This window comes from Hordeum vulgare, chromosome 5H, assembly GCF_904849725.1.
Source record: "Hordeum vulgare subsp. vulgare chromosome 5H, MorexV3_pseudomolecules_assembly, whole genome shotgun sequence".
NCBI classification, from domain to species: Eukaryota; Viridiplantae; Streptophyta; class Magnoliopsida; order Poales; family Poaceae; genus Hordeum; species Hordeum vulgare.
This window is the reverse complement of record NC_058522.1, coordinates 426,571,312-426,643,400: the sequence shown is the minus strand read 5'-3', so window position 1 is coordinate 426,643,400 and position 72,089 is coordinate 426,571,312. Positions and strand designations below refer to the sequence as shown.

Sequence of the window (72,089 nt, the reverse complement as noted above, 5' to 3'; positions counted from 1 at the left end):
AATTTACGAGGATTTTTTGTGGAATATATAAAAAATACTGGTGCAAGAATCAACCGGAGGCGTGGAGCGAGGAGCCCACAAGCCTAGGAGGCGCGGCCCCCCTGGCCGCGCCTAGTAGGCTTGTGGGGCCATCGGGGCTCCACCGCCTCCAACTCCAGCTCTATTTAGTCCCTTTTGTCCGGAAAAAATCAAGGAGAAGAGTTCATCGCGTTTTATGATACGGAGGTGCCGCCACCACCTGTTCTTCCTCTGGAGGGCAGATCAGGAGTCTGTTCTGGGCTCCAGAGAGGGGAGATCATCACCGTTGTCATCACCAACCTTTCTTCATCGCCAATTCCATGATGCTCTTCACCATTCTTGAGTAATCTCATTGTAGGCTTGCTGGACGGTGATGAGTTGGATGAGATCTATCATGTAATCGAGTTAGTTTTGATGGGGATTGATCCCTAGTATCCACTATGTTCTAAGATTGATGTTGCTACTACTTTGCCATGCTTAATGCTTGTCACTAGGGCCCGAGTGCCATGATTTCAGATCTGAACCTATTACATTTTCATCAATATATGTGTGTTCTTGATCCTATCTTGCAAGTTGTAGTCACCTACTATGTGTTATGACCCGGCAACCCCGGAGTGACAATAGCCGGAACCACTCCCGGAGATGACCATAGTATGAGGAGTTCATGTATTCACTAAGTGCTAATGCTTTGTTCCGGTTCTCTCTTAAGAGGAGAACCTTAATATCCCGTAGTTTCCATTAGGACCCCGCTGCCACGGGAGGGATGGACAATAGATGTCATGCAAGTTCTTTTCCTTAAGCACGTATGACTATATACGGAATGCATGCCTACATTACATTGACGAACTGGAGCTAGTTACATATCTCCCCATGTTATAACTGTTGCATGATGAATGTCATCCGGCATGATTATCCATCACCAATCCAATGCCTACGAGCCTTTTCCTACCGGTCCTTGCTACGTAACTTTGCCGCTACTGCTGTCACTGGTGCTACTTTTACTGCTACTGTTGTCACTCCTGCTTCTGTTATCATTGCTGCTGTTGCTATGACACCACTTTGCTACTGATACTTTGCTGCAGATACTAAGTCTTTCAGGTGTGGTTGAATTGACAACTCAACTGCTAATACTCGAGAATATTCTTTTGCTTCCCCTAGTGTCGAATCAACAAATTTGGGTTGAATACTCTACCCTCAAAAACTGTTGCGATCCCCTATGCTTGTGAGTTATCACCAGCCCCTGCCACCCCTTTAGTCCCGATTGGTGGCTCCAACCAGTACTAAATGGGTGGCGGGGGCTAGCAGTTGCGCGCCGTTTGGGCTCGCCAATTTTACCTTTAATCCTGGTTGGGGCTCCAACCGGGACTAAAGTGGTGGCGGGGGCTAGCGGTTTTGCGCCCTTTGAGCTCGCCAAAGTTACCTTTAATCCTGGTTGGTGGCTCCAAGTGGGACTAAAGGTTAGGGTATATAAGAAGGACTTCTGAAATTTCGATCTCCCTCTCTCCATTCGGTCCCCCGACGCCGACACCTCTGCCCCCGACGCCACCAGGCTGCCGGAGTCGCCGCCGCCCCCGAAGCCTTCCTCGTCGTCCCCGCCACCGACGTCGTCCGCCTACGCCTCCTCCCTCTGCCCGCCGACGAGCAGCTGCTGCACCCCGGCCCTCCTCTGCACCCACGATGAGCTCGGCCGCTCCTCCCTCTCCTCCCCTAGCTCCGGCAACCTCCCGTTAGCCTGCCCGAGCGCGGCGGAGCCATGGCCACCAAATTGCCCGAGCGCGGTCGCGCCATGGCCGCCAGCCTGCCCGAGCGCGTCCCCCTCCTTCCTCCATAGATTATGATTCATTTAGTAACTTTTAGCAGTGAAGGTTTGCTCATGAATCAATTCTGATGTTTCAAATTAATCGTGATGCAAGGAATTATATATGTCATAGGTTGTATCTTGCCTACAGAATATGTTGTCAGATACTTGCTTATCATTTTTATTATATAGAGAGGAAAATTAATAAATAATACCTATTATGTACTTGAGTTGTTCTTGGTGCTATTGAAGAATATGTTATCATAACTTGAGTTTTACAATAGCTTAAAAATAATACCTATTATGTACTTGAGTTATGTTTGTCCTCTTGAAGAAATTGTAGGTGCACCTTCAATTTAAAATTAGTGTAAAATCTAAAAGTAAAAGGACATGGGAATAAACCAACATGAAAAAATAGAAAAAAATGATATATTCATGTTCACTTTAGTCATGTATTGCCAACGGAACCTGCATTACCATCCTTCACTAGTAGAAAATGACCCATTTGTCCCGGTTCCAGAGGCCCATTAGCCCCGGTTCTGGAACCGGAACTAAAGGGTCAGGATTAAAGCCCAAAACCTTTAGTCCAGGTTCCTTTACCAACCGGGACAGAAGGGCCTCCACGTGGCCTCTGTTGGGAGCCCAGGCAGGAGGGCCTATAGTCCGGGACCAGGAGGTGGCTTTTTTTTGAATGGGGGGGGGGGTGTGTTGGTGGTTTTGGAGGGTTAATTTAAGGGTTCCATATTGTGTTAGCTAGCTAATAGAGAGAAGTGTCCTCTCTTTCTCCGTGATGTAGAAGTAATGACTTTAGCAAGTTATCCTCGGTCTCGTAGGTATTGTGGCGTACTGACCATTCATTTACAACATCTGGGCTAATGAATCCAATGTCGAAGATTCATCCACACCTGAATCTAATCTTCTTTCCTTCCCCCAATGATATAATAACCAATCATGATTATAATAACAAATCATCATGATAATCATGATCAACAACATCATCATATTAATATAAAAACTCTTGCATCACTATAGCTAATAATCATCATAGTCATTACCACCAACACTATTTAATCATCATTTTCGTCAATGAGACATCATATATATAACAAAAGTTGGTCACTAGTCATAATCACAACTCCTCCTCATCATCATCAACTATAACACATTGTAGCACATAATAACACATTGTACCTAGAACCTACTCCTCTCTCATAGGACCTACTCTACCCTCTCTTAGGTAGAATATCATAAAACAAGATAGGCCCTGACTTCCCATTATGGAGAATTGAGATCATCTTGTCTCCCTGATATGTCCATTTTGCATCATGTTTTCATGTTGATATTTATCAGTTTTTGGGCTATTATTTCACTTCACAGTACAATACTTATGCCTTTTCTCTCTTATTTTGCAAGATTTACATGAAGAGGGAGAATGCCGGCAGCTGGAATTCTGGATTGAAAAAGGAGCAAGTTTGAGATACCTATTCCGCGCAACTCCAAACGCCGTAAAAATCAACGATGATTTTTGTCCAAATTTATAAAAATACTGGGCCGAAGAAGCGCCAGAGGGGCGTCAGTAGGTGGCCACAAGCCTGCTAGGCACGGCCACCCCCCCTGGCCGCGCCTAGGGGGCTTGTGGGTAGCCTGCTGGCCCACTGGCCCCCCTCTTCTGCTATATGAAGGGTTTCGTCCGGAAAAAAATCAAGGAGGAGCTTTTTCGTGGATTCGCCGCCGCCACGAGGCGGAACTTGAGCAGAACCAATCTAGAGCTCTGGGAGGACTATCCTGCCGGAGAAACTTCCCTCCCGGAGGGGGAAATCATCGCCATCGTCATCACCAACACTCCTCTCATCGGAGGGGACTCATCACCATCAACATCGTCATCAGCACCATCTCATCTCCAAACCCTAGTTCATCACTTGTAACCAATCTCCGTCTCGCGACTCCGATTGGTACTTGTAAGGTTGCTAGTAGTGTTCATTACTCTTTGTAGTTGATGCTAGTTGGATTACTTGGTGGAACAGTTTATATTCAGATCCTTGATGCTACTCATTACCTCTCTAGTCATGAATATGATTATGCTTTGTGAGTAGTTACTTTTGTTCCTGAGGACAAGGGATAAGTCATGCTAATAATAGTCATGTGAATTTGGTATTCGTTCGATAATTTGATGAGTTGTATGTTTTTTTCCTCTAGTGGTGTTATGTGAACGTCGACTACATAACACTTCACCATTATTTGGGCCTAGAGGAAGGAATTGGGAAGTAGTAAGTAGATGATGGGTTGCTAGAGTGACAGAAGCTTAAACCCTAGTTTATACGTTGCTTCGTAAGGGGCTGATTTGGATCCACTAGTTTAATGCTATGGTTAGACTTTGTCTTAATTCTTCTTTCATAGTTGCGGATGCTTTCGAGAGGGGTTAATCATAAGTGGGATGCTTGTACAAGTAAGGGCAGTACCCAAGCGTCGGTCCACCCACATATCAAACTATCAAAGTAATGAACGCGAATCATATGAACATGATGAAAACTAGCATGACAGAAATTCCCGTGTGTCCTCGAGAGCGTTTTTCCTCCTATAAGACTTTGTCCAGGCTTGTCCCTTGCTATAAAAGGGATTGGGCCACTTTGCTGCACCGTTGCTACTTTTGTTACTCGTTGCTTGCTACGAATCATCTCACCACACAATCACTTGTTACCGACAATTTCAGTGCCTGCAGATTTTACCTTGCTGAAAACCACTTGTCAGATCCTTCCGCTCCTCGTTGGGTTCGACACTCTTACTTATCAAAAGGACTACGATTGATCCCATATACTTGTGGGTCATCAAGACTCTTTTCTGGCACCGTTGCCGGGGAGTGAAGCGCCTTTGGTAAGTGGAACTTGGTAAGGAATCATTCATATAGTGTGCTGAAATTTATTGTCACTTGTCACTATGGATACTAATCATTTGAGGGGCTTGTTCGGTGTATCTTCACCTCGAACGGAAGCACAAATATTTTCTCCTCAACCTCCTACACCTACTGAAAATATTTGCTTTGAATTTCCTTCGGGTATGCTTGAGAAACTGGTGGCTAATCCTTTCACAGTAGATGGAACATCACATCCAGACTTGCATCTAATCCATGTAGATGAAGTTTGTGGTTTATTTAAGCTTGCAGGTTTGCCCGAGGATGAGGTCAAGAAGAAGGTGTTTCCTTTATCTTTGAAGGATAAGGCGTTGACATGGTATAGGCTATGTGATGATACTTGATCATGGGACTACAATCGGTTGAAATTGGAATTTCATCAAAAGTTTTATCCTATTCATTTAGTACATCATGATCGGAATTATATTTATAATTTTTGGCCTCGTGACATAGAAAGCATCGCTCAAACTTGGGAGAGGCTTAAATCAATGCTATATTCATGCCCAAATCATGAGCTCTCGAGAGAAATTATCATTCAGAACTTCTATGCTCACCTTTCTCATGATGATTCCACCATGCTTGACACTTCTTATACCAGTTCTTTTATGAAGAGATATATTGACTTCAAATGGAATTTATAGGAGAGAACTAAACGCAACTTTGAAGATTGGGAGCTGGAAGAAGGTAAGGAGTCAGGTATGAATTTAAAGTTTGATTGCGTTAAATCCTTTGTTGAAACAAATAGTGAAATAGTAGCTTCATTGTGTGAATCATTTGCTGCTCATATTGATCTCCCCAAACAGAAGTGGTTTAAATATCATCCTCTTGTAGAAGTCAATGTAGTTAAACCCAATCCGGTTGAAGAGAGAGTCATTGCCTATAATGATCCTGTTATTCCCAGTGCTTACATTGAGAAACCACCATTCCCCGTTAGGATAAAGGATCATTCTAAAGCTTCAACTGTGATATGTAGAGGCTACATTAGGACACCTACACCCCCTGAGCAAATTAGAGTTGAACCTAGCATTGCTATTATCAAAGATCTTCTGTCCGACGATGTTGAGCGACATGATATTCACTTCTGTGAAGATGCTGCTAGAATTGCTAAACCTCACGCTACAAACAAACATAGGCGTGTTGTTGGCACGCCTGTTATTTTTGTTAAGATAGGAGATCATTGTTATCATGGTTTATGTGACGTGGGTGCTAGTGTTATTGCAATACCTAAATCCTTATATGATGAAATCAAAGATGAGATTGCACGTGTTGAGATAGAGACTATTGATGTCACTATTCAGCTTGCCAATAGACATACTATCTGCCCTGTGGGAATTGTTAGGGTTATTAAAGTCTTGTGTGGTAAAATGAAGTACCCTGCTGATTTCCTCTTTCTTGCTACCGCACAATATAGCTTTTGTCCCATCATATTTGGCAGACCCTTCCTCAATACTGTCAATGCTCATATTGATTGTGAGAAGCAAACTGTCATTGTTGGCTTTGAAGGTGTGTCACACGAGTTCAATTTCTCTAAGTTTGGTAGACAACCTCATGAAAAGGAGTTGCCTAGTAGGGATGAAACTATTGACTTAGCTTCTATTGTCGTACCTCCTACTGATCCCTTAGAGCAATACTTGCTTGAGCATGAAAATGATATGCATATGGATGAAAGGGATGAGATAGATAGAGTTGTCTTAGAACAATATCATATCCTTAAGAATAACTTGACTGTTGAACTGCTTGGGGATCCACCACCACCAAAGGGTGATCCTGTGTTCAAGCTTAAACAGTCGCCTGATACTCTTAACTATGCTTATCTTAATGAAAAGGAGATATATCCTATTATTATTAGTGCTAGCCTCTCAGAACATGAAGAAAAGAAGTTACTAAAAACTCTGAGGAAGCACCGTGCTACTATTGGATATACTCTTGATGATCTGAAGGGCATTAGTCCTACTCTATGCCAGCACAAGATTAAAACCGATCCTGATTTCAAACCAGTTGCTGATCATCAAAGGAGATTGAATCCTAAGATGAACGAAGTAGTAAGAAAAGAAATACTAAAGCTCCTGGAAGCGGGTATTATCTATCCTGTTGCTCATAGCGATTGGGTGAGTCCGGTGCATTGCGTCCCTAATAAGGGAGGCATTACCATTATCCCTAATGATAAGGATGAATTGATCCCGTAGAGGATTATTACTGGCTATAGGATGGTGATCGATTTTAGGAAATTGAATAAAGCCACTAGGAAAGATCATTACCTTTTGCCATTTATCGACCAAATGCTACAAAGGCTGTCTAAACACACACACTTCTGCTTTCTAGACGGTTATTCTCATTTCTCCCAAATACCAGTTGCACAATCTGATCAAGAGAAAACCACTTTCACCTGCCCTTTCGGTACCTTTGCTTATAGACGTATGCCTTTTGGCTTATGTAATGCACCTGCCACTTTTCAAAGATGTATGATGGCTATATTCTCTGACTTTTGTGAAAAGATTGTTGAGGTTTTCATGGATGACTTCTCTGTTTACGGGTCTTCTTCCGATGATTGCCTCAGCAAGCTTGATCGAGTCTTGCAGAGATGTAAAGACACCAATCTTGTCTTGAATTGGGAGAAGTGCCACTTTATGGTTAATGAAGGCATCGTCTTAGGACATAAAATTTCTGAAAGAGGTATTGAAGTCGATAAGGCTAAGGTTGATGCAATCAATAAAATGCCATACCCCACATATATCAAAGGTATAAGACGTTTCCTTGGTCATGCTGGTTTCTATAGAAGGTTCATCAAATACTTCTCTAAGATTTCTAGGCCTCTTACCAATCTCTTGCATAAGGATATTACTTTTGTTTTTGACGATGATTGTGAGAAAGCCTTCGAAATACTTAAGAGGGCTTTGATAACTGCACCTATTGTTCAACCACCTGATTGGAACTTGCCTTTTGAGATCATGTGTGATGCTAGTGATTATGCCATTGGTGTTGTTCTAGGGCAAAGAGTTGATAAGAAGTTGAATGTTATTCACTATGCTAGTCAAACTCTAGACAGTGCCCAAGGAAACTATGCCACTATGGAAAAGGAGTTTTTAGCAGTCGTGTTTGCATGTGAAAAGTTCAGGTCTTACATAATTGATTCCAAGGTCACTATTCACACTCTTCACGCTGCTATTCAGTACCTCATGGAGAAGAAGGACGCTAAACCTAGACTTATCAGATGGGTTCTCTTGCTACAAGAGTTTGATTTGCACGTTGTCACCAGAAAGGGTGATGATAACCCCGTAGCACATAACTTGTCTTGGTTGGAGAACGTTCTTGATGACCCAGAGCCTATTGATGATAGTTTCTCAATGAGTAACTGAATGTCATCAATACTTCACGTAGTGCACCGTGGTATGCTGATTATGCAAACTATATCGTTGCCAAATACATACCACCTAGTTTCACGTACCAGCAAAAGAAGAAATTCTTCTTTGACTTGAGACACTACTTTTGGGATGATCGTCACCTTTATAAGGAAGGAGTAGATGGTGTTATTAGACGTTGTGTACCTGAACATGAACAGGGACATATCCTACAGAAATGTCACTGTGAGGCCTACAGAGGACACCATGCGGGAGATAGAACTGCACACAAGGTATTGCAATCAGGTTTCTATTGGCACACTCTCTTCAAGGATGCCCGTAAGTTCGTCTTGTCTTGAGATGAATGTCAAAGAGTAGGTAATATCGGTAAACATCAGGAAATGCCTATGAACTATTCACTTGTCATTGAACCATTTGATGTTTGGGGCTTTGATTATATGGGACCTTTTCCAAAATCCAACGGGTATACTCATATCCTAGTTGCTGTTGATTACATCACTAAGTGGGTAGAAGCTATCCCCACTAGTAGTGCTGATCACAACACCTCTATCATGATGCTTAAATAAGTTATGTTCCCTAGATTTGGAGTCCCTAGATATCTGATGACCGACGGTGGTTCACATTTCATTCATGGCGCTTTCCGTAAAACGCTTGCTAAGTACGATGTCAACCATAGAATTGCGCCTCCCTACCACCCTCAGTCTAGTGGTCAAGTAGAGCCAAGCAATAGAGAGATTAAACTGATTCTGCAAAAGACTATCAATAGGTCTAGAAAGAATTGGTCTAAGAAGCTCGATGATGCAATGTGGGCTCATAGAACTGCCTATAAGAATACCATGGGCATGTCTCCGTACAAAATGGTGTACGGTAAAGCATGCCATCTACCTCTTGAGCTAAAGCATAAAGCTTATTGGGCAATCAAAGATCTCAACTTTGATTTCAAACTTGTCAGTGAGAAGAGGTTATTTGATATTAGCTCGCTTTATGAATGGAGAACTCAGGCATATGAGAATGCCAAGTTGTTCAAAGTAAAGGTTAAGAGGTGGCACGAGAAGAGGATACAAAAGCGTGAGTTTAATGTAGGTGATTATGTCTTGCTATATAACTCTCGTTTAAGATTCTTTGCAGGCAAGCTTCTCTCCAAATGGGAAGGTACCTATGTTGTTGAGGAAGTATATCGTTCCAGTGCTATCAAGATCAACAACACGGAAGGTAATTGTCCGAGAGTTGTAAATGGGTAGAGAATCAAGAATTATATCTCAGGTACTCCCATAAATGTTGAAAGCAATATTATCAATACCATAACTCTGGAAGAATACCTAAGGGATATTTATCAGCCTGTTTCAGACTCCGAAAACGAAGAGGTATGTGATTCGATAAGAAAACAGAGTCCAAAACTTTTCTAGTAGGAAACTTTCTCCGTTTTGGAATATTTGAAAAAATACAAAAATTGGAAGTAGTCCGGAAAGTGTGCGAGGAGGCGACATGCCTGCCCGGCGCGGGCCCACCCCTGGCCACGCTGGGAGGGCTTGTGGCCACCTCGTCCGCCTCTCAGACTCCATTTTCGTGCGGGGTACTCCTTCTGGTCTGGAAAAAATCGTTATATATACTCCCGTTTGGTCTGACCCCTGCATCTTGCAGATTTCCTCTATTTTTAGTTTCAAGCCTGTTTTCTGCCGCACATTTAGGGCAAGATGTCTTCTCAAGATTCAGAGGGGGAGAGCTTTGTGGCAGATTACCTTGCTAATCCAAAGGTCTATGGGGACTTGGATCCTTATGGCTGGACCACTAATGAGGAAGAAGATTACGATCTGAAGGGGAAGGAACAAACAAGTTCCGATGAAGAGGAGGCTCCTCTACCCCAACCTGGACACACGCATGTGGAGTTCAAGAAGTCGAGCCGCCCTGACTCAAGGAAGAAGTCTAAGACTTTGTTTATCCCTTCTCGTTTCTTTCAGGAGAGTAAGCAGGAATTATGCCAAAGGGTGTTGAAGCTTGAAGAGGAAAATGATGATCTGAGGGAGCAGAATTTTATGCTCAAGTGGAAATTAAACAAGTTCAAGACCTCTGCAACAACTCCTCCACCATCACTACCAAAGGAAGACAACTAAACATGGGTATGGGCAATCCCCTTGGCTTGTGCCAAGCTTGGGGGAGTTGCCCCGGTATCGATCACCATCACATCTTTTGCCTTTACCTTTGTTTTAGTTTTCCCTTTCAGTTTTCTCTTTCTCTTGTAGATTAAAAGTCTTAGTGTTTTAGTCTTGAGTGTTGCTTTGTGTCACCCCCGATGTATTCTAGCTCGTGAGCCATATAATAAAGAGTGTCTTAGTTGAAGGGCTTTGCCTCTTGCCATGATCAAAAGAGTGAGAATAGAACAAAAGCATGAAAGATCATGTAATGATCTTATGGGAAGTGATGGCTTTACATATAAAAAGAATGATGATTGAAACTTGTTGAGGGTAGACAAATGTAGACCTTGGTCATTGTTGCAATTAATAGGAAGTGATAAGGAAGGAGAGGTTCACATATAAATATATCATCTCTGACACCATCTATGATTGTGAACACTCACTAAACTACTGCATGCCTAGAAGTAGATGTTGGACAAGGAAGACAACATAATGAATTGTGTTTGCTTGGCTCCGAACAATGTTATATGATTAGAGATCCCTTAGCATGTGACGATTGCTTCCACCTCACATTAGCCAAACTCCCGCACCAAGTAGAGATACTACTTGTGCATCCATAAACCTTCAACCCAGTCTTGCCATGAGTGTCCACCATACCTACCTATGGATTGAATAAGATCCCTCAAGTAAGCTGTCATCGGTGCAAGCAATAAAAATTTCTCTCTAATATGTATGATCTATTAGTGTGTGGAAAATAAGCTTTGTACGAACCTGTGATGAGGAAGACATAAAAGCGACAGACCGCATAATAAAGTTCTTTATCACAAGAGGCAATATAAAGTGATGTTCCTCCGCACTAAGAGGTCACGCATCCAAACCACAAAAGCGCATGACAACCTCTACTTCCCTCTGCGAAGGGCCTATCTTGTACCTTTACTTTTTGCCCTTGAAAGAGTCATGGTGATCTTCACCAATTCCTTATTTCGCCTTTATCTTGGCTAACGTCATATGCTTGGGAAAGATCTATATTCTTATGTCAACGTGGAAGTAAGTATTCATGAATTATTATTGTTGACATTACCCTTGAGGTAAGCAGTTGGGAGGCAAAACTGTAAGGCCCTATCTTTCTCTGTGTCAAGCTGAAACTTTGATCTCATGAGTACCACGTGAGTTGTAGCAATTGTAGAGAACGAAATAATGATTGAGTATGTGGATTTGCTTTACAAGCTCTTATTTGACTCTTTCTAATGTTGTTATAAATTGCAATTGCTTCAATGACTAAAGGCTATCGGTTGTTACTTCTCGGTAAGGTTCTTGATCCATGATTTACTTTTTGAAGGAATTATCACTTTAGCATGAGAGATTATAAGTTGGTATGGATGTTCTGATCATGATCATGATGCATGCTTGTTCGTATCTTGTTTTGTCGACACATCTTTCCCTAAACATGTGGACATATTTATTGAGCTAGGCTTTCGCTTGAGGACAAGCGAGGTCTAAGCTTGGGGGAGTTGATACGTCCATTTTGCATCATGTTTTCATGTTGATATTTATTGCTTTTTGGGCTGTTATTTCACTTCACGGTAAAATACTTATGCCTTTTCTCTCTTATTTTGCAAGGTTTACATGAAGAGGGAGAATGCCGGCAGCTGGAATTCTGGCCTGAAAAAGGATCAAAGTTGAGATACCTATTCTGCGCAACTCCAAACGCTGTAAAAATCAACGAGGAATTTTTTCAAATTTCTAAGAAGGGTGCCAGCAGGTGGCCACAAGCCTACTTGGCGCGGCCACCACACTGGTCGCGCCAAGGGGGCTTGTGGGCAGCCTGCTAGCCCACTGGCCCCCCTCTTCTTCTATATGAAGGGTTTCGTCCAGAAAAAAAATCAAGGAGGAGCTTTTTCGTGGATTCGCCGCCGCCACAATGCGGAACTTGAGCAGAACCAATCTAGAGCTCCGGCAGGACGATCCTGGTAGGGAAACTTCCCTCCCAGAGGTGGAAATCGTCGCCATCGTCATCACGAACACTCCTGTCATCGGAGGGGACTCGTTGATACGTCCATTTTGCATCATGCTTTCATTTTGATATTTATTGCTTTTTGGGCTGTTATATTACTTGTGGTACCATATTTATGCCTTTTCTCTCTTATTTTGCAAGGTTTATTTGAAGAGGGAGAATTCAGGCAGCTGGAATTCTAGACTGGAAAAGGAGCAAATCTCCAAACGCCCTGAAAAGTTACGTGGATTTTTTGGGATTATATAAAAAATAATGGGCGAAAGAACTACCGGAGGGGGGCTGCTAGGGCGCCACAAGCCCTGACACCGCCACCCCCTGGTGGCGGAGTGGGGGCTTGTGGGCTCCCTGACGGCCCACTAGCCCCCCTCTTTTGCTATATGAAGCGTCTTGGCCCAGAAAAAATCATACGAGAGCTTTTTCGTGGTTTCGTCGCCGCCACGAGGTGGACCTTCAGCAGATCCAATCTAGAGCTTTGGCAGGACGATCCTGCCGGGGAAACTTCCCTCCCGGAGGGGGAAATCATCGCCATCGTCATCACCAACACTCCTCTCGTCGGAGGGGAGGCATCTTCATCAACATCTTCATCAGCACCATCTCCTCTCTAATCCCTAGTTCATCTCTTGTAATCAATATCCGTCTCACGACTCCGATTGGTACTTGTAAGGTTGCTAGTAGTGTTGATTACTCTTTGTAGTTGATGCTAGTTGGATTACTTGGTGGAAGAGTTTATGTTCAGATCCTTGATGCTATTCATTACACCTCTGATCATGATTATGATTATGTTTTCTGAGTAGTTACTTTTGTTCCTGAGGACATGGGATAAGTCATGTTGATAATAGTCATGTGAATTTGATATTCATTCGGTATTTTGATATGTTGTATGTTGTTTTTCCTCTAGTGGTGTTATGTGAACGTCGACTACATAACACTTCACCATATTTGGGCCTAGAGGAAGGCATTGGGAAGTAGTAAGTAGATGATGGGTTGCTGGAGTGACAGAAGCTTAAACCACAGTCTATGCGTTGCTTCGTGAGGGGCTGATTTGCATCCACTAGTTTAATGCTATGGTTAGACTTTGTCTTAATTCTTTTTTTTAGTTGCAGATGCTTGCGAGAGAGGTTAATCATAAGTGGGATGCTTGTCCAAGTAAGGGCAGTACCCAAGCGCCCTGCCACCCATATATCAAACTATCAAAGTAACGAACGTGAATCATATGAACATGATGAAACTAGCATGATAGAAATTCCAGTGTGTTCTCGGGAGCGTTTTTCCTCCAATAAGACTTTGTTTAGGCTTGTCCCTTGCTACAAAAAGGGATTGGGCCACTTGGTGCACCATTGCTACTACTTGTTACTTGTTACTCTTTGCTTGCTACGTTTCACCTCGCTACACAATCACTTGTTACCGCTACTTTCAGTGCTTGCAGTTATTACCTTGCTGAATTCCGTTTATCAGAGCCTTCTGCTCCTCGTTGGGTTCGACACTCTTACTTATCGAAAGGACTATGATTGATCCCCTATACTTGTGGGTCATCAAGACTCTTTTCTGGCACCGTTGCCGAGGAGTGAAGCGCCTTTGGTAAGTGGAAATTGGTAAGGAAACATTTATATACTGTGCTGAAATTTATTGTCACTATGGAAATTGTTTCTTTGAGGAGTTTGTTCGGGGTATCTTCACCACGAATGAAAGCACGGGGAGTTTCTACTCAACCTGAGGTACCTACTGAAAATATCTTTTATGAAATTCCTTCGGGTATGCTTGACAAACTGCTGGCTAATTCTTTCACAAGAGATGGATCTTCACATCCAGACTTGCATCTGATCTATGTAGATGAAGTTTGTGGTTTACTTAAGCTTGCAGGTTTGCCCGAGGATGATGTAAAGAAGAAAGTCTTTCCTTTATCTTTGAAGGATAAGGCGTTGACATGGTATAGGCTATGTGATGATACTGGATCATGGGACTACAATCGGTTGAAATTGGAATTTCATCAAAAATTCTATCCTATGCATTTAATACATCGTGGTCGGAACTTTATTTATAACTTTTGGCCTCGTGACAGGGAAAGCATAGCTCAAGCTTGGGGGAGGCTTAAATCAATGTTATATTCATGCCCCAATCATGAGCTCTCGAGAGAAATCATCACTCAAAACTTTTATGCTCGGCTTTCTCATGAAGATCGTACCATGCTTGACACTTCTTGTACCGGTTCTTTTATGAAGAAGGATATTGATCACAAGTGGAATTTATTGGAGAGAATCAAAGGCAACTCTGAAGATTGGGAGCTGGAGGAAGGTAAGGAGTCAGGTATGAATTTCCAGTTTGATTGCGTTAAATCTTTTGTTGAGACAAACACTTCTAGAGATTTTAGCACGAAGTATGGACTTGACTCTGAGATAGTAGCTTCTCTATGTGAATCTTTTGCTGCTCATGTCGATCTTCCCAAAGAGAAGTGGTTTAAATATCATCCTCCTATAGAAAGCAACATAGCCAAAACCAATCTAGTTGAGGAGAAAGTCATTGCTTTTAGTGATCCTGTTGTTCCTTGTGCTTACACTGAGAAACCACCATACCCTGCTAGGATAAAGGATTATTCTAAAGCTCCAACTATGATACGTAGGGGTTACATTAGACCACTTGCACCCCCTGAGGAAATTAGAGTTGAACCTAGTGTTGCTATTATCAAAGATCTCTTAGCCAAAGACATAGATGGGCATGTTATCAAATTCTGTGAGGACTCCGCTAGAATTGCTAAACCTCACGCGAAAGACAAATACAGACGTGTAGTTGGCCTGCCCGTTGTTTTGTCAAGATAGGAGATCACTGTTACCATGGTTTATGTGATATGGGAGCTAGTGTTAGTGCAATACCCCGTTCTCTATATGATGAAATAAAAGATGAGATTGCACCTGCTGAGTTAGAACCCATTGATGTCACTATTACGCTAGCTAATAGAGACACTATTTGCCCTCTGGGAATTGTGAGAGACGTAGAAGTCCTGTGTGGTAAGATGAAGTATCCTACTGATTTCCTCGTCCTTGGTATTGCACAAGATAGCTTTTGTCCCATCATATTTGGTAGACCCTTTCTCAACACTGTCAATGCTCACATTGATTGCATTAAGCAGACTGTCACAGTTAGTTTCGAGGGTGTGTATCATGAATTTAACTTCTCTAAGTTTGGAAGACAACCCCATGAAAGAGAGTCGTCTCGTAGGGATGAAATCATTGCTCTTGCCTCTATTGCCGTACCTCCTACGGATCCTTTGGAGCAATATATGCTTGAGCATGAAAATGATATGCATATGGAGGAGAGAGATGAGATAGATAAAATTGTCTTAGAACAATATCCCATTCTCAACAATAATCTTCCTCTTGAACTGCTTGGGCATCCTCCCCCGCCAAAGGGTGATCCTGTGTTCGAGCTTAAACAGTTGCCTGATACTCTTAAGTATGCCTATCTTGATGAGAAGGAGATATATCCTATCATTATTAGTGCTCTCCTCTCAGAGCGTGAAGAGAAGAAGTTACTAAAAACTCTGAGGAAGCACAGTGCTGCTATTGGATATACTCTTGATGATCTTAAGGGTATTAGTCCTACTCTATGTCAGCACAAGACTAAAACCGATCCTGACTTTAACCAGTTGCTGATCATCAAAGGAGATTAAATCCTAAGATGAAAGAGGTCATTAGAAAAGAAATATTAAAGCTTCTGGAAGGAGGAATCATTTATCCTGTTGCTCATAGTGATTGGGTAAGTCCATTACATTGCGTACCTAAGAAGGGAGGTATCACTGTCGTTCCTAATGATAAGGATGGACTAATCCCACAAAGGATTATTACCGGCTATAGAATGGTGATAGACTTCCGGAAACTGAACAAGGCAACCAGGAAAGATCATTATCCTTTGTCGTTCATCGACCAAATGCTAGAAAGGCTATCGAAACACACACACTTCTGCTTTCTAGACGGTTATTCAGGTTTCTCGCAAATACCTGTTGCACAATCTGATCAAGAGAAAACCACTTTCACCTGCCCTTTCGGTACCTTTGCCTATAGACGTATGCCTTTTGTCTTATGTAATGCACCTGCCACCTTTCAAAGATGCATGATGGCTATATTCTCTGACTTTTGTGAAAAGATTGTCGAGGTTTTCATGGATGACTTCTCCGTTTACGGGTCTTCCTTTGATGATTGCCTCAGCAACCTTGATCTATGTCTTACATAGATGCGAAGAAACCAACCTCATCTTGAATTGGGAGAAGTGCCACTTTATGGTTAATGAAGGTATCGTCTTAGGACACAAAATCTCTGAAAGAGGCATTGACGTTGATAAGGCTAAGGTTGATGCAATTGAGAAAATGCCTTGCCCCACAGATATCAGAGGTATACGAAGTTTCCTAGGTCATGCTGGTTTCTATAGAAGGTTCGTTAAAGACTTCTCTAAGATTTATAGGCCTCTTACCAACCTCTTGCAGAAGGATGTTCCATTTGTTTTTGATGAGCATTGTGAGGAAGCTTTCAAAATACTTAAGAAGGCTTTGATAACCGCACCTATTGTTCAACCACCTGACTGGAACTTGCCATTTGAAATCATGTGCGACACTCGTGATTATGCTATTGGTGCTGTTCTAGGACAAAGAGTTGACAAGAAGTTGAATGTCATTCAGTGACGCTAGTAAAACTCTAGACAGTGCCCAAAGAAACTATGCCACTACGGAGAAGGAATTTTTAGCAGTCGTGTTTGCATGTGAAAAGTTCAGATCTTACATAGTTGACTCCAAAGTCACTATTCACTCTGATCATGCTGCTATTAAGTACCTCATGGAGAAGAAGGACGCTAAGCCTAGGCTGATCAGATGGGTCCTCCTGCTACAGGAATTTGATTTGCACGTCGTTGACCGAAAGGGTGCTGACAACCCTGTAGCAGATAACTTGTCTAGGCTAGAGAATGTCCTTGATGACCCACTACCTATTTATGATAGCTTTCCTGATGAGCAATTAAATGTCATCCGCACTTCACATAGTGCATCGTGGTATGCCGATTATGCAAACTATATTGTAGCCAAATACATACCACCCAGTTTCACCTATCAACAAAAGAAGAAATTCTTCTTTAATTTGAGACACTACTTTTGGGATGATCCTCACCTTTATAAGGAGGGAGTAGATGGTGTTATTAGACGTTGTGTGCCTGAACATGAACAGGGACAGATCTTGCAGAAGTGTCATTCCGAAGCCTACGGAAGACACCACGCTGGAGATAGAACTGCCCATAAGGTATTGCAATCAGGTTTCTATTGGCCCACTATCTTCAAGGATGCCCGTAAGTTTGTCTTGTCTTGTGACGAATGCCAAAGAATAGGGAACACAAGTAAGCGTCAGGAAATGCCTATGAACTATTCACTTGGCATTGAACCATTTGATGTCTGGGGCTTTGATTATATGGGACCCTTCCCAAGTTCCAATGGGTATACTCACATCATACTTGCTGTGGATTACGTCACTAAGTGGGTAGAAGCTATCCCCACTAAAAATGCTGATCACCACACCTCTATTAAGATGCTTAAAGAAGTCATATTCCCAAGAATTGGAGTCCCCAGATACTTGATGACTGATGGTGGTTCACACTTCATTCATGGTGTTTTCCGCAAGATGCTAGCTAAGTATGATGTCAACCATAGAGTCGCATCCCCTTATCATCCTCAGTCTAGTGGTCAAGTGGAGTTCAGTAATAGGGAGATCAAGTTGATCTTACAAAAGACCGTCAATAGATCTCGAAAGAACTGGTCTAGCAAACTTGACGATGCACTATGGGCTTATAGGACTCCTTATAAGAATCCCATGGGCATGTCACCGTATAAAATGGTTTACGGTAAGGCCTGTCATTTACCTCTTGAGCTGGAACACAAAGCTTATTGGGCAATAAAAGAGCTCAACTTTGATTTCAAACTTGCCGGTGAGAAGCGGTTGTTTGATATCAGCTCGTTAGATGAATGGAGAGCCCAGGCATATGAGAATGCCAGGTTGTTCAAGGAAAAGGTTAAGAGATGGCACGACAAACGAATACAGAAACGAGAGTTCAATGTAGGTGATTATGTCTTGCTATACAATTCTCGTTTGATATTCTTTGCAGGCAAGCTTCTCTCTAAATGGGAAGGTCCCTATGTTATCGAGGAAGTATATCGTTTCGGTGCCATCAAAATCAATAACACGGAAGGAATTTTTCCTAGAGTGGTAAATGGGCAAAGAATCAAGCATTACATCTCTGGTACTCCCATAAATGTTGAGACCAATATCATCAATGTCATAACTCTAGAGGAGTACATAAGGGATGTTTATCAGCCTGTTTCAGACCTTGAAAACGAAGATGTATCTGTTTCGGTAAGAAATTGGACTCCGATACTTTTCCAATAGGAAATTTCTTCCGTTTTGGAATTTTTGGAAAATTAGAAAAATAAAAAGCAGTCCGGAGAGCGAACGAGGCGGCCACAAGCCCTACCACCGCCCCCTACCCCCTGGTGGCGGAGGGCAAGCTTGTGGGCACCTCGTGTGCCTCCCGGACTCCGTTTTCTTGTGGAGGACTCCTTCTGGCCCAGAAAAAAATCAATATATAGTCGCCCGAAGGTTTTGATCTCCGTATTGCGCAGTTTTCCTCTGTTTTCGTTTCAAGCTTGTTTCTGCCGCAGATGTAGGTCAAGATGTCTGCTCAGGATTCAGAGGGGGAGAGCTATGTGGCTGACCACCTTTGTAACCCCAAGGTCTATGGGGATTTCGTACCATATGGCTGGACCATTGATGAGGAAGAGGACTATGAGCCCAAAGGGAAGGAGCAAATGAGTTCCGATGAAGAGGAGGCTCCTCTACCTCAACCTGCAAACACCCATGTGGAGTTTAAGAAGTCAAGCCTCCCTGATCATAGGAAGAAGCCTAAGACCTTGTTTATCCCTTCTCGTTCCGATGAAGAGTGTTGAAACTTGAGGAAGAAAATGACGATCTAAGGGAGCAGAACTTTTTGCTCAAGTGGAAATTTGACAAGCTCAAGACTGCTCCAACAACACCACCATCACCACCGAAGGAAGACAACTGAGCATTGGTATGGGCAATCCCCTTGGCTTCTGCCAAGCTTGGGGGAGTTGCCCTGGTATCGTATCACCTTTTTATCTTTTGCTTTTACCTTTGTTTTAGTTCTTTCCTTTTCAGTTTTTATTTCTTCCTTTAGAGGAATAAGTCTTTAGTTTTTAGTTTGAGTCTTTTGCTTTTGTCTTTCCCCTGATGTATTCGATCTAACGAGCTATATAATAAAGAGTGTCTTAGTCAAGGGCTTTGCTTTGTGCCATGATCAAAAGTATGAAAAGAACGATAGCATGAAAGATCACGAGAGGATCTTATGGAAAGTGATAACTTCACTTACGACACGTATGATGATTGAAACTTGTTGAGAATAAATCAGCATATACCTCAGTCATTGTTGCAATTAATAAGAAGTAATAAGGAAAGAGAGGTTCACATATAAATACATCATGTTAGACACTTTTTGCAATTGTGAGCACTCACCAAACTATTACATGCCTAGGAGTAGATGTTGGACAAGGAAGACAACATAATGAATTGTGTTTGCTTGGTTCCAAACAATGTTATATGATTAGAGATCCCTTAGCATGTGACGATTGCTTCCACCTCGTATTAGCCAAAACTCCCGCACCAATTAGAGATACTACTTGTGCATCCATAAACCTCCAACCCAGTTTTGCCATGAGAGTCCACCATACCTACCGATGGATTGAATAAGATCCTTCAAGTAAGTTGTCATTGCTGCAAGCAATAAAAATTGCTCTCTAATATATATGATCTATTAGTGTGTGGAAAATAAGCTTTGTACGAACCTGTGATGAGGAAGACATAAAAGCGACAGACTGCATAATAAAGTTCTTTATCACAGGAGCCAATATAAATTGACGTTCCTCCGCACTAAGAGGACACGCATTCAAACCTCAAAAGCGCATGACAACCTCTGCTTCCCTCTACGAAGGGCCTATCTTGTACCTTTACTTTTTACCCTTGTTAGAGTCATGGTGATCTTCACAATTCCCTTTTTGCCGTTGTCTTGGCTACCGTCACATGTTTGGGAAAGATCTATATTCATATATCAACTTGGAGTTGAGTACTTATACTTTATTGTTGTTGACTTTACCCTTGAGGTAAATGGTTGGGAGGCAAAATTATAAGCCCCTATCTCCCTCTGTGTCCAGCTGAAACTTTGACACCATGAGTACCACATGAGTTGTAACAATTGTGGAAAACAAAAGAGATGATTGAGTATGTGGCTTTGCCTTACAAGCTCTTATTTGACTCTTTCTGATGTTTTGATAAATTGCAATTGCTTCAATGACTATGGTTTATTGTTGGTTACTTCTCGGTAAGGTTTTTGCTTCATTCTTGACTTTGTGAAGGAATTGTTACTTTCCCATGAGAATCTTTATGATGTATTGCTGTTCTACGTGTGATCATGATGCCCTCGTGTCTGTATTATGTTTTATCGACACCTTCGTCCCTCAACATGTGGACATGTTTATGGAACTTGGTTTTCGCTTGAGGACAAGCGAGGTCTATGCTTGGGGGAGTTGACACGTCCATTTTGCATCATGCTTTCATGTTGATATTTATTGCTTTTTGGGCTGTTATATTACTTGTGGTACCATATTTATGCTTTTTCTCTCTTATTTTGCAAGGTTTATTTGAAGAGGGAGAATTCAGGCAACTGGAATTCTGGACTAGAAAAGGAGCAAATCCTAGTCCACTATTCTGCACATCTCCAAATGCCCTGAAAAGTTACGTGGATTTTTTTGGGATTATATAAAAAATAATGGGCGAAAGAAGTACCGGAGGGGGGCTGCCAGGGCGCCACAAGCCTGACACCGCACCCCCTGGTGGCGGAGTGGGGGCTTGTGGGCTCCCTGACGGCCCACTAGCCCCCCTCTTTTGCTATATGAAGCGTGTTGGTCCAGAAAAAAACGGACAAGAGATTTTTCGTGGTTTCGCCGCCGCCACGAGGCGGAACTTGAGAAGATCCAATCTCGAGCTCCGGCAGGACGATCCTACCGGGGAAACTTCCCTCCCGGAGGGGGAAATCTTCGCCATCGTCATCACCAACACTCCTCTCGTCAGAGGGAAGGCATCTTCATCAACATCTTCATCAGCACCATCTCCTCTCCAATCCCTAGTTCATCTCTTGTAGTCAATCTCCGTCTCACGACTCCGATTGGTACTTGTAAGGTTGCTAGTAGTGTTGATTACTCTTTGTAGTTGATGCTATTTGGATTACTTGGTGGAAGAGTTTATGTTCAGATCCTTGATTCTATTCATTACACCTCTGATCATGATTATGATTATGTTTTGTGAGTAATTACTTTTGTTCCTAAGGACATGGGATAAGTCATGTTGATAATAGTCATGTGAATTTGATATTCGTTCGGTATTTTGATATGCTGTATGTTGTTTTTCCTCTAGTGGTGTTATGTGAACGTCGACTACATAACACTTCACCATATTTGGGCCTAGAGGAAGGCATTGGGAAGTAATAAGTAGATGATGGGTTGCTGGAGTGACAGAGGCTTAAACCCGAGTCTATGCGTTGCTTTGTGAGGGGCTGATTTGGATCCACTAGTTTAATGCCATGGTTAGACTTTGTCTTAATTCTTCTTTTGTAGTTGCGGATGCTTGCGAGAGAGGTTAATCATAAGTGGGATGCTTGTCCAAGTAAGGGTAGTACCCAAGCGCTGGTCCACCCACATATCAAACTATTAAAGTAACGAACATGAATCATATGAACATGATGAAACTAGCATGACAGAAATTCCCGTGTGTCCTCGGGAGCGTTTTTCCTCCTATAAGACTTTATTCAGGCTTGTCCCTTGCTACAAAAAGGGATTGGGCCACTTTCTGCACCATTGCTACTACTTGTTACTTGTTACTCTTTGCTTGCTACGTTTCACCTCACTACACAATCACTTGTTACCACTACTTTGAGTGCTTGCAGTTATTACCTTGCTGAATTCCGTTTATCACAACCTTCTGCTCCTCGTTGGGTTCGAAACTCTTACTTATCAAAAGGACTACGATTGATCCCCTATACTCGTGGGTCATCACTCGTCACCATCAACATCTTCATCAGCACCATCTCATCTCCAAACCCTAGTTCTTCACTTGTAACCAATCTCCGTCTCCCGACTCCGATTGGTACTTGTAAGGTTGCTAGTAGTGTTAATTACTCTTTGTAGTTGATGCTAGTTGGATTACTTGGTGGAAGAGTTTATGTTCAGATCCTTGATGCTGCTCATTACCTCTCTGGTCATGAATATGATTATGCTTTGTGAGTAGTTACTTTTGTTCCTGAGGACATGGGATAAGTCATGCTAATAGTAGTCATGTGAATTTGGTATTCGTTCGGTAATTTGATGAGTTGTATGTTGTTTTTCCTCTAGTGTTTTTATGTGAACGTCGACTACATAACACTTCACCATTATTTGGGCCTAGAGGAAGGCATTGGGAAGTAGTAAGTAGATGATGGGTTGCTAGAGTGACAGAAGTTTAAACCCTAGTTTATGCGTTGCTTCGTAAGGGGCTGATTTGGATCCACTAGTTTAATGCTATGGTTAGACATTGTCTTAATTCTTCTTTCGTAGCTGCGGATGCTTGCAAGAGGGGTTAATCATAAGTGGGATGCTTGTGCAAGTAAGGGCAGTACCCAAGCGCCGGTCCACCCACATATCAAACTATCAGAGTAACGAACGCGAATCATATGAACATGATGATAACTAGGATGACAGAAATTCCTGTGTGTCCTCGGGAGCGTTTTTCCTCCTATAAGACTTTGTCCAGGCTTGTCCCTTGCTACAAAAGGGATTGGGCCACTTTGATGCACCGTTGCTACTTTTGTTACTCGTTGCTTGCTACGAATCATCTCACCACATAATCACTTGTTACCGACAATTTCAGTGCCTGCAGATTTTACCTTGCTGAAAACCACTTGTCAGATCCTTCTGCTCCTCATTGGTTTCGACACTCTTACTTATCGAAAGGACTACGATTGATCCCCTATACTTGTGGGTCATCAAAGTACCACCAAAAACAAGATCTATTCTTCACATGATTCGGCGAAACCCTAGCGCCGCCAACCCTATATAATTTCCTCCCCAACCACGCCACCAGCTTTCCCCCGCCCACAGCCTCCAACACCTCCGCCAACCCGAAACCCATCGGCGGCGGCGCAACGCGAGGAGAGCAGAAGGAAGATGGTGAAGTTCCTGAAGCCGGGCAAGGCGGTTATCCTGCTGCAGGGTAGGTACGTCGGGAAGAAGGCGGTGATCGTGTGCGTGTTTGAGGAGGGCACCCGTGACCGCCCCTACGGGCACTGCCTGGTCGCCGGCCTGGCCAAATACCCAAAGAAGGTGATCCGCAAGGACTCGACCAAGAAGACGGCCAAGAAGTCCCGCGTCAAGGTCTTCCTCAAGCTCGATGATAGGTTCAAGACCGGCAAGAACATGTGGTTCTTCACGAAGCTCCGCATGATTCGACATGATTCAAGAAATGCCAACAAGATCTATTCTTCACATGATTCGACATGATTCAAGAAATTCCAACAAGATCTATTCTTCACATGATTTGACATGATTCAAGAAATTCCAACAAGATCTGTTCTTCACATGATTCGACATGATTCAAGAAATGCTAAGAAGATCTATTCACATAATTCGACATGATTCAAGAAATGCCAACAAGATCTATTCGTCACATGATTCGACATGATTCAAGAAATTCCAACAAGATTTATTCTTCACATGATTCGACATGATTCGACATGATTCAAGAAATTCCAACAAGATCCTTTCTTCACATGATTCGACATGATTCAAGAAATCCCAACAAGATCTATTCTTCACATGACTCGACATGATTCAAGAAATGCCAACAAGATCTATTATTCTTCACATGATTAGACACGATTCGACATGATTCCACATGATTCGATATGATTCAAGAAATTCCAACAAGATCTATTCTTCACATGATTCGACATGATTCAAGTAATTCCAACAAGATCTATTCTTCACATGATTTGACATGATTCAAGAAATTCCAACAAGATCTATTCTTCACATGATTCGACATGATTCGAGAAATGCCAACAAGATCTATTCTTCACATGATTCGACGTGATTCCACATGATTCCACATGGTTCGACATGACTTCGTTTGGTATTTTTCATGCTTTTACTGATTTTTTGGAGCTAAATTACCCAGAAATTGAAAAGCACTACAAATGAACTCTTAATAGGTTGAAAGTTGGCATGGTATCATCATTTCAGCCACAAAACATGTGCTAAAAAGTTGAGAGGGTTGCCACAAAAACTGGATGCACTTCATGTACAAATCGGACAATCTCTTTCGAAGTATGAGGTTTCATACGAAAACTCATCTGTTACAAAAGGCATTTCATTTTTCCACATGGGTGCTTGTATTAAAAACCATTACAACATATCATGAATAAAGAAGTGACCAAATTAATAGAAATTCATCATCACATTAAAGCCAAAGTACAATAGTGATCAAAATAAATACATAACGTTCTTACATAGTTCTCATTATTGAACAACATATAGCTCTCTAGAGCATCTAATTAGAACATATATTGAAACTACTAAATTTAAATGCAACAACAAATGTGATCATAACCTCATCTAAGGTACAAATTGATCCAACGGCATAATGATACCAAGCCTCAGTATGAATGGCATATTTTCTAATGTTTCTAATCTTCAAGCGCATTGCATTCATCTTGATCTTGTGATCATCACGCACCTCGGAAACATCCAACTCCAATATCATATTCTCCTCTTCAACTCTTTGTAATTTTTCTTTCAAGTAGTTGTTTTCTTTTTCAACCAAATTTAACTTCTCAACAAGAATTTTTATGTGGGAATTTCCGGTTCACATACCTCCTAGATTAGAAAATATATGTCATGTTGGACGTTGTAATTGTCATAAACACTAAATAAAATAAATAGTTATAAGACATAATATATACCACATCTGAATCATAGTCAGGACGAGGGCCGACGGAGGCGGATACCAAAACCATCGCGCTATATAATAACAAACAATAATAGAAGTAAGAAAATTACACAAGTATCTATCTAAATCATACAAGTAAGAACTTTTTTCTTTTAGAAAGAAGATAAGAAGAAGAGAGTAACCATGGTGGTGCCCATGCTGAGATGGGCGCGGGCGATCGACGGCGATGAGACGGGGACGGGACTCGGACGGACCGCCAAAGCTACACAAAACTAGAGGAAAATGGAGCTTGGACAAGGAGCTTCGAGAGGAGAAAGCTTAAGTGTGGCTTGGGCATTTCATAGAACACCTCATGTGTATAGGAGGTGAGCTAGAGCACCACAAAGCTCTCCCACGGTCGGCCAAAAAAAAAGAGCAGTGCACTGCTCTGCTCGTGGTCGGATGGTATATATAGGCCAAGCATTGGTCCTGGTTTGAGGACGGAACCGGGAGTGAAGGACAACATTTGGTCCTGGTTCCAGCCAAAAACCGGGACCAATTGTTGTGGGGCAGGAGCGAGGCACATTCATCCCGGTTTGTGTCTGCAACCGGGACCGAAGGGGCCAGATGAACTTGGACCAATGGCCCACGAGGCCCGACCGACGCCCTGGCCTCACGAACCGGGACCGATGCCCCCATGGGTCCCGGTTCGTAAGTGAACCGGGACTAATGGGATTTCATCGGGTGGACCAAAGCCCTCTTTTCTACCAGTGCTAGTTTAGAATTCAGTAATATCAACCCTCGCCAAATCCTATCACTTTGAGCTAATGACATTTCCTACACTTCGGATATGTTCATAATAATTTCACTCTTATGGCATGTATTGTACCTTTTTCACACTACAATTTTTGCACTTAAATAGTTGTATAAGTTTATTAAATAGTAGGAATTTAAATAGTTGTAGAATTGGTTCTCGACGTCGACGATGCATGGCCCTCATCCTCGTCGTCGACTCGGTGGCAACCACCTGCTTGAGAGGCGCCAGCATGTCCGGGACTGGGCTCCGCCTGGCTAGCACTGGGAGGAGTTACCTTCCGGGACGCGCAGCTTGGTGAGGAACCGGGCTCCCGTCGTCGACCCGGAGCTTCTTTGGTGGCGGTCACGTGGTCCACTTTCGGTGCCGAGGCTGTCGGTCCCCGAGGAGGAGGTACGTCGCCGTGTCAGGGAGGAGGACGAGAACGTCCGTCGCTACATGGAGGCGTTGGATGCCAGGTTCTTCAATACGTGACAGGTTCGTCAGGGATCTCACCCGAGATATTATTCGGTGATGGTTCGTGCTCTTTGGGTGTCCACCGCCCGCGCCTCAGTACATCGGTAGCTCTTTGTTGGTTGATCAGTTAGATATTATTCGATGATGCATTAATTAAGTGATGTATTCGAGATTATATATTCGATAATATTAAGTGGATTGTATATATACATGTGTATGTGTGAATGGTCGTGCGAGAAATTTGATGATATATATATGATCGGTTCTATGAGAAATTCTATTTTTATATATGCATAACGTGCACAATATGTATTAGTGTAAAATATGTTTGAAATAAAAAAGAATTAAATGGAAAACACAAAACTAAAAGGAAAAATAAACCAAAAACCCAGAACCCCTAAACCTTTTAGTCCCGGTTGGTGTTACCAACCGGAACTAAAGGCCCCCAGCCCCCCGATGCGGGCTCGTGTCACGTGATGGGCATTCGGTCCTGGTTCGTGACGAAGCGATACTAAGCGCGCGGGGCGACCCCGGGGGTGGGGTGGGGGTAGTCCGTACCGGTTGCAGAACCAGCACTAAAGGACCTTACGAACCGAGATTATTGCGTGATTATACACTAGTGTGTTAACCCAGACTCGCTGACTTCCAATGATCCGATGAAGTCGACGAAGAATTGAACAACAAAGAGTAGCAGCTGAGTACTACTACTAAGGGGGTGTTTCTTTACAGGGACTTTTTGCTGTAGGGACTAAAAAAGTGCCTTTTAGTCCCATGTGAAAGAAACATGAGGGACTTTTAGGGACTAAAAGGGGGTATTTGGGACTAAAGGAAGAAGTCCCTATGGGAGGGGCTTTTTGAAATTTTTTTGACACTTTTCCAACAATGCCCCTACTTTTAGCATGTCATTTAATAACTTTAGTATATTACTAGGGGTAACATGATCTTTTTGCATGTCATTTATTGACCTCTAGTCCCTGTTTAGTCCCTGAAAAAAACCGGGTAGAGACTAGGGACTTTTTAGTTGGGACTAAAAAAAGTCCTAGGACTTTTTAAAGAAACAGGGCCTAACTGCACACAAGTAATGCTCTTGCTAACTAGTCGAACATACACGCACACATACACTGAGATGGAGCTACTCATACTAGTAGATGGCTTTTGCCTTGTATTGAAATGAAGTGGTCTGATTACAAACGGAGTGTGTAGCTCGTTAGAGCAAGTACAATAATGTACAATCAGCAGGCTGTAAGGATTAAAATACTATATTTTTGCTGAGTTGGATGAGAGAGAAGAGGAGAGAGAAGGGAAGCGGGCTCTTCGTGAAGAGCCGGCTCTAGCACGTGCTTTTAGGTGCTTTGTGAGAATAAAAGATGGGCCATATATCATAAAAGTAGTACTCTTTTATAGCTAACTATTGTATAGGCGAGCTATAAAATGGGTTATAAGACTTCTTATAGCTAGCAGTTGGCTATACTATTAACCATGCTCTTATATAGCATCATGAACCGACCTTAAGTAGGAGTACATATTTTTACTATCTGTGATATGAGCACATATGTCACAACCTATTACCTAGTAACCTACACTAATAATATATACTAGCTGTGATGTGAGCACATATGTCATAACCTACTACCTAGTAACCTACACTAATAATATCTACTAGCTGTGATGTGAGCACATATGTCACAGCCTACTACCTAGTAACCTACACTAATAAGCTAACTGCTAAACTACCAATGCTTAACTAGTAAGGCATGACCCCTAGTTGTTGCTGTCGACCTGTCCAATACGTACTTCACAACTAAGAGCATCTTTAACAGAATTGCTATTGTGACTTGTTAAAAGTTGGATATAGCAAAAAGAAAAAGAAGATTTAGCAACCTCAACAGCTTTTTGCACCAACAACATTGTCTTAAATTTAGCAAGCCTCTTAACAACACGTGGGGACTTGTGCCAGCCTCAGGGCAGCAAGAATTTAAGGGGCGGTGAAGTCCACTTGTCAATGGAACAAAGGGTTGTAGGGGACCACAAAAACTGGGCTGCTAAAAATTATAACAAGTGCCTCTTCACTTTGCAAATATATCAAGTGTGGATGCAAATATAGCAAGCTTTGTAAAACTATTTGTGGAGGGACCACTTATATAAAGGCTGTTGGAGTAATATTTTTAGATCAAATTGCTAATATTTATTGTTTTTAACAATCCTAGCCAAATATACAAAGGTTGTTGGAGATGCTCTAAATATAGCAATGGAATTTTACTTCCTGACGCTGTTGGAACTCGTCCACGAAATCGATCATATAAAATCACGACGAACACGCGAACACAAAATCTTATAGCCAAGGACCCTTGTCATGTCCTAATTTTTCCCCTTTATTTTCTCCTTTTTCTCAACTCACCTGTACAATATTACAACTCACGCCGTACACCCGTATATATATTGGACCTACACCAGTGCCTAGCAAACCGACTTGCACTCGACTTCCAAATACAATACGGACGCACACTTAGAAAAATCTACCAGGACACGTTCTAGTACCTACGTGCACTAGGACACGCCTAATAGCTATTACTCCTAATTAACAGCATACTAGTACATGGACTCACGTACTATGTGTCATCTAATTACTTGTCTCAAGATTATTACTAACATTCTCTCCTTAATTTTGACTCACGTTGTCTTCCGTGCTTCTCCAGTCTTAACTCGTTGACGATCCATCCCTTGTCGACTCCTCTACTCGCACCACGACAAGTCAAATTGCCGGCTAGATTGTTGACAACATTCTCTCCTCAATTTTGACTTGGCGAATTTACGGATCACCTCAAATATGCCCTGGATTATACCCAGCCTCGCTAGTAACCTGTGGAATACACCACCCGATGAACTTCATCATCCACCCTAGCGAGATACATGCCGACTCTTTGTGGATCACACCACCCCGTGCACTACACCATGCACTCCAGCCTCATGTAGAGACATGGCCTCATTGAAGAGACTCACCTTCACTGGTTTACCGCCCCCACATAGTTGAACTTGATCCTCCCGTCGAGACATATAGACGACATGGACGCTTCATCTTCAACACCTCCTCACAAAGATTAGCACTTGGACATATCGACTCCGACACGATCACGACAACCGACCGACCGACCGTGCAAACCAGCACGACTCCTTGACTCCAACTACCTTGGACGATGACCTTGATGGCTTCTCGGCACCGCACCTCGGCACTATCGCTCCCATCAACGATTTTCTTCCACCGCCTTGCCGACGACAACCCACTGTCCCTCCATGCCGCTTCGCCGAACGACAATCTCGTGAACCTCCTCATCCGTCGCTCCACGAACGACTATTGCCCACTGCTTCTCGTCGTTGCACCACCCAGCGACCATATCGCCCGCCCCGAGGCGCTAGTCGGGTCGCCTCCCCGGGGCAAGCACAGCTTCACCTCGACCTTGCTCTGATACCAATTGTTGGAACTCGTCCACGGAATCGATCACATCAAATCACGACGAACACGCGAACACAAAATCTTATAGCCAAGGATCCTTGTCGTGCCCTAATTTTTCCCCTTTATAGCCAAGGATCCATTGGCGAGTTCCAACATTTGGTATCTAGAACAAGGTCGAGGTGAAGCCGCGCTTGCCCCGGGGAGGCGACCCGACTAGCGCCTCGGGGCGGGCGATATGGTCCCTGGGTTTTGTAGCTACGAGGAGCAGCGGGCAATAGTTGTTCGTGGAGCGACGGATGAGGAGATTTAGGAGATCGTCGTTCGGCGGAGCGACGTGGTGGGAGACGACAGGTTGTCGTCAGCAAGGCGGTGGAAGAAGATCGTTGACGGAAGCGATGGTGCCGATGCGCGGTGCCAGAAAAGCCGTCAAGATCATCGTCCGGGGAGTCAAGGTCTCGTGTGGGTTAGCATATCTCGGTCGTCATCGTCGTCATCGTCGTCATCGTCGTGTCAGTGTCGTCGTGTCCAAGTGCTCGTCTCTGTGAGGATGTGTTGAAGATGAAGCTCATGTCGTCTATGTGTCTCGGCGGAAGGATCAAGTTCAAGTATGTGGGGGCGGTAAACCAGTGAAGGTGAGTCTCTTCAATGAGGCCATGTCTCTACATGAGGCTGGAGTGGGCGGTGTAGTCCACGGGGTGGTGTGATCCACAAGGAGTCGGCATGTATCTCGCTAGGGTGGATGGTGTTGTCCACCGGGTGACGTATTCCACAGGTTACTAGCGAGGCTGGGTAGTCCAAGACATATTTAAAGTGATCCGTAAATTCGTCAAGTTAAAATTAGGGAGGATTGTTGCGATCAATGAAGCCTATCAATTCTAACTTATCGTGGTGGAAGATGGATGAATCGACAAGGAATGAATCTTCAACGAGCCAAGACCGGAGAAGAGGGGAAGACAAAAGTCAAGATTAGGAAGTGATTGTTAGGTAATCTTGTCTTAGTCTAGTTAATGTTCTAGTTGTATACGTGGTAGTAGTAGGAATCTGCTTGCAAGTCGTGACCGGCTAGGTGTTTACTGTTGGTCGCATAGAGTCTGTGTCCGGGTTGCATTAGAGTTCCTGTAGAAGTCGGTTTAGGCTGTTGTGGAGGTCATGCTTTGGGTGGGCTGCCCTGCATATAAATACACATGCATCGGGTCGTTGATTCGTAGCACGATGTGAAGAAAAATCTTTATCTTTATTTAATAATAAAGAGGCTATCGCTTTCGTCGAAAAACCCATCGAAGTGATTTTACAAAAAGTCCTTACTGTTTATGACATTAAACTCGTAGTATATATTAAATATTTTTTAAAATACTCATATCTTTTAAACCGCAACTCCAAATTTAACATATTATACATGGAATTTGATTAGAAAAATATGTAGAATTTAAATATGATATTATTTTATCTGTTAAACGTTTAATAAAAATACTATCTAGGGTGCAATCTTAATAAATAAGTCATTATTCGTCTTTCTTTCATACCGGTACTCATCCGGGTTGGGGATGAACACGTCAACAAAATCAGGATTAGAGATGAAACTGAAGGTCACTTGACTGATTCTTTGTACGTATTAAATCTACATGCAAGCCGTGTTAAAATAGAAGACCTGTGAAATTTTGAACTGCATTTTTGTAGGATAAGACCATCTTTATTTGTATCATAACTATAAATTCTCAAATTATAGACATTTTTTATAAATTAAGAGTGTGTGTCGTGTGGTATTTCTTTCTCCCGTTGCAACGCATGGGTCCTTTTGCTAGTAGAAAATAAAAAGAAGGAAAAATTAGGGCACGACAAGGGCCTTGGCTACATGGTTTTGTGTACGCGTGTTTGTCGTGGTTTGATGTGATCAATCCGTGGGCGAGTTCAAACAGCTGACCTATCAAACTCAGATATAAGGGTTTGCAATCTCGAAGATGAAGGACACGGAATCGATCGATGACTTTGATCGCAGGATGACCACCATCGCCAATGGGATATGAGGTCTTGAGAAAAGTTTGATGAAACTATTGTTGTCAAGAAAATTCTTCTAGCGGTTCCATCAAAGTTTCTTCAGATTGCATCTGCTATATATACAGTTTGGAATACCTAACAATCTCTCCCTAATTCAAACCTGTCTACCTTATCGAGACATATAGACGACCTGGACTAGACTGACACAACAATATGTAGACTGCACTAACATATTAAAAACACTAAGACACGACTATTAACCTTGTTGTTGTTACCATCCTTAGAACAACCTTGGGTCATCATCAACATCTCCCACCACCGTTGATCTTTTGCCCCTCTGCCCTGAGAAATACAGTACTATTAATAAAAATCACAGAGTCCATGTCTCTACACAAGGCTGGGTAATTCAAGGCATATTGAAGGGTCTGTAAATTCGCTAAGTCAAAATTGGGAAGAGCCTAATGGATTTGTCGGTCGAGTCGATGAGTAGACAAGTTTGGATTAAGGAGAGATTGTTAGGTATTCCAAACCAGCCGCTGTATGCATGCATCTGAGACAAGGGTGGAGCCCACAAGCACTCACCTTTGAATCAACCTTTGATGTAAAGCCAACAGGTCATGCGGCCCAGTTAAACTAATCTAAAAGCCAACATTAGATGGTGCTAAATTACTTTGTTAGGACCCCAGCGCACATGATGCTGAAGAAGAATAATGCCCACTTGACATAAAGTTGGTTGGTGGCTGAAATGGAGTCCCCTTATTAACTCACTCCCCTCATCGGCTGTTAGACTCACATCTGCCATTAGCACCACCACCTCCACATCACAGCCATGGAAGCGACGGGGGTGAGCTTGGGGAAGGCCGCGCTGGGCGGCGCACTCGGCTATGCCACGTCCAAGGCGGCGGAGGAAATCGCACTGCAGCTTGGTGTCGAGCGCGATGTGAACTTCATCAAGAACGAGCTGCAGATGATACAGTCGTTCCTGATGACGGCTGATGAGGAGCAAATCCAGAACAAGGTGCTCACCACCTGGGTGAAACAGATCGGGGCACTGGCCTACAAAGTGGAGGACAGTCTAATGGACTTCGGCCTCCACTCGGAGAAAAAGTCATTTTTGGGATGCATCCCTCACAACCCATGTGATCAACGCCGCATCGCCAAAGATGTGAAGCAGCTGAGGGCCGAGGTGGAGGACGTGAGCAACAGGAACCTGCGCTATCGCCTCATTAAGGAGAGCTCAGGTTCCGAGCCTACCATGGCAGAGCAGCAGGCCAACATTGCCACTGCAGCAATGTTTGGCATCAACGAAGCAAGTCTTACCGCCTTGGAGCATAAAAAATCATCAGAGGTTGACCTCAACCAGCTAATTACAAGCAAAGATGTGAACCTTAGGGTGATCGCCATGTGGGGAACCAGCGGTGATCTCGGGAAGACATCCGCCATAAACGAGCTTTATGATGACCCAAAGGTAATGAAAAGGTTTGAGTTCCGTGCTTGGATTAGGTTGATGCATCCTTTCAATCCACAAGAGTTCCTCCAGAGCTTGGTAAGGCAATTTTATGAAAATTCCCATGATGATGTTGCAAAGCCATCTTTCGGTCCACAAGAGTTCCTCCGGAGCTTGGTAAGGCAATTCTATGAGAGTTCGCTTGATGAGGTTGGAAAGCCAGAAAAAGAAACAAGTGTTGGGGCCGTTCTAGCCAAGATGGAGAAGATGGATCAAAGTGATTTAGTCCGTGTGTTTAATGCACAGTTGTGTGGCAATAGCTACCTGGTTGTAATTGATGACCTATCCACATTAGTGGAATGGCATTGGATAAGGAAGTACTTTCCTGACAACAAGAAACAAAGTAGAATCATCATTTCCACTCAGCAAGCGGAAATCGCAAGCTTGTGCACAGAGAAACCGTACCAAGTTTCGATGTTCAAGCAGCTGTCATATGATCAAACGATTTATTTGTTCCACAAGAAGGTAGATCTTTTCCTTGTTGTGGTTTTTGTTATAATTTCTTTTTATTTTCCTTTATGGACTATTGATTATTTTTCATTTTGTGGCTAATAGCAGAATTCAGAGGAAGCAAGTTTTACTGATGTGGACCAGAAACTGGAGGTGGGACTATGCCAGTTGATCAAAATTCTAATCTTGAATTGCATGTCTTTGGGTTCTACTCCCTCCGTTTCTAATTATTTGTCTTTTTAGATATTTCATTATTGACTACATATAGATGTATATAGACATAATTTAGAATGTGGATTCATTCATTTTGCTTTGTATGTAGTACATAGTTGAATCTCTAAAAAGATAAATATTTAGGAACGGAGGGAGTATTTGGGTTGTATAGATGTTCGGCATTGTGTTATTTTTATCCTCACAAACACACACACACACCGCGTGCATATATTACAAATGAACTAACCCTGGTGCAAAAACACTTTAAATTTTAGGGAAATAAAGCTGAGAGATGTTGACACATGCCTCCTTGTAGAATTTATATTAATTGAAAAACACATTGTGCTTTGAAGTTGAACTAAGGATAAACATGAACTTTGATAATTTGTTGGGTACACACATGAACATTCATTTCCTTGACAATCCTCAATTTTTTGGAAGACCATGAAAATGTAGAAATCAAGTATATAGATTCTCATAGATCTGTTTTTTGTCCAGGCTATGCGTGCCTCATGTTCTGCCAACCCCTTTTCTGACCCGAACAAAGTTACTAGTACCGAGAAAAACACAGCAGTGCCCACTGATGAAATACAGGAGGGAAACCAAGAACGTAACAATCCAGGTGAAGAAAAAGTTCATGACATAACTGGTAGAAAGAAGTTTGACCGCAGTAGGACAATGGCACTGACTGATGAAGTGCTATATGGGCGAGAAACAGAAAAATCTGTTCTTATTGAAATAATTGCCCAGCGAGACCACAGTCATGGCTGTAAGGTGATCTCAGTCTGGGGAATGGGGGGTCTTGGAAAAACCACTCTTGTTCGAAGCATCTATCGAAGCCAACAGCTTAATGACTGGAAGCGTGCTTGGGCCACTGTTTTGCGGCCTTTTAACCCTGATGTACTTCTTAGAGATTTGGCTTTGCAGCTTCAGAATACTATTCAAGAAGATCCTGCTGGATTAACAGAAACTGCAGCACAAACGAGAAGCATATCAGTGATGAATGTTCAAGAGTTGAAGGAGGAGGTAGCTCGGGTACTAAAAACAAAAATGTGCCTTCTTGTTCTTGATGATATATTGTCCACTTCTGAATGGGATTTGGTGAAATCGTGTTTGGATAATGCTGGAAGGATCATAGTGACCACAAGAGAAAAAAATATTGCCGAACATTGTTCGAAAGAACACATGTACCATCTTAAAGGTCTGAAAGATGATGCTGCACTTGACCTCTTCATTAAAAAGGTACTTATATAATTAGTATCCTTTCTTTACTTTCACATGAGTTTTGCTTCATGTTACATCAGTTTTAACTCAGGTTAAATTATATTGGTATAAGCTTGAACTTCCTCTCAGCAATGAATTTGGAAGTATAAAAGCTGATGTATTCTTTTAATTTTTTTTGGTGAAACCATAATAGTATTTTCCATACTGAAATATTAGGTTTAGAAAGATGTCCATTAGACATCGACCAGCTTGCTATAGTCCAGGCACATGCCATGGCTGCATCCATCATTATGATGCAGAGACCAGGGTGATCCTCCTTTTCTAAAAAAAATGTCATGGTGAGTTCATGGTTCTAGAGAGATGAATTGTAATGCGATCATATCATTAGGGGTGCTGGTGCACGTATATATAATACAAGGGAAGGTCTCTACCTCAACTATACAAGACTAGGAGGTGGGCCACAATTGTAATACACGTGCAACACAAATACATATTCAACACCCCCTGCAGTCGAAGCGTCACTGGAGACACAGAGACTGGACCGAAACTCCTCGAAGACGGGAGCAGGCAATCCCTTAGTCATGACGTCAGCAAACTGTTGTGCCGTCGGCACATGGAGAACCCGAACTCGTCCAAGGGCAACCTGCTCGCACACGTAGTGAATATCAAGCTCAATGTGCTTCGTTCGTCCATGATGCACCGGGTTGGCAGAGAGGTAGACCACGCTGACGTTATCGCAGTAGATGACAGTGGCCTTGTGAACATCACAAAGCAACTCCTGTAGCAGCTGTCGTATCCAAGAGCATTCGGCCACGGCATTTGCCACGGCGCGATACTCTGCCTCGGCGCTGGAGCGTGAGACCGTGGGTTGCCGCTTCGATGAGCAAGAGATCAACGAGGGCCCAAGGTAGAAACAGTAGGCTGACGTAGAGCGCCGCGTGTCAGGACAACCAGCCCAATCAGCATCCGAGTAGGCCACGAGGTCGGTGGAGGCGGAGGCCGTCAGGATAAGTCCCATGGACATGGTAGCACGTATATAATGGAGAATACGCTTTACCAGAGTCCAGTGAGAGTCACGCGGGGCGTGCATGTGGAGGCACACCTGCTGGACAGCGTACTGTAGGTCGGGACGAGTCAGCGTCAAATACTGTAAAGCACCGACAATAGAGCGATAAAACGCTCCATCGGACGCAAGAGACCCCTCCAAAGCATAGACCTTCGCCTTCGTGTCAATGGGAGTAGGTGCTGGTTTGCAGTTAAGCATACCGGCACGCTAAAGAAGCTCGTGGGCGTACTTCTGCTGATGCAGAAAGAAACCGTCGGTCCGGCGGATCACCTCGATGCCGAGAAAGTAGTGCAGAGGCCCCAAGTCCTTGAGGGCAAACTCATCACGAAGACGAGCAGTCAGCCGCTGAAGGAGATCGGGTGCGGATGCCGTGAGGATGATGTCGTCGACGTACAACAACAAGTATGCAGTGGCAGCTCCCTGATGATATACGAATAGTGAAGCATCGGAGCGAGTGGACCGGAAGCCCATAGAGTGCAGAAAGGCTGCGATACGCTGGTACCAGGCCCGGGGCGACTGCTTCAACCTGTACAGAGAACGGGAGAGGAAGCACACAAAGTCAGGGTGCGCGGCATCGACGAAACCAGTGGGCTGCTCACAGAACACCTGCTCGGCGAGATGACCGTGCAAGAAGGCGTTGGAGACGTCCAACTGATGCAGAGGCCATGCGGCGAGACGGCTAGCTGAAGGACGGCGCGGATCGTGCCCGGTTTCACAACCGGGGCGAAGGTGTCGGTGAAGTCCACGCCCGCGCGCTGCCGAAAACCGCGAACCACCCATCAAGCCTTGTAGCGCTCGAGAGAACCGTTTGGGCGAGTCTTGTGGCGAAACACCCACTTGCCAGAGATGATGTTGGCACGAGAGGGTCACGGAACAAGTTGCCACGTACGGTTGCGCTGCAGGGCATCGAACTCCTCTTGCATCGCTGCCAGCCAATGGGGATCCCGAAGAGCGGCACGAACGGAGGTAGGAATGGGTGAAGGCGCTGATGTCGAGGCAGCGCATGCATACTCGTTGGAGGAGTAGCGTGTGCTCGGCCGATGCACTCCTGCATGAGCGCGGGTGACCGGGCCGTCGAGGGAAGGAGGTGCGGCGGTGGGTGCCGTCGTGACGGCAGGTGCTCCGGCGGCATGGTCGGGTAGCACGGCGTCGAGAGCAGCGTTGGCGCCAGCCGAACCATCCGCGGAGGAGGCGACGGGCGAGGTCGAGGAGGAGCCCGTCGCAGGGGTGGCGACATCGGCCGGGGTGGCGGGTGGAGAGCCCGCGGGCTCAACCTCGTGCGAGGGAGCCGGGGACCCAAGGGCCCGGTCGGACTCGACCTCAGGTGAGGGAGTCGAGGGCCCGGGAGGGGCCAGCAGAAGACGCCGAGCCGGGGTTGACGCCGGGGTGTAGCCCCGTGCAGCGCTCCCAGTAGGGGGCGCGGAGGCTGGAGCCGAAGGAGCCGTGGCCGGGGGAACCTGAAAAAAAGGAAACACCGTTTCGACGAAGTACATGTGCCTCGAGGTATACACACGATGGGTGACAGGATCATAGCACCAGTAACCTTTGGTGTTGGGAGGATAGCCAAGGAAAATGCATGGGACGGAGCGAGGTGCAACTTTGTGTGGCGTGGTGGCGGCGGTGTTAGGATAACAGAGACACCCAAATATGCGTAGACCATCATAGGATGGTGGTGTACCGAAGAGGAGGTGGTGAGGAGCATAGTTCCATCGGGGACGACATGGACGAATGTTGATTAGGAGAGAGGCGGTGGCAATAGTATCAGGCCAGAACCGAGCGGGCACGTTGGCATGGAAATGCAACGTGCGGACGCTATCGTTGAGAGTGAGGAGGATGCGCTCGGTGCTGCCGTTCTGCTGTGAGGTGTAAGGACAAGTTAGGCGGAAGATAGTGCCATGAGAGGTGAGAAGTGAGCGAAAAGCGACGTTGTCAAAGTCTTTGCCGTTATCGGTTTGGAGTGCGAGTATGGGGCGACCGAATTGAGCGGTGACGTAGGCATAAAAGGCGGTGAGTGTGTCTAAAGCATCGGATTTACGATGAAGAGGAAAAGTACACACAAAATGAGAATAATCATCTAAGATCACCAAATAGTATAGATAGCCCGTGTTACTCGCAACAGGAGACGTCCATACATCACTGTAAACCAACTGAAACGGAAAGGTAGAAACTGAAGTAGACACACTAAAGGGAAGACGCACGTGCTTGCCTAAGCGACAAGCCTCACTAGCATGTTTATCGAGCTTATTACATGAGAAAGAGAAACTCCTAAGGATCTGACGCAAGATGGCAGGGTTGGGGTGGCCCAAGCGAGCGTGCCAAAGGTCGACGCCGGCAGAGAGAGCGACAGGTGTGGAAGTGGAGGCGCCGGCGTGCACGGGATAAAGATCGTCAGGGCTATCACATGTGCAGCACCATCCGGGTACGGGCGTCCTTCACAGAAAAACCAACACCGTCAAACTCAACAGTAAGGGGATTCTCACGAGTAAGACATTTAACGGAAACTAGGCTAGTGACTAAATCAGGAGAGACAAGAACATTAGACATGGTGATAGATGTGGAACTGGAGGGAAAACTGGTGTGACCGACGTGGGTAATAGGTAAAGAGGAACCGTTGCCAACGGTGATACGAGCGGGTGTGTGAACGGGAGTGGAAGACGAAAGGTTACCGGGATGAGCTGTCATGTGCGCAGTAGCACCCGAGTCCATGTACCAGTCACCTCCACCGCCATAGTTGGTGGGAGATGGCGCCGAGTGGAGGGCGGCGAGGAGGGCCGGATCCCATGGTGCAGGTGTCGGGGGCGGCAGCAGTCCTCCGTAAGGTGGCGCCTGGGCGGGCCGCCGTAACCGCCGAGGGGTGGCGGAGCGAGCGGGGCTCCGTAGGGCTGGTAGGGAGCGACGAGGAGCGCCTGGTGACCCGCGGGATGGGGGCCAAGGAGGCCCGGAGCAGGAGGACGCGAGACGGGCATGTGGTAGGCGTGGACGACGCCCGTCCACGGGTTCTGCCCGGCGGTCCACGGAGGAGGCGGCGGCTCGAAGTGTGGCGTGCCCCTGTGCCCGGCGCCTGTTGCTGTGGTGGCTGCTGCTGGCGGCGGCCCCCACCTCCCCTCCGGTTGCGGCGGCCCCCGCCACCTTGCGACTGCTGGGGAGGCACAGGCGGAGCGGGCGGCGGAGGGTAGTAGCCGGCGGGAGCGGGCGGCACGGGCTGTCGGGGGGCGACCGGAGGAGGAGGGCCGCCGCGGGTGGTGCCGGCGGCGAGAGCGGTGTGTGGAACCAGCTGCTTCAGCTTCGTTATCCGGCGCTCCTCAAGTTTGAGGTATGCGACGACGCGCTAGAAGGTGGGTTGCGGCATCAGGGTGAGGTTGGATGCTGCGTTGCCGAAATCCTCATTAAGACCGACGGTGAGGGTGCTCAGCATTAGGTCGTCAGAGACATTGGCGCCGATGTCGCGCGCGAAGCTCGTCGGCAAGCATCTTAAGCCTCATGCAGTAGTCCTCGATGGTGGCGTTGTCCTGGTGACAGCCGAAAAACTCTTGTTGCAAGAAAACAAGGCACTGGAGTTTGTTGTCGGTGAAGAGCGCGTTGATCATGGCCCACACGGTGCAGGCGGCGTCGTCCTCGGTGACAACCGTGTGGAAGATGTCCTTCGATATTGTCTGGTAGAACCAACGGATGATCGTGGCCTCAATGGCGGACCACTCCGGGTCGCCGCGCATATACGCGGTGTCCACAGAACCGTCGATGTGCTCGGTGAGGTAGTACTCGCGGAAGACAAGGTTGAAGTAGGTCTTCCACGCGTAATAGGACGTGCTGGAGTTGTCGAGACAGATGGGGACCCGGGCCTCAATGTTGAGGTCACGGATGGCGGCGGCGGAGGGTTCAGGACCAGCGAACGGGTTGGAGGAGTGGGTGGTGGAGGAGCCAGTGGAGCGAGGTGATGACATGGCGGCGGCGTGTGGGGAAGCGGCTAGGGTTTAGGGTTGGAGAGGAGTAGCTAGGCGCGGCTGCAGCGGGGAACCGGCGTGGCGCGAGCGTGGCGTGCGATCGTGCGGGCGAGCGGGCGGGCGCAGCACGCGCGTGGCACCGATCGGGTCAGGCGGGCGGGTGAGCGCGCGGGCAGGCGCGCGATCGCGCAAGCGGGCAGGCAGGCGCGTGACGGCAGAGAGGGAGGGCGGAAGCGATACAGCGGCGGCGGCGCAGGGAAGGAAGAGGAGGGGCGCGGGGGCGGCGGTGAGTAGATGAGGGGGTGGGGCGCGGCGGCGGTGCGGGGATGCGCGACGGCAGCGGCGGCGGCGGCTATCCTAGGGTTGGAACGAAAGAACTGATACCATCTAGAGAGATGAATTGTAATACGATCATATCATTAGGGGTGCTGGTGCACGTATATATAATATACAAGAAAAGGCATCTACCTTAACTATACATGACTAGGAGGTGGGCTATAACTGTAATACACATGCAACATAAATACATATTCAACAATGATCAATGAGGTGTGGACATGTGAGCCGAGCCTCATAATGCACGGTATATTGGAGCCTCCACGGGGTTGGGGGATGGCACGTTTGTGAATACTATTGAGAGTCTGCGGGTGGCGTCACTTTAGATTTGTGAGAAACTAGGGCAACAAGGCATGTTGCTGCTCTATAAGAGCCCCAACTGGCGGCTTGCTGGATGTGTGGGGCATCGTCTAGCTCGCAGGCTCATGGTAGCGTTCACGATGTGTCAGTGGTGTGGCTTTGCGTGACAAGGGAGTGAATCATTAGTAGAAAACGGGCATTCAGTCCCGTTTTGTCCCGGTTGCTTTACAAATCCGGACTAAAGACCTTTCACATGGCTGCTTTTAATCTTGGTTGACGTTATCAACCGGAATTAAGAAACAAAATCAATTTTTTCAAATTTTTTCTGATTTACAAATCTTTGAATTATTTCATAATTTAATTTCTAATCACCCTACTCACGGCTCGAGCGTGGCTGCTGGGGCTGGAGAACTTTTAGTCTCGGTTGGTGTTACCAACCGGGATTAAGGGATTTTTTTGAAACAAAAAAATTATAATTTTTTTCAATTTTTTTTCGATTTTTAAATCTTTGAGTTATTTGATAATTTAATATCTAATCACCCCTACTCATTGCTCCAGCGTGGCTGCTGGTGCTGGAGAAGTTTTAGTCTCGGTTGGTGTTACCAACCAGGACTAAGGGATTTTTTTTTAAAAAAAAATATATTTTTTTTTATCGATTTTCAAATCTTTGAATTATTTGATAATTTAATTTCTAATCGCCCCTACTCACTGCTTCGGCGTGGAGCACCCCGGCCGGTCACCCACTTCACTCATTTCAAATTGTCTAACTTTCCAGCCGGTTATCCATCCTCTCACTGTTCCATGTATCTTGCGTGCTCCTCTTGGGCCTGCGGGCGTTCCTCCTCATCATGTGGGTCATGCCATCTTTGTCCTACATGTTGGGAGGAGGATACACCTCGGTGGCTAGGACGCTTCTGTTGATGATGTGAGGTGGTGATTTGTTGCCTTTGATGGACCACCGTCTTCTCTCAAATTGGGGCAGCCCAACTTCGCCAGCCCTTTTCGGAGTTAGGCCAACTCCACCGCGCGACTCCAAACGGACGTTCGTTTTGTTCGGATTCTGTCCGTTTGGGTAGGGATATGGGGTCGTGTTCGGCCCTGTCCTGGGATGCGCTGACCGTGCGTCCAGCGCACGACCGCATCCTTTTGCCCCATCCTGTCCGCCAGGGCCTAAAATGTCCATATTTTCGTATCAAAACAAGTTTGCACATCAACCCAATCGAAATTGTCTCTAAATAAAATAGTTTTACAACCAAATCGAAATTGTCTTGAATGAACATAAAATGAACCAACACATCTATTGGTTGCCAATATGTTTCCACATGTGCTCAACCAAGTCATTTTGAAGATTGAAATGAGTGTGCCAATCACGCATCTCACGATGGAACTGGACAAATTGTTGAAACGTGACCGGTTCTTGGTGCAAGGGCTCAACATTTTTATCTTCATAGTCAAATCCTTGGTCGAAGATACTGTCATCATGCTCGTCCTCGACGATCATGTTGTGCATGATCACACAAGCAGTCATCACCTCCCAAAGCTTTCTTTCATCTCATGACAGTGCAGGGTTTCGAACGATACCCCATCGGGATTGAAGCACACCAAAAGCACGTTCCACATCCTTTCTAGCACTCTCTTGCATTTGGGCAAATTTATTTCTCTTCTCATCTTGGGGGTCCGAGATTGTCTTCACAAAAGTTGACCACTGAGGATATATACCATCAGCTAGATAGTATCCCTTGTTGTACTGGTGACCGTTGATCTCAAAGTTGACAGGGGGGAGTGGCCTTATGCAAGCCTTGCGAAGACTGGAGAATGCTGCAGCATGTTGATATCATTGTGAGAACCTGCCATGCCGAAGAAAGAATGCCATATCCAAAGATCCCGCGAAGCCACCACTTCTAATATGACACTGCACGCTTTGACATGCCCCTTGTACTGGCCCTGCCAAGCAAATGGACAGTTCTTCCACTCCTAGTGCATACAATATATGCTGCCAAGCATGCCTGGAAAGTCTCTAGCTGCGTTGGTCGTCAACAATCTCTCTGTATCAGCGGCAGTTGGCTGCCTCAAGTACTCAGGGCCAAACACCTCGATCACAGCCTGGCAGAACTTGTACATTGACATCAGACATGTTGTCTCACTCATACGCACATACTCATCCACCAGATCGCCTGGAATTCCATATGCAAGCATGCGGATGGCCGGTGCATTTCTGGTAAGAGGAGAATCATAGCTTTCCAAGGACATCCGTCTTGCACTGGAAGTATGGGTCATGAGCAACCACTCCCTCTCGGATACGATTGAACACATGCCTTGCCATACGAAAACGGTGAGGGAATTTATCCAGCTTGAAGAGCGATGTGTTCGCAAAGTAATCGGCATAGAGGAGGGCCTGGCCTCTCTGCTTGTTGCGGTTCAGGTTCCGAGCACGGCCAGGGAGAGACCCCTGTACCGAGGAAGCTGCCGTTGAATGTGATCGTGAACCATCACTGCATCCACCACAATATCTTCATCATCGGACGACGAATCGTCCGATGAATAAATGAAATGGTGGAAGAAAAACTCATCACCACTGTCCATACCTTTGCAGGAAAAGTGTCGAACACCTTGTGCTCGTGGTGGCAAAGAGGCCGCGATGGTCACCTCGATGCAGGGGTGGTTGGTGGCCGGCTACTGGCCGCTCTGGAGCACTCGTCGGAAGCTGCCGTGGCGCCATGGTACGTCGCCTCTGACCATATCCACTCTGCCGCCGGCTATGACGACGGCGGCCAAACCTCCTCCGATCGACGCCCAAACTACGGCGAAAGCGCGGGCGTGGTGGCGGCCATGGCGAGACGGGGTTTACTATGGACGGCCGGGGGATGAGGTGGCCGGAGAATAGCGACGGCGCTGTCGGCGGGGCGGAGCGGGAGAGGGGGTGGAGGCGTTGGATTTTCTGGGAGTACTTGTGTCCCCGACATGCGGGCCACGGGCGGACAAGGGCGTGCGGCCAGTGCCTCCGCGCGATGTTCGTTTCCGCCAAACTGGGCGCAAGTTTGGGCCGGGGATGGGTCGAAAATGGACGAAATCCGGACATTGGGCCGCGGTATTCGTCCGTTCTACCCCAAACGGATGCGCGCGGAGAAGATGGGTCGCGCTTGGAGTTGGCCTTAGAATCTCATACCGGGTGTGTGCGTCGAATGCATTTGGTCCATTGCTTGTTTGGTGGAGAGTGGCTTTTGTAATGAAGGCCTGGTACTTTTCAGGTTTTGTAATCTGTATTGGTGTTTTGTTGTAATTGCATAGTCTTAGGCTTGTCAATTCCTCTTTCTATCAATGCAACAAGGCACAGAGCTTTTGCACTTTGCTGGGGAAAAGGTTACCTAAAAACATTGGAGGTTGTGTCCTGTGCATACAAATTGGAAGACTTAAAGTGGAATTTTTTTCCCACATGCCGGAGAAATGCAACAACAACTTTTGTTGAGATCGTAATTATGTAGGTTCTTGAATCAATCAATCAGATTCTTTCTTGCCCGAGGCAACTTTGCTGTAAATGTTTTGAGTCATTGAGTCTGTTGCAACTTGCAACATCAGATGTTCTCACCATTCTCAAGGAGTGATACTTGTTTGTTCAGTGAAATTCGGTGAAGTAACTCAATTACTTTCTTTGGGGTGATTCTTTTCCTGGTATTGTTTGTCGCAAGGTCCCGCTTCGATTGTCGATTTCCTTCTAAATACATCCGTAAAACATGGGCTGTTAAGATAAAGTCGGGTGGATTTATTACACGTGCTTGGGTTGCTATTTTGGGTCCGTAATATTTACACCAGTTTTCCCCGCTACGCTTGTATCCAACCAATATACAATACACGTCCCTATCCGTCATTTATTTTCCGAATGGAAATCCCTTGTGGCTGGTAAGATACATCTGTAAGCTTCATACCCCTGTATAGATTACAACAATGCCAAACACGGCTTTAATCTTTCATGCAAATAAAAATGTCTCTTTCTTTTGTATTGTTTGGAGTGGATTTTTTTGATAAATTACAATGTCCAACCTGACATTAGATTTGTTATCACGCTTGTGCAAGCAATTTTCAAGGGCTAAAGTGGCAACGTTTTTGTCGTTTTGTTTTCATTTCACGGATAGAAATGTATGAAGTTCTTAAAAAAAGATGTCAATGCACAAAGTACTTGAAAATTTGTTTTTTTTGGATTTTTTGGAACTACAAAAAAAAGTTTTTAACCTGTATCATGTGCTCCTTTTTTTTGAACTGGGCGAGCCCCTTTCCGTTACTTATCATAACGGAAATACAAAGTTCTGACCAACCAAGGAAACCAGAAAGGGGAGCGGGTTCAAATCATTTTTGAAAAACCCACCATAGGCACTTGTCATCGAGCAGCCTAGCGCAAGACGAAAATCCAGAAATGCCATAAACGAACCAACTAACGTAACTACCAAAGTCAAGGAGAAACAATCCAATCCACAGGAAGACAGGGGGAAATGCAAAAAATACTCATAGCCGAGTCGACAACATACTCCCACATAGGAGCTAAATGTAGAAGAAATAAGCCGAGGGAGTAGTTGTGTGGACGTCATCGTATCCATCGCTTCTTTTCATGAGTTGATACTCTTGGGTGTCGCACATATCTGCATCAAACTTGAAGCATTGCTCTTCAGCATCTTTACTCCGCATTCCATCTGATGGGGTTATAGCCCTACGGTAGGGTCATAGGCCTGAACTATAAGTCCTACCCAAGGGCACCTCATTATTAGGTTGAAGGTCACAAGATACCTATCGACTGGATCAAGGCAACCTCTTGTCCACTCGATAGAAAACCACTCGGAGGATTATCTTATACTCGACGACTGGACTACACTCGGTGAAGACGAGAAGCCAGTCGACATAGAAGGCCATAAGCCAGCTCAGGGATGCTAACGGTGATACGTTAGACTACTGTAGTTATTGTCATTTATGCAACGTATGCATTTAATCTCACTTATTGCACCCTTGAAGGCTGGACACTTATGAGGGGCAGTGCACTCTATATAAGCCACCCCTCCCCTCTGGCACAAGGGTTCGCATTATGTAACACCTATATTCGACTCGACACGAAAGCTCCAGAGCACTAAGACGTATGGCTATTACCTCCACCGCAGAGGGGCCTGAACTCATACAACCTTGCCGTAGCTAGGACTCTGCCCTCTACTTTCGTACCTTACTCATCTACTGTCAGGATTATTCCCACGATAGTTGGCGCCCACCATGGGGCAGGCGTCTAGGCGACTTCCGGCAAGTTTGCGTTCTTTTCTCCTTCGCCATGTCTTCCGGCAGCGATTTTTTGCTTGGGACACGAGATTGTCTTTGGTACACTCATTTTCGTCGCTGACGAATCGGCATGGCTTTGGTAGGTGCCTCTCGACGTCGAGGCGTTTCCAGTTCGCGGAGCGACATTCTTCCGCGCCAGTTCCTGCGGGGTTCTTCTCCGCCAACCGACGACTCCACCGTCAACTGCGCTCCCCACCGCGCGTCGCAACAAGCGATCTGGTCGCTCACAGGCTTCAGCGCTGGGTGCGCCATGCACTCGCGCGTCAGACGTCTTCACCGCAGGTGGCGGCCATCGAGCCTGCTACGCCTCTGTGCGCTACCTCCCACTCGGTGTGAGATTCGTCTAGCTCTTCTTTCGAGTGCAAGAGTTGCAGCCGTGTGGCGGAGATCTTCATGGCCGGCTCACATGAGAGCCCGCCAAGGACCAATCGGGACAAGCAGGAAGCCGGAGAAACTTTGGGCGCATGCCATCACCAGCGCCCTCCCGCATCCGGTCGACGTTCTCATCAGAATAATGTTGAGGTATTCCGCACGCCCGTCCTCAATTTGGCTGCGGCCGCAAGGATTGCAGACTCCATCCAGCCAACAAATTCAGAAGCTGGCAGAGGTTTGGAGCAGATCCGCGTGCTGCTACATGCGGCGCAACAGCAGAATTCCGCTGTTTCTGAGTCTTATAACAGACTGCACAACAATTCCGTCCGAGCAGACACAGTTCGGTCGATTTACAGCCCGGGTTCTCCCCAGCATCGCAGAGGAGGAGATTGTCGAGAAGATTGATACAGAGACCTGGGGCGGAATCCGCTTCCCCCCGGTTCAATCGCGATGATAGCCATCGTTCACGCTCTCCTCCGCTGAGTGGTACGTACGTGCCTCGGCACTAGGACGAAAGGCGATTAGTGGGCGATGACCGCGACCAAAGGCGTGATGTAAGGGACTATATCTCACTCAGAAGAGAGTTGATAGAGCTCGAGCCCACTGTGACGGATACGAGGTGATCGTCCGAGTGGAAGTGGCTCTGTCATCTCCGACCCCGAGTGTTTCTGCCGAGCAATCCGCTCCACTGATATTCCCCCAACTTCAGGTTGGCGGCCGGAATAAGCAAGTTCACCGGAGAATCCAAGCTGGAAACATGGCTAGATGATTACCGAGTGGCAGTTCAGATCGGCGGCGACAACGACAACATCGTAATGAAGCACTTGCCCCTGATGCTGGATGGTTCGCCCCGTGCTTGGCTAAACCAACTAGCTCCTTCAAGCATATACTGTCTGGCAGACTTGGCCCGAGTGTTGATCAAGACCTTTGAAGGCACCTGCAAGCGCCCTGCTGGTCTCACCGAGCTACAACATTGTATCCATAAGCCGAGTGAGTCTTTGCGCAATTTCATCCAGCGCTGGACCACTCTCCACCACACGGTGGAGAATGTCACCGAGCATGAGGCAGTCTGCGCTGTCAAAGGAGGCGTCAGGTACCGAGAGCTGTACTTGTAGTTCGGTCGGACAGGAGAATGTGCATGAGCAAGATGATGGAGATAGCAACCCGCTATGCCAATGGGGAAGAAGAAGACCACCTCCACAGCGACAAAGGCAAAGCAGTCGACGGAGATGCCAATTCCAACCAAAAGAAGAAGCAGAAGGTGGAGCGCACACCGCTGGCAGAAGCATCCGCTCTGGGAGGAGGAAAGTTCAAGGGAAAGGCCAAGAGTCAACTCCCCCCTAAGAAATTCAAAAAGCAGTGAGGACCAGATGTCCTTGATCAGCCGTGTGCAATCCACACGAAAATAGATGAAGAAGGCAACACTATAGTGCCTAAGCATACCACTCGATAGTGCCGGTTGTTGATCCAGAAATTCGGAGAGGATCAGTCGAGTGAGAAAGACCAGGAGAAGGAGGACGACGAGCAAGAAGACCCTTTTCCAAAAGTCCATGCCACACTGATGATCTTTGCTAACGTCGAAGCAAGAGTCGACTGAAAGTGGGCAACCGAGAGGTCAACATGGCAGCTCCTTCCACCCCAAAATATCTCAAGTGGTCACAGACTGCCATCACCTTTGACCAGTCGGATCATCCGACCCATATACCCACCCCGGGACGTCAGGCTCTTGTTGTCGATCCAGTGGTTGAAGGAGTTCGACTCCGCAAGGTGTTGATGGACGGAGGGAGTGGCTTGGACATCATGTACGCCGACACTCCCAAGGGGATGGGAATTCCGATGTCCAAACTCAGCGAGAGCAATATGCAGTTTCACAGAGTGATCCCAGGGAAGAAGGCCAAGTCACTCGGCCATATCGCGTTAGACGTCGTTTTCGGCTCTGACAAGAACTTCCGCAAAGAGAAACCCACGTTCGAGGTGGTGGACTTCAACAGTGCCTATCACACCATACTTGGTCGTCGAGCTTATGTACGTTTCATGGCCACACCATGTTACGTATATCTGAAGATGAAGATGCCAGGGCCAAAGGGAGTCATCACCATCGTCGACAATCGGCAGACAGCAGAAGAGTGTTTGCAGCAGGGCTCCAAGATCGCTGACCAGCAGCTGCAATGGCGGAGCTTGAGGACTATCGACAGACAACAGACCCCGCCGAACTGATGCGCTCGAAGAAGCCAGCTTCCGAGTCTGCATTCCAGTCGGCAGGAAAAATCAAGAAAGTCAACATCCACCAGACGGATCCCACCGCCGCCCCGACAAACATCTCAGCAACTCTTGATCCTAAATAGGAAGTCGAGATCATCCAGTTCCTCCATGAGAACTGAGACATCTTCGCATGGAAGCCCGCTGACATGCCTGGTGTGCCAGGGAACTGGCTGAGCACCGACTGAGGGTCGACCCCAAAGCTCGACCTTTCAAGGAACTTCTGCGTCGGTCTGCCACGCACAAGAGGAAAGCAATCGGCGAGGAAGTGGCTAAGCTCCTAGAGGCCAAGTTCATTTGCGAGGTTTACCGCTCCGAGTAGCTCGCGAATGTCGTCATGGTACCTAAAAAAGACAAGTCACTCTGTATGTGCATCGACTTCAAGCATATCAATTGGGTCTGCCCGAAAGACCAGTTCCCGCTCCCCCACATAGATCAGATTGTCGACTCGACTGCGATATGTGAGCGATTGTCTTTTTTAGATGCTTACTCTGGGTACCAACAGATCCGTCTGTATGGCCCAGATGAAATAAAAATGACCTTCATCACCCCGTTTGGGTGCGTGTGCTACATCACTATGCCATTCGTTCTTAAAAATGCAGGAGCTACTTTTATGTGCATGATTCAGAAGTGCCTCCTTGATCAGATTAGTCGGAACGTGGAGGCATACATGGACGATATCATAGTCAAGTCACGCAAAGGTTCCGACCCACTGACTGACTTGGCAGAAACATTTGCCAACCTTCGAAGGTACGACATCAAGCTCAACCCAGCCAAGTGCACATTCGGAGTCCCCAGCAACAAGTTACTCAGTGTCTCGTTTCCGAACGAGGAATCGATGTTAACCCCGAAAAAATCAGGGCAATCGTCCGAATGAAAACTCCTATGCGAGTACACGACGTTTAGAAGCTTACAGGGTGTTTGGCAGCATTAAGAAGATTCATATCTCGACTCGGAGAGAAAGCCCTACCATTATACCGACTCATGAAGAAGTCAGATACCTTCGAGTGGACTCCCGAAGCAGAGTTAAAGACTCTGCTATCCACCCAGCTGGTTCTTGCTGCTCCGTACAGCAAAGAGCCACTCCTCTTATACATCAGGGCTACAAATCAAGTCATCAGCACAGTCCTAATAGTGGAGCAAGAGGAGGAAGGCAAGGCTTATAAGATTCAGCGCCCAGTGTATTATTTTTCTGAGGTATTGACTCCTTCCAGGCAGAGATATCCCCACTATCAGAAGCTTCTTTATGTGATTTACACGACTGCAAAGAAGGTGGCTCATTATTTTCAAGATCACTCAGTTTTTGTTGTCAGCGATGCACCATTGTCTGAAATCCTTCACAATCGGGATGCTTCGGGCCGAGTGCCAGAATGGGCAATGGAGCTACTATATTGCGGCATAAAGTTCGAAGCCAAGAAAGCCATCAAATCTCAAACTCTGGCGGATTTCATGGCCGAATGGGTAGAACAACGACAACCAGCTCCGGCTCACTCGACACACTAGACTATGTTCTTTGACGTCTCAAAGATGGTGAGTGGTTCTAGTGCAGGCGTAGTTCTTATATCCCCGAAGGGCGACAAGCTCAGTTACGTATTGTAGATTCACTGGATGGTATACGGTGACTCGGATCTAGTGGTTAATCAAGTGATGAAATCGTGGGATGTGAGAAACCCTTCCATGAGTGGGTACTGCAACGCAGTAAGAAAGCTTGAGAAAAGGTTTGAAGGTTTAGAACTTCATCATGTTCCTCGATTGAAGAATCAAGCTGCTGATGAGTTGGCAAAAATCGGATCCACTCGGAAAATTGTGCCTACTGATGTTTGTTTAGAGCACATACACGCTCCTTCGGTCCAGGAAGATCCATTCACTGAAGAACCTCCTCAGCCTGCAAGTACATTTGATCCGACTGAAGTTGAAATCCTAGCAGTTGTCGATCTGATCATGGAGATTCGAGTGGTCACACCCGAGTGGGCAGTGCCGCATATCGCATACATCCTGAGGCGAGATCTACCCGAAGATGAAGACGAAGCTAGACAGATCGTCCGTAGGTCAAAGGCCTTCACGGTCATGGGAGATCAGCTCTATAAGGAAAGTGTGACTTGCGTAGCTCAGCGGTACATTTCCCCTGAGGAAGGCCGGCTGATTTTGGAGGAAATCCACTCGGGAACCTGTGGTCATCATGCATCCTCCAGGGCCATCATTGCCAAAGCATTCCGAGCTAGATTCTTTTGGCCACGTGCGAGTAAAATGGCCAAAGAGATTGTGGACCGCTGCAAAGGCTGCTAGTTTTACTCCAACAAATCGCATTAGCCGTCGTGTGCTCTGAAGACAATCCCCCTCATATGGCCATTTGTCGTGTGCGGCTTGGACATGGTGGGACCCTTCCGCACAGGACATGGCAGATTCACTCATTTGCTAGTTGCAGTCGACAAATTCACCAAGTAGATAGAGACCAAGCCAATCAAAAAGCTAGATGCACGTATTGCAATCAAGTTCATGAGGGAAATCACTATCAGATTTGGGGTTCGGCACAACATCATCATGGACAATGGATCGGACTTCGACTCAGATGAATTCAAGAGTTTTTGCTCCAACCAAGGAACTCGAGTGGATTACGCATCCGTTGCTCACCCCCAAACCAACGGCCAGGTTGAACGGGCAAATGGACTCATACTTCAAGGATTAAAGCCTCGTCTCATGCGAGAAATTGGAAACGCTGCAGGCGCTTGGGTCACCGAGTTCCTTCTGTGCTCTAGGGACTCAGAATGACCCCGAACAGGTCGACTGGGCGGTCTCCGTTCTTTCTCGTATACACAGAAGAAGTTGTCCTTCCGAGTGATTTGCTTCACAATTCTCCCCGAGTTGAAATCTTCTCAGAAGCTGAAGCTGAACAAGCCCGATAGGACGGAGTCGATCTTTTGGAGGAGGAGCGTGAGATGGCCCTGATTCGATCAACGTTTACCAATAAGACTTACAGCGGTTCCATTCAAGATACGTCAGGAGTCGGACGTTCCAGGCAGGTGATTTGGTGCTCCGAGTGCATCAGCAAAGACCACACAAGTTGGCTCCCGCCTGGGAAGGACCCTTCATCGTCTCCAAGGTGCTGAGCAACGGAGCCTACCGACTCTACAATCTCGAGAAGAAGATCAATGAGCCGCGGGCGTGGAACGGAGATTTACTTAAGCATTTTTATGCCTGATTAGCGACTGTTTTGATGTAGCGAACAAGATTCCCAAAAGGATTTACTTGCTAGAAGTTTTGATTATCCAAATATGTTTGTTGACTCCGGTCTAAGAAATTTCTCCGAGTGAAGAGTCACCCTCTCACTCGGAGGCTTAGCCGCGAACCAGATTCACCTAAGTTAAAAAACATCTCCGAGTGAAGAGCTACCCTCTCACTCGGAGGCTTAGCCGAGAACAAAATTCGCCCAAGTTAAAAAACTTCTCCGAGTGAAGAGCTACACTCTCACTCGGGGGCTTAGCCACGAACCATATTCGCCTAAGTTAAAAAACTTCTCTGAGTGAAGAGCTACCCTCTCACTCAGGGGCTTAGCCATGAACCAGATTCTCCTAAGTTAAAAAACTTCTCCGAGTGAAGAGCTACACTCGCACTCGGGGCCTTAGCCGCGAACCAAATTCGTCTAAGTTAAAAAACTTCTCCGAGTGAAGAGCTACACTCTCAGCCGGGGGCTTCGCCGCGAACCAGATTCGTCTAAGTTAAAAATCTTCTCCGAGTGAAGAGCTACACTCTCACTCGGGGGCTTAGTCGCGAACCAGATTCGTCTAAGTTAAAAAACTTCTCCGAGTGAAGAGCTACACTCTCACTCGGGGGCTTAGCCACGAACCAGATTCGCCTAAGTTAAAAAACTTCTTCGAGTGAAGAGCTACACTCTCACTCGGGGGCTTAGCCGCGAACCAAATTCGCCTAAGTTAAAAAACTTCTCCGAGTGAAGAGCTACCCTCTAACTCGGGGGCTTAGCCGCGAACCAGATTCACCTAAGTTAAAAAAAACTTCTTCGAGTGAAGAGCTACCCTCTCACTCAGGGGCTTAGTCGCGAACCAAATTCGCTTAAGTTAAAAAACTTATCCGAGTAAAGAGCTACCCTCTCACTCGGAGGCTTAGCCATGAACCACATTCGCCAAAGTTACAAAACTTCTCCGAGTGAAGAGCTACCCTCTCACTTGGAGGCTTAGCCGTGAACTAGATTCGCCTAAGTTAAAAAACTTCTCTGAGTGGAGAGCTACAGTCTCACTCGGGGGTTTAGCCGCGAACCAGATTCTCCTAAGTGACGAAACCCAGCCCAACTACGAATCAGACTTCGCTTAGCCCTAACCCAACTACGAATCAAGCTTCGCTTAGGTGGGAGACTTTGCGTATGCCCAGAGCATCCCAAAAAAAATTCAGTCGACAAAGATAAACTCAAATTCAGTCGAAGCGAGCAAATTAATGATACCCGACGTATATCAAGGTTATCCGCGTAGGACAAAAACACTAAGTTTATTACCCGAATGAAGTTTAAAGTGTTTACATAAAACACTCGGCATATCGAGGCAAATCAAAGTTTTTTCTCATGAATGTTCGTCTTCCTCACAGTCACCTAGACTGGCCGGTTCCACGAAGGTGTCGAGGTCGATGACGTTGGCCATGCGTGTTGCGGTATCAATGAAGGTCTCCATGAAGTCTTCAAACTGAAGCTTCTTCATGTTTGCAACCTACAGCGCCTTCAACTTCTCCTCCCGAGTCTCCTTACAGTGGACCCTGACGAGAGAAAGAGTCACATCATCCCCACACCGAGTGACTGATTTCTTCCACGTCTGGACTCTCTCAGGAACCCGACCCATGCGCTCCATCACATCATCCAGATCGACGAGGAACGTGTCCTCACGCCATAGCTCTTTGTCGATTCTTCCCACAATAGCTCGCAGTCGAGTGAAGTATCCTTGGACTTTAACGAGGCAGCAGTTGAGGCGATACATGTTCACGGCCAAGTCATCGAGAACAGGAAACTTGATGGGATCCAAGTATAGCTCCACCTCGAAGGTCTCTTTTTCGAAATCAGGACAGAACTCTGTAGAAGAGGGACAACAAAATATCAGCTGCATGTCAGTCGACGAAAAATGCTAAGACTCACTCGGTAAAGACAAGATACCAATGAGAGAATCAAGCATCTTTGCCAGAAAATCTTTTACAAAACTTTCTAAGGCATTCCCCCTTTTTGCGATGGAGTGAAGTCTCTTCGCCCATTCATCTCTTTCGTTCTTCACCTGTTCATTTTCTGCCACCAACTTATTAAAGCCCGCAAGCTTCAGTTCATCAGCTTTGGACTTCTTCTTTAGGTTGGCAAGGACTAGATCCTTGTCTTCCAGCAACTTTTTCATCGCATCACACTCTAGCTTCAGTTTGTTCTTCTCAGATTCCACCTGGGTGTACTGCTACCCAATCTTGCAAGCCTTCTACAAAAAACATCCGAGTGGAAAAGTCAATTTCATTCGGCACAAGTATTTTTCTACTTCCGAGTGGAGAAATACAAGTAATTCGACACAATTATTTTCTACTTCTGAGTGGAGAAATACAAGTCATTCGACACAATTTTTTTTCTACTCCCGAGCAGAATAATAAAAGTCATTCGACATTATACGTCTTAAACTTCAGACTCGTGATGATGCAAGTATTCAACAACAGTCTCGGAGACTACACCTAGTGGGTTCACTCGGCGTGACCCCACTGGTTTATCACTCGACCAGGTCCGTCCTGACGAGCCAAAAAGATTATAAATTCGAATGCTTAATACTATTATCATTCACTAGCGATTAATAATAGTCTCGGGGACTACACACAGTGGGTGCACTTAGCGTTCCCCCACTAGATTCAACACTCAACATAATCAGTTCTGGCTGACCCTGATCAACAAACAAGAATGTCTCTACAACTTAAGACCCCTGCCGGTGCAAGCACTCGACAACGGTCTCGGGGACTACACCCAGTGGGTTCAGTCAGAGTGACCCCACTTGAACAAAGACAACACAAAGACATTTCTACAAAAATACCCAGTGGGTGTGAGTCAGAACTCAAACTTACTGTCGCACTTACTCGGACATTTTCTTGGAGCACCACGCCGTGGTTATACACCAAGACGATGGCGTCATAGGCTCCTTTCGCTTGTTGCGTCATCAGCTCCACCTGGATCATAGCTTCCTTGGCGGCACCAGTATGGTCTTCAGGGACACGACGCGTGGTGTACACGGTCGTGGGAGACATCAATCCCGAGGCTGCAGCAGAAACAACTGGAGTGCCCGACTGTAATCCAGGCGGAGTTGTGGTGACAACAACCGAACTAACAAGCGGAGCACTCACTACACGCATCTCCGCCACAGGCACCTCAGACACAATGGGTTCCACCTCAGCAGCAGGTTGTCCTTGATCATCGTCATCCAGTTGGATGACCTCTGTTGGCGGCGCGGCTGGTAGACAGAAACACCAGAAGTTACAGCCAAAAAATCATCCACATGGAAGAGTAACACATAGTGGAAAATCAGTAATACCTAGCTGTGCAGTTGCTGCGTTAGCAATATCAACCTCCATGGGGTCTTCACCCCATCGTGGCGACGACGTCACAGAGGTAGCAGCTCTATCAATGCAATTCCATTCGGTCATCATTCCAACCACAACAGTTCACTCGAATAAGAGAGGAAGATTAAGCACTTACGCAGAGGCGACTCGAACAACGATCCTCATTCTAGACAGAGCTTTTCGAGGTTTGGGTCCGCTGGGCTTAGACACCTTTGTAGGCTGCTCCACCGGTTTGCCAGACGATCCCGTGATGCATTTGGCACTCCTGCCACTGAACGCCAAAGGCTTGCTCGGAGTGCCCGCGGGATCATGACGCAGCTTGTACTGGGGCTCGTGGCGAGAAGGAGACGAGTCTTCCTCCTTGCTTTCCTCCAACTCTTCCTCCTCTGTCTCTTTGCTGTCTTCGACATATTCCTCGCTCCCCGCACTATCCTCCATGCTCCCCTCCTCGAGGTCGAGTGCGTTGCCATTCGGGACCGGAGAATGCAAGTTTGTCCATGTCTGCAAGATGCAACTCCCAAGCTCAATCGACAAGGAAATTGCAAGCACTCGGTCGTAATGCAAAGATATTCAACAAAGCAGAACTAACCTTATTTGTCGGCGGGTTTTGAGCAGAGAAGGGCAGGACTCTCTTCGCCCCCATCAGATTATCTCAAGGACCAGCTATCCCGCGGATCCACTTCGCTACCATGTCTTCATCCACTTCCTGAGGATGCGACTGAGTGGAGTACTCTGGGCCACTGTAATGCCACATAGTGTGGTCCCGAGCTTGGAGAGGCTGGATGCGTCTTCCAAGGAAGGTCTCTAACAGATCCATCCCTGTCACTCCGTTGCGGACCAGACCAATCAGTGCTTTGACTAAAGGCTCCACCTGAGCTTTCTCCTCCTTCATCGACACTAACGTCCTCGAGGCACTCGGCCGCTCTAAAGTGAAGGGAGGAAGTCCACTCCACATATTTGGGCAAGCGACATCATTGCAGTAAAACCAAATGGCTTGCTAGTTGCGAACCGACTCGGGAAAGGTCATGACAGAATAACTACTTTTGGCTCTCTTTTGAAGTCCTAAGCCCCCACACAACTGGATGACATGGGTCTTCTCATCAGTCGGATTGACCTTCTTCACCGATTGAGAACGCACAGTGAAGATAGATTTGAGGAGTCCCCAGTGAGGAGGACACCCCAAGAAACACTTGCATAAGGTTACAACGGTAGAAAGGTGGGCAATGGCATTCAGCGGAAAATGATGCAACTGCACCCCGAAGAAGTTCAAGAACCCCCGAATGAAAGGATGAGGCGACAAGGAGAAACCTCTTTCGACGTGGGTCAGAAGGAGGACTCACTCTCCCTCATGCGGCTCGGGCTCGACTTCATCGCTAGGAAGCCTCCAAGATTTGTCCGCCAGCATACCGTGCTCGACGAGATCGAGGAGGTCCTCCTTCCGCACAGTGGATCGGAGGAAATCCCCCTGGATCCAGCCCGGCGGCAGAGCCTGCTTCCTAGGCTTGGAGCCGCCCTTCTTCTTCGCTTTCTCCAGCTTGTTGGTTTGCCCTTTCGTCATGGCTGCGGCGGCAAGATTGGTTGCTGAGGGCTGCGCTGGTGGCTAAGAAGAAGGGAGAGCAGAGGAGAAGAAAGAGCTGATGCCGTTTCGAACCCTAGCGCCGACGACTTTTATAACCAACCGACTGGGTCTCTCGCAAGTGGACCCCCCGCTTATCTCCTCGCCGGCCACCGCGAGATATGTGGCGGAGATAGAGGCGCAGGAATCGAGGCGACGCGATCCACTTGATGGCAACGACGTCATCGCCGCGTAGCGCACAACAACCGAAGTTTTCAAAACCTGGAAAATCCGGGGCTGACAGGTGACTGGTCACATCAGAAGATCCCGTCAAATGCGCTGATTCACTGGTTCACTCGAATCCTGAAAGTCACTCAGATATTTTGGACCAAGCAGAATCGATCAAGGGGAATGATGAAGATTTCAATAGACATCCAATTCAGCAAAACTTTGAAGGGCATTCAAATTCAGTCTGCTATATCAAGATTTACAGCTACACCTTCAACACTCGAACCTCGATCCATTCGGGGGCTAATGATGGGGTTATATCACTAGGGTAGGGTCATAGGCCTAACCTATAAGTCCTACCCAAGGGCACCTCATTATTAGCTTGAAGGTCACAAGATACCTACCGGCTGGATAAAGACAACCTCTTGTCCACTCGGTAGAAAACCACTCGGAGGATTATCTTATACTCGACGACTGGACTCCACTCGGTGAAGACCAGAAGCAAGTCGACATAGAATGCCAGAAGCCACCTTAGGGAGGCCAACGGTCATACGTTGGACTACTGTAGTTATTGTCATTTATGGCATACATTACCTGTAACGTATGCATTTAATCTCACTTATTGCACCCTTGAAGGCTGGACACTTATGAGGGGAGCGCACTCTATATAAGACACCCCTCCACTCTGGCACAAGGGTTCGCATTCTGTAACACCTATATTCCACTCGACACGAAAGCTCCAAAGCACTGAGACGTAGGGCTATTACCTCCACCACAGAGGGGCTTGAACTCATACAACCTTGTCGTAGCTAGGACTGTGCCCTCTACTTTCATACCCTACTCATCTACTGTCATGCTTATTCCCACGACACCATGGCCTCCTGATTAGCTCCAGTCAATAAACCTACCCAATAGGTAAGATAGCCACCAGTAACATAAGCCACATCAAAAGGGGATCTCAGCTTCTTATCTTCAAAAGTAGCGCGATTACGGCAATTCCAAATTGCCCAACAAACTGCAGCCAGGCCAAATGTGTAAAATCTGACACCATGAGGTTGAAACATATAACACCATGAAAAATATTGCCAGATATTATTCAGACCCGGGCTAGTACCAAACACACATCCGACCGTTCTCCAAACAACCCTGGCAACAGGACAAGTAAAACAAAGATGTTGTGATGTCCTCGTTCTTTATAGAACGAGTATCTAGGATTACCGGCCCATTATTTTGTTTTCATCACATCTCTGGTTAGGATAGCATCCTCGAAGAGTTGCCATAAGAAGATCTAGATTTTAAGAGGAATTTTTGTTTTCCAAATCCATCTATAATCACATCCCGCTATATTTATTTCTAGATATTCATAGACATATTTGGTTGAGAACACTTTTTTTCCTAGGGTGCACACAATCTGATCCGAGATATCAGAGGTTGTCCAAGCCCCACCGTGTTTTTAAGTTCCCCCCATTGGCACAAAAGTGGATGGTGAAGTTTTCTCCTGAAGAAGTTATCGTCAACTCCAGCTTTGAAATGAGACAACATGATATCTTGACGGTTACATATGCCAAATAAGTATGCATAAGTGTTTTTCAGCGGTGGATTGCCACGGATAGGGTTAAGCCAGAGTCTGGCGATGTTGCCAGAGTTTAAAATGACTCCTCTTCCAGCCATATAATAGTCTTTCACCTTCATAATGTCCTTCCAAATCGGCGAATCAACAAACTTACTTTTCACCAAGGCAAGATCATCCTTTCTAAAATATTTAGCTTTGATCACATCTTGCCACATCCCTTTCTGAGTTTCCAGCTTCCACCACCATTTGGTGAGAAGGCTAATATTTTGTTTATGTAAGTCTTTCACCCCCAAGCCCCCTTTCTTCTTGAATCTACAAATGCGGTTCCATTTCACAAGATGGTATATTTTGTGCCCCTCATGTTCTTGCCAGAAGGATTTTTTTCGGTGTTTATCCAGCTTATATATAACCATCTTAGGAAGAAAGAACATGGACATCTAGTAGAAGATAATGCTAGTGAGGGAGGTTCATCAGGGTTAATCTACCCCCCCGAGGATGCGACATTACTAATCCAGGATTCACAACATTTAAGAAACCTCTCATCCACAAATAACCAATCTAGGTTTTGAAGATTAGTATAGCTAACTGGAACCCCCACGTATTTCATAGGTAAATGATCAATCTGAAAGTTGAATAAACCAGCATAGAATTTTAAAGTGTCATCATCACCCCCAACACATAGGATCTCACTTTTAACAAAGTTGATCTTGATCCCACACATGAGTTCAAAAATATAGAGAAGAAGCTTCAGGTTAACCGCCACCTGTTTGTCGTGTTCAAAGGAAATGACAGTGGCATCTGCATATTGAAGGATGGCTAGACCATTCTCAATCAGATTTGGAGCAAGGCCAGTGATAAGATGTTCCTACCACAAGGTTAAACAGGAAAGTAGAAAAAGGGTATCCTTCGCGCACCCCTTTGTGGCTCTAGAAATAAGGCCCTTCTCATTGTTAAGTTTGATACTCACCTTTCCATTGTAGAGGATTTTTTTAACCCAAACACACCAGGTGTCCCCAAAGCTACAGATACGGTGGCATTCCAAAAGGAAATCCTAGTTAATCTTATCGTCTGCTTTCCCAAAGTCCAGTTTTAGGACAATTCTGACCTTCTTCTTGCGCAGTGTCTCATGTAAAACCTCATGCAGGGTTAGAATGCCATCCATAATGTTCCTATGTTTTATGAAGGCATTTTAATGTCTACTCATAAGAATATCAGTATAGGTAGCAACTCTATCATTTAACACTTTAGTGATCAATTTATAGAGACACCGTAGCAAACTGATATGTATGTACTACTGGATTCTTTTTTCTCAATTTAACTTGGGGATCAAGGTGATCGCACCATAGTTTAAGAGGGCCACATCAAGGGTGTTATTATGAAAGGCTCCGAAGAGACGCGTCAAATCAGTTTTTACAAAATCCTAGCAATGTTTATAAAATTCAGCTGGGATATTGTCAGGACGAGGGGCTCTATTGTTATCCATAGAAAATAGGGATTTTTTCACCTCTTCTTCCGTGAATTCACGAGTAAGCAGGTTATTATCATCCATGCTCTATTTTTCCTCAGTAGATCAGGTGTGAGGAGATAAGTGGAACATGTTTCCCCTAGCCGGGCCAAACAGTTCTTTATAGTAACTTGTAGCATGTGCCAAATAGTTCTTTATTGTGGACATCCCCATTAATAAACGAATGAATCATATTTTTGCATTTTCTTCCATTAGCAACCCGATGAAAAAGGCAGTATTTTGATCTCCTTTGAGAAGACGGCGTTCATTAGAATGCTTAAGCCATCAAATCTCTTCATTGCTCAAGATCTCATTAATTTCTGCATATAGGAAAGTCCTTCCTTCATAAATCTTAGGATCCAAAGGGCCATCCTCTTCCACCTTCTCAATCTCTTCCAACTCCTTTTTAATATTCATCTTCTTCTTCCTATCATGGCCGAAGGCATTGGAACCCCACCCTTTAAAATATTTCTTAATGCGCTTAAGCTTGATATTAAGAATATCAACTGGGTCACAAGAACCAACAGGTTGCTCCCAAATACTCTTCGCTTTAGGGTAAAACTCTTCAGTTTTTAACCAACAAAGTTCAAATCTGAATTCACGAACATGAGATGGCCCAAATTTGGTGGTATTAGACGACAATAGGAGGGGGTTGTGATCCGATATATATCTAACTAGTTTACGCACAGAAACCAAAGGAAACAGATCTTTCGAGTCAAAGCTCATAAGCACTCTATCTAGATTCTCCTATGTAGGATGTCTATTAGTCGAGGTGTAATTGCCACCCCCATGTAGATCTCCCGTAGGCTTAGGGAGTTAATGACCGTGTTCAATTTATCAATGTACTGTGAATTACCAGGGTCTCTATTCTTCTCATCCACCCCTTGGATGATGTTAAAGTAACCACCTATGACATAAGGAATTCTAAGATTGACAGAATTATGAAGCATCTCACCAAGGAATTCATCTTTACGGTCATCATGGGCCGCCCCATACACCACCACAAGTGCCCATATGCATTTCTTCCTAACATGACAAACTGTAGTCTGGATAAGAAAATTGTCGATCGACCAGGAAACAACTTCAAGGGTCTCTTTTCTTACTCCACAAAGAATGCCACTCGATCTACCCACGGAATGGACATGATTCCAAGCAAATCTATCTAAGGGGTCAACTCTACGCAAGAATTTCAAAGGAAACTTATTTTTCTTGGTCTCCTAAATGCCTATGAAATCAAGGGAATGGTATTTGATAATGTGAGAGAAACAGGTAGCCATTCCTCTCTTACCTTCTCCCCTGCAATTCCAGAATATGCCATTCATTTCATAACCAAGGTTTTTTTTCCTTTCTTGGTAACCCTACTAGGATGCAAAGTAGGGGTACCTTCATCTTTCTTCAAGGACGCACAATTTTCTTTACTTCGAGTGACAGGCCTAGCTACCACCACATTTTCTTTCTTTTTTCTTCTTTCTAGATTTTACCACCGTGAACTCCCCATCCTCTGAATTGTCCCCCCCCCCAATTCAGATCAAGAGGAGTTTGATCCCCATTGGAATTAGTGAGCACCATATTATTATCATCCCCTTATGTTCAGAGTGTTCAACAATTCCATCATTATATTCTATATTTCTAAACTTCTCAAGTTCTCTAAGAACATCGATATTAGCAAAATCAGCACCTGAGATGTGAACCCCCATCTTAACATTAGTCAATATCAACTCAGCATTAGATAACGTATCAAAGGAGTTGGTGAAGCGAGGAGTACCTTCGATATCTCTCTTTTTTGCAACAGCTATAGCCTTATCTTCAATTTTCTTCGTCTTGTTCTGCACATTCCGAAGGTTAAAGCGCAAATTTTCTTTGGTAGCCAAGGGGGAGTAGGAATCACCTCAAGGTCCATAGAGGAATGAGGTGATTCAACTTTGTAAACATTAGCACCATTCATAACAACCTCGTAAGTTGCATTAGCCTCCATCACGTGAGGATATTTTTTCACCACGTCGGCAAAGGATTTTTTATTGCTACCAGGATTCTTGAAACTTTCATTGTTAATTTCTTCTAGTTTTTACTTCATTTTTTATCATGTTCCACATAGTACATCACCATAGTATCAATAAGCAATGTAGTATGTAGCAACTCATCTGAGTCCATACTCCCCTGAGACTCCTGGATTTGATCGTGCTTTCCTCCCTTTTGGGGGATTGAAGGCCCCCCTAGTCCGGTGGAGGGTCCACCCAGATCAGGTTGTTTGTTGTTATTAGTATCATCAGTTCCAGGAGCTTTTTTCCCCAGTGTTAGCATAGTATGAATAACATTTTTCTCTCTGTCAAGATCTCTTACCAGAACCTGATCCACCTCATAATAGAAGTCAAAGAAGTAACCACCAAAAACAGATTCATCAATAGTAGTAATCGCATCAACATTTCTTCACTCAAGCTTCACCCGAGCAGAGGCCAGGCGATGCAAAGTAGCCGCATCAATCTCCAAGGGGACCCCAACCAAGGAGGCAACAAAAGCAAGGTTTCTTTCACTCCTTTTGTCCAGAGGAACATTACTAATTTTAACCCAAGCTACCTCCATGCCCCCTTGGAGTCAACAACCGAGAATCATTTGGTAGCATGAATAATAGCTCTACTGGTCTTAAACTCAACTCTTCCCACATAACAGATCTGTGCCACTTCACGAGGATTAGGAAATCTCACCACAAAAACCCCAGGGCCAATAGCATGTGCTGAACAAGGCAATCCAGTGGCCAGGTAATCATTCAAATCTAGTTCCATTTGATGAGTAGATGTCTCACCCTCTATGATGGTAACCACAATATTATTGGACTTCTCTTTCATCTTATTAGCATTACATGAATCATGGATATAGTAGAAGCTTTGCCCCTTAGACTGGAATGCACACATAGAAGAAATGCACTCCCAAGGAAGAAATTCCCGACACACAGAAGCAAGGTGACCTAGTTTACTACATCGCTCAAAGAAGGCATGCGGACAACAAAAAGGAGAATGCTCATGTGATTTGCAAATAGGACAAGTCTCGACTTTATTGGTAGGATTCACCTAGTTGGTGTTTTGCTTCCGATGAGGATGCCGGGGTGGAGGGGAGATCTGACGCCCGATGCCATCACCAGCTGATTCAGAGGAACCTTGGCTCTTTGGCATCCAAACCCCACCCTCCGGAGTTACCTTCCCCGTCGCTGCCACATCCCAATGGGAGCTGTCGTCGGATCTAGAGGCGACATTGGACGAGGAAGAGTTGTTGCGGTTGTCATCGCCCCTCTTCCACGAGAACTTGCTTCGGTCTCGTCTGCGGCCGCCGCCTCCTCCTGGCTGGCGACCGAGACCACGAGCACCACGGACGGGTTCCTCCCGCCGGTCACCCCGGTAGCCACGCCCACCGTCTACCGTCATGGTAGGAGAGGCTGCCACCGCCGCATAGGATCGCTGGTCACCGCCCACCTTTCCTTTCCACCAACCAAAGGAATCAGGGATTCTGGATCTAGGTTTTTCCGCCGTCGCCCAGAAGTGCGAGAACGATTCCTCTAGGTCAAGCACCGGGTGAGGGAGAGAGGATTTTACATGAGTACCACCGCGGAATGGATTATCGGATGCATCCCCCCAACACCACACGTGTCGCACATTCACCATTGCTGCTCGGTTTGTAGAGGTGGGGCCCGCCTGGGTCCACCGCGGTCCGCCCGACTGGCTCCCCGTGCGTCCCCCGCGCACCACCGCCCCGTAATCCCTATCGGCTCGTTGTCGGCAATCCATCTTGAACTCTCGCTAAATGGCAAGGGAAAGTGATCACGTCACCTATGTCAAAGGTTTTCGAAGCGCGGAGAAAACGGGCGTCGACCATGACCCCGCGCGCATCTAACAGCACCAGCTGGAGAGCGTCGCGGTGAAGTTGGAGCACGCCGTCGTTGAATGACAGCGATCTCGTCGTGAGATCAGCGGCGAAGGAGACCCGCCATCTCGAGTCGCCAGGGTCACCCGAGTCGCCGCTTGTCGTGCGCGTCATGCGAGGAACCACCACAGTCTTGGTACCTCGTCGTTAGTGAGGGTCTGTGACCATCTTCCATCATGTGCTCCTAGGTGCATATTTGAATTGCCGCTCTCGTGCTCCTCTAGGTGCACATTTGTATTGTAGCAGTATCTATGTTTACAATGTTTAGTGCACACCGAAGAGACATGGAAATTACAATGCCTAGTGATTCTCCATATGCAAATAATTTATTGTTCATATCGCTTCTATGTAATAATACCAAAATGAAACTTCCAAAAAAATATTAAATCAAAGGCGGAGATATAATTTTCAAAGTAAACTTTGATGATAGGACAACGGTTGTATACCCTTAGGGTTAGGGCTCCGGCTTCGAGAGACCACAAGTTGAGGACAGGGCAAACAAGTTAATATTATTTCGTATTCTTAATTAAGCACCAGTTAATAAATCTTTGGTCCAAATAGTTAACTTTGTCCAATTATCTCCGTTGCAGGTATTCAAGAACAATATTAACAAAAATGATATAGCCCCAGCTATGATGGAGCAAGCAAGACTTACCCTGCAGAAATGTGACGGACTCCCCCTTGCAATATCGACTATCGGTGGATTCTTGGCCACTAAGCCAAAAAATGCTATTGAATGGAAGAAGATCAATGATAATATTAGCATTGAATTGGTGATAAATCCTGAACTTAGGACAATAAAGACAATTCTCATGAGGAGCTACGATGGTTTGCCATACCATCTGAAGGCTGTATTCTTATACATGTCCATATTTCCAGAAGATCACAGGATTAGGTGGGGTCGCTTGGTGAGGCGGTGGATTGCAGAGGGTTACTCAAGGGATGTGCATGGCATGACTGCAGTTGAACTTTGTTGTCGGTACTTTGATGAGCTCTTGGATAGGAGTATGATCCTGCCAGGGGAAGGGATAGATCAATACATTCAGAAAATCAATTCTTGCCAACTTCATGATATGATCCGTGAAATATGCATCTCAAAGGCTATGGAGGAAAACTTTGTTTTCACGCTGGAGGAAGGATGTTGTTTGAGCGACACACAAGGTGCAATACGTCATCTTGTCATAGGCAGCAACTGGAAAAGGGATAAAGATGTGTTCGAACGGATACTAGACTTGTCACACCTACGGTCAATGACTGTGTTCGGAGAGTGGAGGTCATTTTTCATCTCTGATAATATGAGGTTCCTGCGAGTGCTTGACTTGGAAGACACAATTGGGCTAAGGGATCATCATCTTGATAAAATCGGGCAGCTCCATCACCTAAAGTACCTTTCTCTACGAGGATGTCGCTGTATCTTATACCTGCCTGATTCTTTGCAGAATTTGAGGCACCTCCAAACACTTGATGTTAGAGGTACACATATAATTGAGTTGCCAAGAACAATCACCAATCTTAGCAAGCTACAGCACCTTCGTGCAGATGGTGTTTTGAACAGAGGACGTGATATCAAGGGAGAGGACATGGTAGATAAATATTTAGGTACTGATACATGTGATACATGCAGCGTTTTGTTATCGAGAGGTTATCATTTCTTGAGACCACAAGTTTTAGATGCTGGTTTGAACAGGTATGATATATTCAATCTATACCGCTTCCACGACAGGAACCTACATGGCGTTATACTTCCTATAGGGATTGGTAAACTGAAGGCCCTTCACGCACTAGGTGTTGCTGATGTTTCCAGGAGAAACGGAAATGCCACTCTGAAAGAGGTCGGAATGCTTACTCAGCTACGTAAGCTTAAAGTGGGTGGTGTGAACTACAGTAACGTCAATGAGTTATGGTCTGCCATTGCTGGTCATAATCAACTTCAATCTTTGTCAGTTGAAATAGGTGACCTCTCCGAACAGAGGAATGAGTTAGACGGCTGTTTGGGTGAGGGTTTGTTACCACCAAACAGCCTCGAGAGCCTCACTCTGCATGGTAAGCTAGTCAATGCTACAAAATGGATACATAAGCTTCAGAATCTCTCCAAGTTGGTACTACGGTTTAGCAACTTGGGGGAAGATGATGGCATACAAGCCCTCGGGGTGCTACCAAATATGGTGGTTCTATGCCTGAGGAGTTGCTCGTTCAAGGGGACTCAGCTCCGTTTCCAGAGGTCAACTTTCCAGATCCTCATGGTGCTGGAGCTCCAAGAGTTAGACAATCTCCAGTTGGTGCTGTTTGAAGAAGACACAATGCCCAAGCTTGAGCTGCTACAAATTTGTGGGTGCCAAGGGTTGAAGGACATCTCCCGAATGCCAGCCCTGAAAAGCCTCAAGGAAATTCGGTTGCATTATAGTGAAAATGTGAAGAAAGAGGTGGAGAGGCAGGTGGCGGAGCATATGACGCACGTCAGACTCAAACATTATTGACTGACTACTAAACCCTCTTTCCCTCTCTCCCTCTCCCCCTCTCTGTTCCCATCAGATTCGTATGATGGTACTTTTCCTGCATCTACTATACATATAGTAGGACTAGTAATTGATGTATATGTTACAAAACAGAGTCACTCGGGCGTATACAGCAACACTGTAAGTCTGTAATGCAGCAGTGGTATGTATCACTTAAAACGCAATACATAACACTTCCTTTGCTGTCGATTCGTCCATGTGTATTCGTTTGTTGCAGTAGCATCGAATGCGATAAATTGCTGCTAGACCGGATGTATCTGAATCCGAAAATGAATGGGAGCTTGCTCTCACTAGTAAAAAAAAGGCTCATTTGTCCTGATTCCAGAGGACCATTAGCCCCGGTTCTCGAACCGGGACTAAAGGGTGGGGATTAAAGCCCAAAACCTTTAGTCCTGGTTTGTTTATGAACCGGAACAGATGTGTCTCCACGTGGCCGCTGCGGGGAGCCCAGGTAGGAGGAACTTTAATCCCGGTTTAGAGAGTGGATTTTTAGCACCCGGGTGCCTAGGCACCCTCTATGAACAGTAACACCGAAACAAATAGAAAAATATTCGAAAAAATCTGAAACTTTGCAAGATCAAAGATGATAAAAAAAATTAGGTGCTTGCAAGTTTTCATGCCAAAAAAACATTTGAGGAGCTCTATACAGAAAAAAATATTTTTGTAGTTCAAATTTTGAACACTTTTAGCACTAAATCCGAACCTTGTTTGTACACCTTCCTCTACATGATATTTTGACATGAAAATTTGTAAGAACCTATAAAGTTTGACAATCTTATATGTTGTAAAGTTTTAGATTTTTTCAAACTTTTTTTCTATTTTTTTGATTTCACTGTTCATAGAGGGTGCCTATGCACGCGGGTGCTGTTACACCTTTCTCGCCGGTTTGTCACACCAATCGAGACCAAATGGAATCCACGCGTCAGCATATGGCCGGAGCTGGGTTTTTTTTTTGAGTGGGGGCGTTGGGGGTTTTGGAGGGTTAATTTAGTAGTTTCATACATATTGTGTTAGCTAGCTAATAGAGAGAAGTGTCCTCTCGTTCTCCATGCTTGGTCAAACAACAAGTTTTCATATATCTATGCGACGCTATTACATATATACAATATAACATCTTTTACAATTAATCCAAAACATCATCTATTAAGATCCAATGACAAAATACACATGACATTCTCCGTCTTTAGGTATGACGTGGTCAAGAAAGATTCCCGCCAATTCCTCTTGAATTGCTCATATGCGATCATATGGGAGGAGTTGATCCCGCATCTCACAGATATAATTTAAAGAAGGGGGTCAATACATGCTTATAGATGAATAAAAGTCAACACAATTGTGAATATTATTTACGTACTTGAAATTGTTTCTGAGAGAAGACCCTCTGAGAGGTCGAGTTGCGAATGAACTCACATACGTAGTATGCACATAAAGCAGTGTCTTCTTTCTAGTATATACACTTTAAGAGAATAGAGTTCAATCAAACTGATAAGCAAGCATGATAATGATATATTGATGAAAGTTTGAATCAATTAGAGATGCACAGAACTAGCTAGTATTACTTACTTTGGGATGCGTAAATCACAACCCTTTGTTTAGACCGAGAACCTTATTGGCAAACTTCGTCCAAACCCTGTCAGGCAAAGAAAATGATTACTTGATATCAGGAAATTAACGAAAGTTGCATGCCGATATGGTCTCGGTATATTGACTGTATTTACTTCTTGAGCATTGCAGTAATGTCCCCATAATCCTCTTCGGCTTTACGTCTCGAGTGTAAGACATTTAGTAATGCCCTGCCATTGGATAGAAGAATAAAGTGGTCTTTGCGCATGCATATATAACTCATCAATTACATTACTTGATTAACCTCGAGTAAGCGAAACCGAGTTTACAGAGAAGACAACAACACTCACTTGAAGTTGTAAGGAAAGATTATTTCCTTTTTTTATGTATAAGGAATGAGTTTAGCAAGTTCTCGTCGGTCTCTTTGATTGACTTTCGTATCGTCAATTCATTTACGGTATCTGGGCTAATGAACCCAACATCGACGATTTTTTTTAATTCGACGATCTTCAATCTGCATAATATATATAATGAGGATAATTATATATACATGCAATGAACGAGCCACTTGTTTGTATATAGTGAGGATAATTATATATCTGCTAGAGACTTAACTATAGAAGTACTACTTACAGACAATAGGAAGTCATGAGTTGTTTGTCGAGAGCCAGTTGATTGTATAACTGAAATAACTCCTCAAATTGAATAGTAATCACGGGAAGTCCAATGAATTCGTGCTCTGGTTTCACTACCACATACATAGCGTTTTTCCACACTCCCTCCAGGTTTTCATGTACCACTCATGCAATCTGTGCATCATCGTTGTTAGAGCAGGATGACCAGATTTGACGAGAGGCTTCCCGTGCACATATTTATATAGTCCTTTTGTTACATCATCGTTGTTAGCTCACCATATTGATCCTCTGTGATAGTATCCACGGGGTAGCTAGGAGTCGTTAAGTCATGCTGAACGGGCTCCATGGAAGCCACGTCGCTTCTCCGCTGAGATGGCGGGGTACCTTCTAGGGTAGCTTGGTGCCGCTGAGATGGTTGGCCAGTAGCTCGCTGGCTCTCAAGTCCCGCACATGCTGGCGCCTATCAAGCAGGTGGTCGCCACCGAGTCGACGACGAGGATGCGCGATGGGCATCGTCGACGTCGAGAACAATTTGTACAATTATTTAAAGCCCTACTATTTAAAGAATAAATTTGGAATTAATATATGTCATTGATGATTTGTTTGCAAATTCTAATTTAATTAGGTAGCAATGGGCAGGAATAGGAAAAACAAATATGCATTCGTTTTTCAAAATAAAATTAAAGAGATTCAAAAGCACGATTCGCGATTCATCAAATATGAATGACAATTTTTATACCGCAAAACCTTATCTATCTCACTAATCTACCTTTTATCTACATGATTTTCTTTCTACTGCTAAGGCGTTATATCTACACGTACGATATATGAACACAAATTTCTATGAACAAAAATTGTATGAACATCAATATGCAGGGGCGACGGCGGCGACAAGCAGAGCACGTAGAGGAGGAGCTCACCGGGGCCGACGGGCTCGTGGCAGCGACGATGATGGGCTCGGGGACGGCGACGACCGGCTCGGGGACGGGGGCAACGGGGACGTGCTCGGGGCAACGACGACGGGCTCGGGGACGGCGGCGACGACGAGGAAGACTAGATCAGGGGCGGGGACGACGATGACTGGCTCGGGGGGTGGCGGCGAGCAATGGGGGAGTATTTGGGGAAATTTCGATAACTCCCGCCTATATGCGAAAACCAGTGGTCCCGGTTCGAGGCACAAACCGGTACCAATGCACCCTTTCGTCCCGGTTGGTACCTCAAACCGGGACTAACGACCAATTTCCAACAGCCCAAAGGGCGGGAAGAAGAGACCTTTAGTCCCGGTTGGTGCCAATAACCGACACGAAAGGGTGTCTTTCGTGTCGGCTGGTGGCACAAACCAGAACTAAAGGCTTGTGCGTGCCACAGCCGCGGTGCGGTTGCATGTTTAGTCCCACCTATCTAACCGAGAGAGTCCGGGAGTGGTTTATAAGCGCTGGTGCGCACACCCTCTCGAGCTCCTCTCAATTGCAGGCTTCCGGGCCGAATTTTTCACAGCCTATGGGCCTAATGTGCCTACTGTGGGCCTGAATCCTAGCCCAACTCCGTGGTTGGGTTTCTAGTCGTATTCAGGCTGTGGTGGCCAAGTAGGTGGCATTTTTCTTTAAAATCTAGTTTTTTTGTTTCGTTTTTTGCTCTATTTATTTTATTTTGTGACTAACTTTACTAAAATATAGATTTTTGAGTGATTATTTTTCCTTCTATTTAATATTACTGTGCTTTTATCATTATATTCAATTTGGTAGGTTTTAGCTTATTTTAAAGGATTGTTTTAATCAAAAACAGATTTGTTACAAGAGGGATTTCAATTTTTGAACTTATTTGAACTCAAGACTTTTTGTGTGTTCAAAATGAAAAATTCAAAGCCACACCATCAATTTTCAACACTTTATGAGTTCATTTGGTATTTTTCATGCATTTACTATTTTTTGGAGCTAAATGGCCCAGAAATTGAAAAACACTACAGGTGAACTCTGAATAGGTTGAAAGTTGGCATGGTATCATCATTTCACCCACATAGCATGTGCTAAAAAGTTGAGAGGGTCGCGGCAAAAACTGGATGCACTTCGTGTACAAATCGGATAATTTCTTTCGAAGTATGAGGGTTTCTGACGAAAACTCATCTGTTATAAAAGGGATTTCAATTTTTTTGAACTTATTTGAACTCAAGACTTTTGTGTGTTCAAAATGCACCATTCAAGGCCACATCATCAATTTTCAGTACTTTCCGAGTTCATTTGGTATTTTTCATGCATTAACTGATTTTTGAGCTAAATGGCCCAGAAATTGAAAAGCACTACAAATGAGTTCCGAATAGGTTGAAAGTTGGCATGGTATCATCATTTTACCCACATAGCATGTGCTAAAAAGTTGAGAGGGTTACGGCAAAAACTAGATGCACTTCGTGTACAAATTGGACAATTCCTTTCGAAGTATCACACTTTCTTAGGAAAACTCATCTGTTACAAAAGGGATTTCATTTTTCTGTACTTATTTGAACTCAAGACTTTTGGTGTGTTCAAAATGCACCATTCAAGGCCACATCCTCAATTTTCAACATTTTCCGAGTTCATTTGATATTTTTCATGCATTTACTAATTTTTTTGAGCTAAATGGCCGAGAAATGGAAAAACACTACAAATGAACTCTGGATAGGTTGAAACTTGGCATGGTATCATCATTTCACCCAGATAGCATGTTCTCAAATGTTGAGAGGGTTGCAACAAAAACTAGATGCACTTCGTGTACAAATCGGACAATCTCTTTATAAGTATGAGGGTTTCTTATGAAAACTCTTGTGTTACAAAGGAATTTCATTTTTTTGAACTTATTTGAACTCAAGACTTTTCATGTGTTAAAAATGCACCATTCGAGGCCACATCATCAATTTTCAACACTTTGCGAGTTCATTTGGTATTTTTCATTCATTTACTGATTTTTTTGAGCTAAATGGGCCATAAATTGAAAAGCACTACAAATGAACTCTGAATAGCTTGAACGTTGGCATGGTATCATCATTTCATCCACATAGCATGTGCTAAAAAGTTGAGAGGATTGCGGC

At 45.3% G+C, this 72,089-nt stretch overlaps 1 protein-coding gene across 3 annotated transcripts; it reads left to right on the top strand.

The window, feature by feature from the left end:
- Positions 1–32,781: 32,781 nt before the first annotated feature.
- On the top strand, positions 32,782–67,017 carry LOC123398922 (disease resistance protein Pik-2-like). 3 transcript variants are annotated; one of them, XM_045093362.1, is made up of 4 exons: positions 32,782–33,966; positions 34,060–34,104; positions 34,663–35,406; positions 64,905–67,017. In XM_045093362.1, exons 1-4 carry the CDS (start codon positions 32,824–32,826, stop codon positions 66,789–66,791), a joined length of 3,819 nt encoding a protein of 1,272 aa, XP_044949297.1. In that variant the 5' UTR covers positions 32,782–32,823; the 3' UTR covers positions 66,792–67,017. The 3 variants fall into 3 exon arrangements, with proteins under 3 accessions (XP_044949297.1, XP_044949296.1, XP_044949298.1); XM_045093361.1 differs by having other exon boundaries at positions 34,057–34,104; XM_045093363.1 differs by lacking the exon at positions 64,905–67,017 and adding an exon at positions 43,625–44,769 and having other exon boundaries at positions 34,057–34,104.
- Positions 67,018–72,089: the final 5,072 nt, after the last annotated feature.

Coding starts and splice junctions, on each gene's coding strand:
- LOC123398922 (XM_045093361.1), top strand. CDS start 32,824: ATGGAAGCGACGGGGGTGAGCTTGGGGAAGGCCGCGCTGGGCGGCGCA. Junction 34,105..34,662: donor ATGTGGACCAGAAACTGGAG/GTGGGACTATGC, acceptor TTTTTTGTCCAG/GCTATGCGTGCCTCATGTTC. Junction 35,407..64,904: donor TTGACCTCTTCATTAAAAAG/GTACTTATATAA, acceptor TCTCCGTTGCAG/GTATTCAAGAACAATATTAA.